This window comes from Caloenas nicobarica, chromosome 5, assembly GCF_036013445.1.
Source record: "Caloenas nicobarica isolate bCalNic1 chromosome 5, bCalNic1.hap1, whole genome shotgun sequence".
Taxonomy (NCBI): domain Eukaryota; kingdom Metazoa; phylum Chordata; class Aves; order Columbiformes; family Columbidae; genus Caloenas; species Caloenas nicobarica.
This window is the reverse complement of record NC_088249.1, coordinates 60,676,650-60,748,738: the sequence shown is the minus strand read 5'-3', so window position 1 is coordinate 60,748,738 and position 72,089 is coordinate 60,676,650. Positions and strand designations below refer to the sequence as shown.

The 72,089-nt window shown below is 45.5% G+C and overlaps 1 protein-coding gene across 8 annotated transcripts; it reads right to left on the bottom strand.

The window, feature by feature from the left end:
* Window positions 1-18,986: 18,986 nt before the first annotated feature.
* Window positions 18,987-55,415, bottom strand: WT1 (WT1 transcription factor). Of its 8 annotated transcripts, none has more exons than XM_065636177.1 (9): window positions 55,025-55,415; window positions 50,537-50,659; window positions 50,219-50,321; window positions 43,885-43,962; window positions 35,191-35,293; window positions 33,632-33,782; window positions 25,678-25,767; window positions 23,918-24,010; window positions 18,987-19,012 (listed from the first exon to the last, which is right to left on the bottom strand). In XM_065636177.1, the coding sequence occupies exons 1-9, from the start codon at window positions 55,413-55,415 to the stop codon at window positions 18,987-18,989; spliced, it is 1,158 nt and encodes a 385-aa protein (XP_065492249.1). The 8 variants fall into 8 exon arrangements, with proteins under 8 accessions (XP_065492249.1, XP_065492250.1, XP_065492245.1 ...); XM_065636178.1 differs by having other exon boundaries at window positions 23,927-24,010; XM_065636173.1 differs by lacking the exon at window positions 18,987-19,012 and adding an exon at window positions 20,328-20,449.
* Between the last annotated feature and the right edge of the window lie 16,674 nt (window positions 55,416-72,089).

The window sequence follows — 72,089 nt, the reverse complement described above, 5'->3', positions numbered from 1 at the left end:
GAGTGAAGCATTACAGGTTCACATACTGAGTCTCAGTTTCACCATCATTTTACTTTCTTTCATGTTCATCATGTTCATCATCATCATGTCGATATTGGCAGGTCTTTCTCTTCTGTAATACAAACGTCTTGATAATATTCCCCTTTGTCCATTCTTTGTTCAAGCAGACAATAAACTCTTCTGAATAAGGACAGCATCTTGCATAAAAGTGCTACGGTAACAAAAATAATGATTTCTGAGTTTTTTCATACTGTAAATTCTTGGCTTACTGAGGAGAAATATCCAGGTTTAAAAGACTTGATGACATTTTCTGAAATGTTACTAATTATTATCTATGGGGTTAAACCAGAATTCGTCAGAAGTTCATTAGTCACCTTTTCGGGCTATGAAGATGTATTCGGTTAGTTGTACCCTTACTTATCCTGCTGTTCCTTTCATATTTTTCTCCCACTCAGCTTCACTTCTTTTTCCATGTTGCCTCTTATAGTTTGAATAACTTCCCATCTGCCACATGCCAAATCTCCTTTAGATCCTTCCTTAAAACCTACTTCCTTCACATAGCCTATTTATGCTGATATTTTCACCAAGACATCTCCATTCATTCCCCATCTGAACTATTGTCCCATAAATCATATTTGTCTTGCTTAGATTGTCAGCACTAAACATAAAGCATGTCCCGGACATTCTCGCAGTCATTCCCAGTCTGCTGCCACATGAATGATAGCGGGGTCTTGTATCAATTTCTGTACATTTCCCAGCAGGACAGAGGAGAAAAAATAATTCAGAGAACTTCACAAAAGCCCTCAAGGCTTGTCTGTATTACACAGCTGGGAACCAACATTTCTTCCTCCTGTGAACTACAACTCACAACATTATTAGTTAACCAAAGGTTAAATGTAAGTAACAAATGTTTGTTCCTATTACACCCGACAGTTCCTTGCACATACACAAACATCTCAGTAGACGTTTAAACATGCCTTTCTTCTTGGTGCTGGAAGTGAATGTTTCAAATGACACAGTGACTGAACCTGAACAGAATGCATAATTATTGGTCCTTAACAGTCAATACCAAGATATGAATTGCTTAAAATTTGATGAGAAAGATCTGTGAACAATTTTGAAAACGAATTTTGTCAGGTCATGTTTAGTCAACAGCTCTTTATTTCAATTGTGAAGATTAATGGTTTTTTCCATGAAACTAATGCCAAAACTTTGACTCACTGGAAATAAAACATCAGTTTAAAGAGCTACTCATTATCATTTGTTTTACAGTAAAAAATAAATTTCATGAACTAAGATATAAACCATTTTGTCACATAACAGTATGTTGGAGAAGACACAAAAGGTGACCTGTGTACAAATAGTTCATCCATCGTTGCCAAGTTCCCAACTACTGTAACACTTGCGCAGTTTACATGGAAAGGGAGAAGTTTCACTGTTGGCTTAGGTTAGCTTTCCTCTCTAAAATAGAAATTATAATGCATATATTACAGGAGTACGTTGATAACTGACTGTCATTTTCTTTATCCATAGCGTGTGCAACCCTCTCCTGTATGTTAACACCGGTAGCCTAATACCAGTCTTGGGCTGGATGCACCTCAGCGAGATCTTCTGGGACACACCACCTCTACCCATGTGAGCAGAGATTTCTCATACACATAGAATTTTTCAGAATAAATCCTGGCACAGGGCAAAGAGATTGCACAGGTTGTAACTACAAAGTTATGAGCGTTTCTTGGGCGTACCTCTGCACCTTCAGCCCGTATTGCTGCTTATGTGAAAGACACTAACAGTAGATTCCAAGGTCACCTTCTTACCTGCAAAGATTCCATTCCTACAAGAAAGCAGCAAAACTTGGTAGGTTCCAAGCACTTCTGGGGAATGATGAATGGAAATGGATGGTGTCCAGCACCTTGCAGGTTAAATTCGTGTTTGTTTGAAACAGAAATTAAAATCTTACTTTGGCATCGAAAGGTCTATATTAAATATCTAAATGAGACAAGAAAAGAAAATATCGAAATGATTTTTTTAAATATATATAATGATATTTACTGTCAGTGCTGGAGTATCAAAAATCATGCCAGGAATTCTTGTCAATTTTGCAAATCCTTAACTTCAAATTTTCCTCTATTTCCCAGAAAATGCTGTGGACAGCAGTTGCTATCCTGTCATATATTCAGCAGGATATAACTTATTTTATACTGCATTTAAGGCTTTATTCTTTTCTTTGCTTTGTGACGCAGTGTTTTGATCAATTTTGCTCTCAGACCAGATTATTTTTTCAGACTTTTTTCTCTACAAAGTATTTAGGCTGATTTTTAACCTACTGAGATCTGGAACTGGTATTCTTGGCTTTAGGGATGCTCTAAAATGGCAAAGCTGGGAAAGCGAAAGCACTGGCAGACGGTGCCTTTGCAAGTGGGGACAGATGTTTTGCAAAGGCTGAGAAGCAAAGGAATCTGCAGAATTCCTAAATCCCAGTGGGTTTAATGCTCCTTGCTGACTCTAAAATACCAATACTTTAATGTGTGTCCCGTTTCCTGGATTCACTAGCACTTTGCAGACCATTCAACTTTTCACTTCTGAATATACAACCTAGATATTTAGAAATATCGAATTTTCTGAAGAAACTACCAGTGAAAATGTTAAAGGTAATTCAGAGCACATGTAAATAATCTGAAATGTATTTCCTCTGTAAAAGCTGATTTCTCCAAAGTTCCTAATGCTGGTCGTGATTTTGGTTCTACAATACAAAATACTTTGCAAAGGTCGCAGTTTTTCAGGTTCGTCTGTGAGAGCTCACCACTTTCATTTCAACCTCTCTGGTTCTAATTCAGGAATGCACTTCAGCAAATCCATCATTTCTAAGCAGTGTGTAGACTACAGGCACACACAACAGTTTTCTGAATGGGAATATTTTCATATAGATTATACAGCCAAATACTTCTTGTCATGCTGCACAAGAAAGAATTATATTCAGTCTTCCCCGGGTTAACTGTTCTAGGAATACAAAAAAACAAAACCAAAACTAAACCAAAACAAACCCAAAACAACAACCAACCAAACAAGAAATACATGGTTTAGAAATAAAGTTGCTAGATACAACTGAAGGAACAAGTTCCTTGAACAAGAAATCTTACACTGATGTTTTCCGAAGTCAGACTGGACTTGAACAGTTGAGTAAAAAAACAGTAATTACCTGAATGCAAACATTACAAAACTGGGAGTTGAGAATAAATTTTAAAGAGACTGCCTCAAGGAGACAGGAAGATTTTGTTAAATTACATTTGCTGTTCCAATAGCACAAGCGATACTCAGCGAGGCCATTTTTAGGAACTGGTCACTGTGCACAGTTAAACCCATCTGTGCTGTGTGTGATGGAGAGAGCCGGTGCCTGGCCCATAGAGAGGATGGTTACGATCAAGGGAGATCATGTTTACATTTCAGAAGCCTGCGTATTTTTACAAAAATAACCACAATCATCATCTGATGCCAGCTCCACAGCACAGGCAGTGATTCACCTCCCGATCACAGCAAAGTTTTTTAGGATCCATGCTTCCATCTCTTTAAAGAGTGACAATACACAGATTTCAGGAAAGTCAAAGTATTGTGTGTCCAAGGGGCATTGTGCTGAGCACATTGTTCATTTCTTGGTTCAATAAAATCTCCTCTGTTGAAGTTACTCAAAATTGCCACAGGATTTCCAGTCCGCTAATAAAGTTCAGAGCTGTTATCCCAGCAGTCTCTTCTGGCTGGCTACATGACGTAGAAAATATTTCTTGTAACTGATTAGCAATAGATTGTTTTTATAACAGTGTGTTTCTGTACACATGCCCTCCTCCAATATCCCTTCCCTATTCCCAGGACAGAGACACCAACTCAGTAGTCACAGACTGCTATATTACATCAGAGCGCCTCATTAAATCACTGCAGACACAATTATCTTTTGTATCCATCAAGCCATGAAAGGTTACCTGAGTTACTAAAAAATTCCAGGCGTGTCTTCCTAATAAACAACAGTATAGTGATTAATTGCTAAAAGAATCTGGTGCTTTAGGAGTAGCTTTTATTTGGAAAGTTTAACATACTCATTCACCAGACAACTGAACTCTCCACTTCTCACTTTCTCAGGTCACCTGCAAGTACTAAAGATTTATGTGAGCAAGAAATATTGTTACTTTTTAACATGGTGATGTTTTTTTAAGCAACATATCTCAGATAGAGATTTAGCCCCATGATGCATACAAAGAGAGACTTTGCCTTGAGAGGATTTGGTATGAACTGGGTCACAAAGGCAATTAAAAGTCGTAAACCAGATGTATTATGTCTGTTCTATCCTTTTCGTTTGTGTCAACGGGTGAAATCGTAGCATGGTACGCCCTGGTTCATTTTGTCATTCTAAAGCTAGAAATGATGTAAACAAAAAAGCAGCTCTCTTATTTTTTTCAGTACTGTGAAAGATAGTAATTTTATTCCACTTAAATCAATGATAAATTCAAAGCTGAAAATGCATGTATATTTTTTAAATATTCTGATTCTTGTAGCCCAGATTCGCTTTAATTGTGATTAATTTGTTTTCTTCTATATCCCATGGTATCTATACATAGGATTAAACATATGTAAATAAATCACATCATTAACACTGTGTTTTCATTCACCTGTGGAATCCTTCGTAAGAATTACTGTTTCATTTAAAATACACTCTGCAACCTTCACGCAACTGAGCTGGGCTGAATGTGCTTTCTGCTTCCATGGAAGATCAGTTTAAACACAGTGAAATAAGTAAATCATGTATGTGGTTGCTCAGTAAGGAGTTACTCAAGTTAATTATATATCTGTTGGTTTTGGCAAATAACTAATGCTGCAATATTTACTTTAATAAGCTGAAGTAAGCTCTGGGCCTCTTTAAAATCACACTCTCTAGAGTGCAAAAACTGTAAACACTGCAGAATGAGGATTCCACTTGAAAATCAATTCTTATTTGCCAAACTTCCTGCAAATGGGGGAGGATTGGCTATTCTCAGAATCTTGGTACGTAACAGCTGGGAAAACTGGTGCAATATCTTGGTGGCACTGAGCAGCTGGTGCTGGGGCATCATTCCTAAATGAATACCACCTGTCAGAGCCCACCCATTGGGGGGACAGTAAGTGTCTTTTTGCTACCTAATAGGGTGGAGATCAGGACCTTGTAATTTCATAAAATGAACCAGCTTACATGTCCCCTTCTCTGTTCTAGTCCCAAAGAGCCGCCATGTCTGGCTGCCCAGGAGATCTCTAGAAACGTAGGATGCTGTGGCACAGAGGTGTCACCCTCACTCCTTCAGGTTTCCAGCATTCCCCGTGACACTCGTCCCTGGGCCACAACTAGCCAAAATGAGTAGAGGTTTCCATGACTGCACTGCAAAAAAGTTCACCTTCATTAACCACCCAGTTCTTTCTTCAATTTGCATTGTTTGGGTCATGTTTGTGCTCTCATCTCCACCTGTGGAACTCTCAAACTCATGCCTGATCCAGCTAGCTGCATTTTTTGGGGGGTGGGGAATGCCATATGATGTCTTTAAATATCTTACTTTCCATAGCCAGACAGAAATGTGCCTGTAATTTGCTTTATACTGCCAATACTTTTTGTGAGAGGAAATTGTTGGGGCACTGGAAGTTATTTATTTTCCACTATATTTTATTAGGTTATTTCCTGTTTTTCTTCCTGTTCCTTTGCTCTGTCTAATTTGGCAGATTGATTTTCTTCTTACATTTTCCTTCCTCTTAGTTTGTTCTCCCATTCCTACTCAACATCTACTTGTCCAAATCTTCTGGACATCAGTTGAATCTTAGAAAGTAGAGCTGGCCAAGTATTTCATTGTTTAAAATGTAGATAAAGCTTTCCAGCGAATTGAAGCCTTCAGGCTTGACATATGAGTTACATCCAAATCTAGAAAACAGACATTTCCTCTGTGATTTTTTTTTGCATGTTTATTTTTCCTTTTATTTTATTTTACCCCAACATATGCTAGCCCCTGCTTTATCTTGTTCCTGCTCCCACTAAAGTCAGACTGCCCCAGTTCTTCTCGTTCCTATTTTAGGTATCAGCATGTTCCCAAAGACCCAGGCACCTCAGTGTTTTTTTGACATTTAGACTGGTACTGGTAGAGAGCAAAAGCATTGGGAAATAACAACATTCCTGGTACCACCTGATGAGTGTTGGGCAAAACAGGACATTTGTTTGGGGTTAGGTAAGTTTACCTGGCTTAAGATCCTTCCTTCTCTGTCAATCTCAGGAAAGTGTAGTTATGTTAAATACATTTACTTACAGGTGAGTACGATATCCAGCTTTGGGTTCCAGCTCCATCTCTGTTCTGTACTGCATATTTTACTGTTGTGTTAGGAAGTAAAAATTGCTCACTGCATGGTAAAAATTAACCAGATTTCTCCGAAAGTGAATTTTCCAATCTACTAGCTCACAAATTTCTGGTGAAACGCACTGTGCTTCAGGAAACGAGTCCCTCTAAAGTTATGTGCCCCTCTAGACTGAGATAAATTGAACAACATTAGATGCATCTATACCTTGGGAAAAGAGATCATTAAGTTCAACTCGCAGAGAAATAGCCCCAAGGGATCTTGGGCTTATTCAGGCTAGCCAAAGGCCATAGCCAGCACAGCAAAAATTCCAAAATTTGACATAGTTAAGCTATTAATTTGAATTGCCAAATAGTCTTTAGACATATTGTTACAGAGCCCTGCAGTGGAATTGCTCGGTGGTTAATTTTACTCCTCAGCTGCATCAACACATGTTCAAGGAAGGCAGAAGTGTTGTTTTATTCCTGCAGCATTTTATGATTTCATTCTTAAGAGAAAGCAATTGGATTTGTCTTTATTTTCAACAAAGGCATTACTTTTGTCATAACTCTTCAAAATAAACAAAACTGTTATAGCACACTATTGATTCACTTCAATAGCACGTAAAACAATTGAAGACAAGAGACTTACCAAAATCTTATCTTTACAAAACCCAAATGAGGAAAACTCATTTATTTCAATTACATATTTAGTGGTAACTGTGCACAAGCCATGAACACTGGAGAGGGAAACTCCTAACATTGCTTTCCTAATCAGTTTCTAAAATTCTAAGTTTCAGCGTTTGTTAACTAAGCACAAATTTGATAGCATTGAGAGGAAGCAATACACTCAAAAGAGATTACAGAGACAAGAATATGCTGATACTAAAGGCAGTGAAAAAATATTTTTTATGCCAAGAAAGAAAAAAAAACTTGGGGTATGACCTGGAAATTTGAACACTTGAAGAACAAGGGTTCAGCATTTTTTATTTTTCATTTTTGGCACGCACTGTTCACTCCAATTTACTGCTCATGTGTTTGGACACAGATTCAACTGTCTCCTGTATCCAAGGATAATGACCTACTGCTCCAGTGATTTAGTAAACCTCAACTCTATGCAGCCACTCAATCAGTGGTGGGCTAATCCCTTAATGGCCATTTGTGTCTTTCCAATGCGTCCTAAGGAGTTCTGCAACGCCCCGATTCTGCTGCACAGAATTATGTGCACTTCTTCCACCCTCGTTATCTTATCAGGTAGCTAATTCCCACAAATGATCATGCAGTTTCAAGTTTAAGATGAAATTGCAATTGAATCATAAATTTGTCACTCTCCAGACAGCTGCTAAGTCAGTAAAACCTTGATCAAGTGGGGATTAGTCACTGCATTGAACAATTAAGACCTGTGAGTGCATCTGGTCCTTTGTCAGAGACATGTTTATTGATAAAAAAAATAGTTTATGTAGAGATTTAAAATGTTATTAATTCTTAAGTGGGGCATAATCCTTTATCTAGTATATGGTGACACAGCTAACTATCCCACTAACGTCCTGTTCTGCTCAATTGACTATTTAAACAGAATTAATCTTTTGAAATAATGATGGCTGCAAGCCTTTACAAATTACCAGAGCAGAGTGCAGTGAGAGATGTCATTTACAAAAATTGTTTGCTTCCATGGCTTTATTTTAGTCTGCAAAGCCTTTCAGATCATCAGCTACTTGCTTTTTTATTAAAATGTTCATATATATTAAGCAATATATTTCCTTCACAAGAAAAATATGTTTCCTGCAGAGAACTGACGTACGTACACATCTCTGAGTCCTGTTTTGAAAAAAGTAAGGCACAATGGGATACTGGAGTGCTATTTTGCACTGCCCCTTACATAATGGAAACAAATAAAGGAGATAAGCACTTCCCTCAAGTTAGTGACCCCTACCCAAAGCTTTCTTTAGTAGAGATTTTTCCCATTGTATCACATATCCATGTTTTACCATACTCTATTTTTGTTAGTTTGTTGTAGGAAACAGTAGATCTCTGAAATGTGAAATGTCACTGTTCCACGCTTCTACATCTTACATCTTTCATATTTTAAAGATTGAGATCGTTTCTTAACCACAGGTATGGATGAATTGAATTTCTGGCTACTTCTATGGTTCTTCAGTTATGGACCTTTCGTTGTGTTGAGAACCAGCTGTGAAGAGCCCAGCACAGACTAGAAGCCTCATTTCAGGCACGCTTATAACAGCTGTGATTTTTGTTCATCTTTTTCCTGATTGAGACTTTAACTAGGAAATTACAACTAAGCCCTTTAAGGTATAATTCACTAACGATCCCATGAGCATGTGCAGCCTTGTTACCTCACAAATTCATTTGCTGCAGCCCAAATGTCTCATTCCATGGTGCTGAGTACAAGTCTTTTTTAAGCAGATCTGTCTCTTTCAATCCCTTTGCTATTCTCACAAGATACTGAAACAAAACATTCAGTTTGGGGTTTGAGAGAAACATTTTGTTCAACTTGACATAGCAGTTTTCAGCATTTTGTTTCCATGAAAAAAAAAATACCCAAAAGATTAAATGTAAATTTGGCCCAATGAAACCGAAATTTGGGATAGATACCTAAGCTTGGCTTCCCATTTGAAAAATCAATTAATATCCTTAATTAACTTAGCAATGTGCTTTATACTGCACCATTTCAGAGTTCATAGCTGCATCAACATAGTAACAACACATTAACTCCACACAAGAAACGAAGATGAAATAATGTTATGGAGGCAATTAGTACCTACTTATAGTAACATAGCAGTGATATTTTTCCTTTTACAGTTGCACTGAGCAGCACCAGATGCAATAGCACCTGCAATAAGCAATCGTCATAATGTCCAGCAATGTTAAGCATTCACAGAGCTCAGCGGGAAAGGAAGGTATATATAATTTCAGAAGTCCATAATTACATTCTGCATATTTGAAACACTCTTTATCCGCAACTTGTTACCAACTCTGTGCCTGGCGCAGACTCTAAGTAAAGCGTAGAATGAAACGAACTATGGTTGAAGAAGTTTTCAGGGAACAGTTTAGTCAGGCAGGTACTTTTACCTGCAGTATAAATATTGGCTGGATTTAGCGCTGGGATATGGTGAAAAACTTCAAGTCTAAATTAACCATCTGCTTGGTTTTTAAGCAGAAAAGTTCACGAGAGTCCCATCCAATTCACAGACACAACATTTCTTCAGCCCATCTCATACAAGGAGGCCTCGAACTCCAATTTCAGTGGCTCGCTCGTGCAAGCCCAATTTAGGTCCCAAAGATACCTTTTGCAGGATCCCTTAGATGCTTAATTCTCACCCCACTACAGGCTAAAGCACACAGGAGGGGACATTTTAGTCATTGTTAAGTCCAAGGTAACAAATGACAACAACAACAGTGTTCAGAAGTGGCCGTGTCCCTCGGGATGGCTCAGCATCAGGGCTTTGCTCCATGCAGCATTAGCACCAGTGGTTGGTTACGTGGCTGTTTGGGGCTGGGCCACCTACACCTGCTCAAGTTGGAGGGTTTTAATTTGTATTCGCTGTGGCAAATTCTCCCTCAGTATCACACCCTGTGTTCTTCATCAAATCACAGCTGAGGGGCCTCTCACTCGAGGAACGCAGCCCAAATTCTTCTGACAACCAGGCTGGATCAGGGTGATCCACATCATGAGGCAGGTAGAACAAGCCCTGCACTAGCCATTGCTTTGCCACGCTGCTCAGAAGAATAATTTTGTAAATACTCTAAATTCGTACTCTCGTGGGTCACAGTCATTTCATTTTGCCCTCGCCTGTGGCTGATTAATGCAAATTACATTTCATGCCAGTCAGCTCAAGTGATCTGCACAGTGTACAGAAATCCAGAGTTTCCACTAGAACGCAAAATTGTTTTCACCAGTTACTAGTGTTTTCAGAAAAGATCAGAATTCTAAATGCACTGATATCGAAGAGAACTAAAAAATTCAGTTGCAATAATCTTTGATTTAAAAGTACAATTCAAAAATCCTGCTGGGTCAGTTACGATTTTTTTTCTGAGGTTAGTAGATGTTTTTAGATAATAAAAACGTTTAAAATGAAAATCAACAACCCTGCTGTTAAAGATGGATCTCTGCAAAAAGAGCCAGGAATGCACTAAGCTATTTCCAGCAAATGGCCAAGTCAAACAACACACGATTACAAAATTTCCCCTGACTAAAAACAATGTCATATATTTCATGACTATTCACTACATTGCTCCTGCAGTGAGTTCATGTTTTGGGCCAGTATTTCAACTGAGTCTCAAGATTAATTCACCCATCTTCTAATATTGAACATTCATTCCAGGCAGAGAGGGGAAGTTAAAACATACAAACAAACCACCTGGCCTAGGTTTCTCTGTCACCTGAAATTTTGTTCTACTTAAATAATATACAAACTTGATAGTGACAAAGGCAGAATCACGTATCAGAGGTACTGGGATCCAGCTGAACTACATGATATACAGAATACAACCCCAACACATAGACCTTCTTGTAGCCTTGATATCAATGTGACAGAACATCAACTCTATACTCACGTGGAATAAAGAGTGTACTACATTTGGAATAATCAATGGGTTTTGAACTTATCCCAAAAATTTTTGGTCAGGTAGAAATCTTACTCCTATTGACTGCAGGAACATGGGGCTTTTTCCTCATTTTGAAGAGTTTAAGATTGCAGATTCAGCAGAGGCTCATACTATTAGAAGTGTGTCACACTATATTACATTTATTAACAAGGGAGATTAATGTTTTAACTGGCTGGTCTCAAAATTCATGCTTAATTGGGAAATTCAGTCTTTACTGTTTTTTGGTTCCCTATAGTACCCAGTTCCAATAAATACTCTGCTGCCATTAGAAATTACATTGCGTAAGTCTCTATTAAACAAAACGTTTCAAGATGTAAAACCTTAAAAAGAACAGTGTATGTTTTGCTGAGGCCATCCCCTAAAAATTGGTTTGGGTCAGTTCAACTTTTTAATATGATTTTAGATATCTAGTCTGTACAAAACTTTTTGTAATATAATTACATGAAACAAAATAACACATCAAAGGAAAAAAGGTGAACTATAGAGGCTCTTCACTAAGAAAAATTAACTTTCTTTTCTTCTTTGAAATTCTTTAATGAAGAATCTTAGGTCCATCTGAAATGCTCAAGAAAGTATTTGTACTCTAGGCAAATGTAACCTATCTGTTTATGAGGTTTCAAATGCTGTGGCTCTAAAGCAAGTATCGCTGAAGAGCTAAACAATATTACCAAGGTATCAGCTGCTTCACATTTGTCATTGTGGGTATGGACTATTTTACTGTTAGTTGACTGTCTTTAATTTAGCCCAAGCTCATAATAAAACATTTGGCTGGATGATCAGTGACTTATGTGAAGGGAGCCCAGGGTCCTCAGTCCAGCTTCTAGTGGCCGCGTTCTCCACAGACACAGCCCCGAAAGCCAAGGACTGGGAGGGCAGGAGGAGCAACCTGTTACCTCCCCACAGGTGCAGGTCTGGGACTCTCCAGTTTGGATCTGAAATACAGTGGTAAAGGTCTGAAGTGAAAAATCACAGAATCGCAGGATGGTTGGGGTTGGAAGGGACCTCTGGAGATCATCCAGTCCAACCCACCTGCTAAAGCAGGGTCACCAGAGCAGATCACACAGGAAGGTGTCCAGGTGGGTTTGAATGTCTCCAGAGCAGGAGACTCCACAACCTCTCTGGGCAGCCTGTTCCAGGGCTCTGGCACCTCAAAGTAAAGAAGTTTCTCCTCATATTCACATGGAACCTTCTGTGGTTCAGCCTGCACCCGCTGTCCCTCATCCTGTCATTGGGCACCACTGAAAGGAGTCTGGTCCATCCTGTTGACACCCACCCTTCAGATATTTATAAGCATTGATGAGATCCCCTCTCAGCTTCTCTTCTCCAGGCTCAACAGCCCCAGCTCTCTCTGCCTTTCCTCACAAGAAAGATGCTCCAGACTCCTGATTGTCTTCGTAGCCCACCACTGTACTCCCTACAGTAATTCCTTGTCCTTCTTAAACTGGGGAGCCCAGAACCGGACACAAAACCACACGGCTGCTGCCTAATCTCTCTGTGTAGCTAAAAGCAAGGCTCTGTCACTCGGGACAGGAATATTTCCCCATTGGTGCACTCATTCACTTTTTGCCTTTAATAGTGAATGATTTGTTAAGGATACAATGGAAATGTCTTCGGTGTTTGATTCAGCTTCAGAAAAAAAAGGGAGATTCTAAAGACTGTTAGACCCGTGTGCGGCAGATGAGAACTAAGGGGTTAACAAAACTAATTGTGGGCAGCCATTAAGTGGCAAAGAGTAGCAAACGTATTGGACACAAACAGGTGATAAAAGCCGATAAGCGAGATGACAAAATTAAGAAAATAAAGAACACTGTTATAAAGATTTATAGATCAACTAAAGTAGAGCAAAATAAATGATAACAAAAACTGATAAAAAAGAAATGGGGCATCAGCCATATAAACATGCAGGAAACTTCAATGCTTCTGTATAGTACTATGACACTGCTTTGTTTACACCAGCATTGACCTTGTGCTCCCAAAGAAGTTTATTAACCATCTTGATCTTTCTTTGTGTTGCTTTACTCATCAAGAGAAAGTTGTACAGGGTTGATTCTGATGAATGGCTTTTTCAGAAAGTCGAGTTATCCTTGACTAGATGCAGATGGCCTAGTAAAAAATGAATGCTGCCAGCAGACATTGTCTTTATCAGTAGTAAAAGTTCAGCAGGGACTAGACTTCCTCATCTCTGGCCAGAGAAACCCAGCCTTCTGTTTCAGCACCGTATCACATATTGTCCTAATGAATTCTTGTAACACACTGCAGCCCAGATAAATATGCTTATATTAATGTTTTTTGGCAGTCTGGGGCATGGTACAGAATTGACACGAGTGTTTGGATTCTGCCTGCAGCAGACACTAGAAATTTATACAGCTTGGAAATATTAGACTGTTGTTAGGTTGTTTGTCCTGTGTGATGACCTTCGGTATTGCAAACTGCAGTTTGTCCTTCCTGCAGGGGCAGCCTGCAGCCCCCCGCTCCGGGGGGAGGGAGCAGCTCCGGCACTAGAGAGGCTCATTCATTCCACAATAGTGCCAGAATTAATTTGAGATTTGTGCTTCAGGTGGTCCAGTGGGCTCTCACCAGGGCAATACCCATTGCAGGCAATTCAAATCCTGTTGCCACGTGACCTTTCCTTTCTTCGATTCTCTATAAATTCTTCCTTCTAATAACACAAACAGGCACCTCCACACTGGTGAGGTGCAGAGCAGTGAGTGACTGACAGCACACCTCTCTTCCGAGCATGAAGCACCGTCCTAGTCACGTCAAAGGACAGTAGGAGCTCGGCCTTTGAAAACGGCCCCAGGAAACCACATTTTTTAAAGTCTCTAATTCTCTATAGCTACCCAAATCCATGTGAATAAATGCTGTGGCCACAATAACAGCACAATCACCTGGTCAGGCTACAGAACTACGTTTTGAGTTGCATTACATGACAGTCTCCAGCTCTGACCGCTCCTGCTTTGTAAATTCTGGAACCTTCTGTTGCAAGTTGGGCGATTCCTCCAGCAGCAGCGGGTAACGTGTCTGCGTCGTGGCCCCAGAACCGTGGGTGTCCTACGAGCAGGGAAACCCTCCAGGCCGAGCCGTCTAGCGGCTGGGAGAGAAATAGCTCTCCTGCCCTAAATACACGTCTTTGTTGGGCTGGAGCACTTGCCATGCAGCAGATAAAAACCTCTTTATTTGGCTTTACAATGTACCTTTGCTGTGCAGTTAAGACTGATAACTTAACCTAAAAACCTCAGCGATATGGTCAAAAATGTCAGAGACCTTCCTGGGAGGAAATATTAAGCAGACATGATTATTGTATGAGTAGAGCACGTACACCAGGACACACTGTTTCCCAGGAAACTCTGGGGCAGGATTTTTTCCAGGCAATGAGGTTACTTTTTTTTTTTAGCTATGTTTTTCAACATTTCATTCAAATGAATGAGAGTTCTGGGGCATGACTCAGATGAGAATGAGCCATAAAAAGAAACAGCCTGAGAATAAATACAATTGTATTTCTCTCCTGCACCTCCATGCCAAAGTAACTCAGTGCCCTGTGTTTTTTTCATAACCCCCTTGCACCAAAAGGGCTTTTTTGATGCTGGGGAAAGGCAACTAGTTTTGTATTAGATTTATCACCTAGTCATTCAAGTCAGGATGATCAGCCAGGTCTTTCCATGACAGCTCAGCCTATTTTTGCAGATTAGGACCTTGGTTGTGCCAGAGTTCGCCAGAACATAACTGGCCTGACTCACATAAAAAAAACAGTGATGCCATTAAATTATTTTTATACCTATGGGATAGGCACTTAGTCTTCAGGAATAGAAAAGCCCTGCCTGGGACTATACTTTCTCATTCAAGATTTTCAGTGCCTTTAAACACTTGTCTTTTAAAGCCTCATCTGGGGCTTGCAACCTCTTCAGGGGAGAGTCTTCTTGCTACTCAGCGTTCCCACAGCACCTGCCACAAGATCTGTCCATGTTATGTGTGGCTTCTAGGAGGACACCTTCTTTCAGCCCATCCTCACTGGCCAGAGCCCTTTGAGGTCTCAAAGCTAACATTTTTAGCAGCAGAAGGTGGCATTTGTGTTTGGATTGCAATCTGTATAGAAAACTGCACTTTATTGGATGCTCTGGCTTATTTCCAGAGGCCATGCTGGTCCTGGTTCCCTCACCACCATCACTTAAGAACCATACTGTCCTGATGGAGCCACGTCTGCTCATCAGTGCAGAGACAGCCCAACCCAGCACTTAAAACCAGGCTTCATCACACTGCTATTTGAAGCCACGGAAGTTCTGCCAGCTTTTTTTATGGGAATCGACACAGGCTGTGCTGACAACGTGAAAGTATGTACAGCTTTGTGCAACCAGAGAAGAACATAACCTTTTTTATATTTTGTCTTTGCCTTGTTTTAATTATATTCTAGCCAACCCTGTTCTTTCCTATATTACAAGTAGTCTTTCATGACAAATGCAACAAACAAACAAACAAACCAGTGTTTTCTTCCTGTTGTTTTTTTTTTGGGGGGGGGGGACGGGGTGAGCGTCTCTTCCTGCACTTGGCATTGTTAACTTGCAAGAGGACAAGCAGCTTGGGTGGAAGTTCTTCAAAACCTGTTTTTTAGCAAGTCTGTCAGGACACCTTACTGGTGAAACCAAGGGCAGCACTTACAACCGGTGCATCTGCAAGCACACCCGCTTCTGTGTGCCAGGCTCATCCTCCTTCCGAACCCTCCTGGCATTTTCCCTTCGTCCCTCACAGGGCGCTGCCAACAGCCCCATGAGCGTCCCCCAACAAGAGCCGCTCTGCTCCTCTCCCGAGCAGCCGGGGCTCGGAGTGCTCGGGGGCTATTGGCCCACCGTGCCTGTCCTCTGGGTTTATTTCAGCTCTACCCCCGGTTTTGTCACTGTATCCTTCAATCCCCTCTCTCCCCATAAAAGTGTCTAGCTGTCTCTTAAACTCACTTTACCATTTGCTGCTTTGACCTCACTTGGCAACTTATCCTTGTGTTTATTATTTGAGGTGGAATAGTTCTGGCTACATTCCTGGTTTTACTCTTAATTGTCTAATTTTTAGAACGGTGTCAGTGGGGTTGGGATTTGGGGTTGGGTTTTTTTTTTTTAAACTCATCGCTGTTGTGACCAGGTCTTCTGTTTCATTAGGCTCCTTTGTGTCACCAGGACTTACAATAGCTAAAAGAATCCTAATGAATCTTTTATTGGATCTTCCCAAATATTGCAGCTGGGCTTTCTTGTCCATTAGTGCCATTCTGAACTCCACACACCGCCTTTAATTACCTTTTTGTTAATTGGAGAGGAGGAATGGGAGAGGATGATTTTCCCCAGGCAAGGAGGAGTTCCCCAGCTGAAAAGCTGAGTGATTCCCCCTGTCCCACGGGGAAGGTCCAAACAGGGCTGAAGCAGGACCGAGCAGCAGAACTTCTGCATGTCCCCTGGCCACGTACCTCTGGTTGCCTTGGTGTACCCACCTCACGCCAGGTCCAGGCTGCTCCAAGGTGTGGGGCTGCCGGCACCTTCTTGGAGCCCCTTGATCCACTCCAGAGCCCCGCTGGGCTTTTGAAGAAGGTGCTGGAGGCAGCTTGCTTAATCATATTGGATTTGCTGTCAGGTCACACTGACGACGGGAAAAGACTGCACATGACAGGTGGGTGACAGGGTTTTCTCCGTGCCTGTCCGGGGAAAGGGAAGGAGGAGGAAACGCTGGTTTAAAGCACCTACCTGCACCTTCAGGAATGGTTCCCACTTGCTGTAAGGCTGGTTGATGGAGCAGTGAAATGAATCCTACTGACATCCTGAAACAGATAGGCCTGGTTGGAGTGGCTTCTGAAATGAACTCACCTAACCCACCACGGAAGGAGAAGCAAAGAGCTGCTTCTGTGCAAGTCCCCCCACCCCTTACAGGAATCGGCACCTGTCTGAAGGATGGACTGAGTGCCTTCAGGTCGGTTGCTTAACTGCAGCAAAACAACATCTTTGTACCTCTTGTTTGGTCTGTACAGTCGCACCCTTAAATAATATGACATGTACCAAAAGTATGATCATATGGTTACAATTTAAGCGTTTTAGCTCTCATGTTTTCCTAAAGGAGAAGGGGCACTTTGCTGGATTCCCCTACCTTGAAAAATTGGTGCAAGTGAACCCTTGAATCTCAGCTGACACCATCAGAGAGAGAAGAGATCACGTTCCCTTTCCTACTCAACACATCTTGTACATCATGAAGCAACAAGAAAAAGTAGAAGCGTTATCTATGTAATTAACATTCTCCATTCTGGAGGGCTGGGGATGCTACAGGACAGGAAAAGTATGCCAGTCACAGTAAGACATTAACCATCAGCCAAAACAACATCGGCCACTATTTTCAGTTCGAGAACAGAGGGCAGAGGCATAAAAGATTTGCTCAATTAATTGTGGGATTGAAAATTTTCCAGAGAGCTAAGGATACTTGTAAGATATAATAGAGTGCAGCCCCCTCATCTTTCATATGGAGGTCAAGCTCACAGAAACTCAGCCTGTTGAGCACTTTCTGCTTGCTGCAAAATGAGGAATTGCATGCTGCAAGGACCAGCGTCTGGGGGCTGCTTCTGAGAAATTCATGTAGTAAAACACTTCAATAAAGGTGGCTTACCTTGCTGATAGAATCCTGAAAACAGGGAAATGAAAGGGAGAGACATAAAATGTCTCCCATGACAAAGACCGTAAAATAACTAGGAATAAAAAATAATAAAAAAACCCACCATCGTGAATATTTACCATTGTCTTCACCGTGCTCAGTGAGCTGGGGGACGCAACGAGCATCAAACATCAGAGTAGCAATAAGTACTTTCCTTGAAAAAGTGGTGACAGCAGAAGCAAAATGACATGCTCTGTCACTCATCCACCCACGCTCCATGTTTTGTAGCCATCTACCATCTGTATTTGACATGCAATTCAGTAAGCAGCAAAACCATGGCTGTAGTTGTTTACAGGTCACTGGAAGTCTGGCCTGCGCTGCAGTGGAGTTTTGGTTGTATTTCACAAAAGATAGTTTTATTTATATTTGACTAACGCAGGCACAACTGGCGGCTGATTTTTCTGCTTTTGGCTTTCAGTATAAACACTCGTGGCAGCTCTCTATTTTGGGTGCAGACTGAAAAACAGATTGTTTTGTAGTTGCAGAAGACTGCTGGGTAAATCAAAGGACATTGTTACTGCGACTGAACTTTTCTCTCAAGAAAACAGGAGGAGTTGCTTTATTTTTTAATTCTGTGCGGTTTTATGTACACCATTCGCTCCAAATATTTGATGTTTGCCACACTTGTTATGAGTTTCTCCAGAGAGATACTGTCTTTTGGCAGGAAAAGATAAAGTTGACTGATACAAATGAGTCACAGTACCCCAACAGTAATTAACAGTGATGCAATACCCATGCGAAAAAGAGGACTTGAAGAATTAACTGTTGAGTTTTCTTGACGATGCAGCTGCACTTTGAGAAAGCTCAACCCATCATAGAACTCCATTGTGTACATTAGAGAAAAAAGCTTGGCAAGATACATTAAAGATTTTTGCTAAAGAGATACAAATATTTTGCAAGGTCAAAGGGCGCTGAGGCAGGCTGTACTTACTTCCAAAGAAAAGTAGGCAGTATGACAAAGAAACAGTAATTTTTTTTTATCTTCATTTTCACACTTCATCATCTAAGAAAGACTGTCTTTTTCAACCTGCTGAACTGATTTAAGCCACCCCAACTCTAAGTTAACTTTTACTTAAAAGTCAGTCTATGACATCCTAATCTAAGAAGTTATCTGTGCTTATGGTTTCAGCGCAGTTCTACAGAAGGCCAGTACAGCAATTTATTAACTGGATTTTACTATTCTACAAAGTTCTTATACAAATCTTACAGGTCGAAAGAAAAGGAATAGTGTGGTAAGAAGACGAACAATTGAAGCAACTGTTTTATAGCGCAATATGAAACTTGACACTGTTTTCTGCTGCCAGTATGATTCCCAAGTGAGATGGATAAATTGTGGTCAAGACCTGGACAGGTTAACTAGTGGTCATCAGTGCTGGTGGTACCTTTATATACAAAAAAAAAAAAAAAAATGGATACTATTGGACAGGGCATTTGAAATTTAATACCAGACATGAAACAAGACATCTGTTGGACTCTCATTTGTTTCTCTTTGAATGGGCTTTAATTGAAAGCTCAGTGAAAAATGCAGGTTACATTCTTAGTGTTATCAATAGTTTGTAACAGCAACAACATCAGAACAGTGATGCATCTAGTATTTAAACACTTTCTAATTTCAGATGTCTAAGAGCAATACATTATCAGATATATATACACACAATTTCAAGCAATTAAAAGTAAATAATAAACCCCTCCTCCCAAAACCCTGAAACAATATATTTCCTTACACTAATAATGTCTTTTTCACATATACTTGACAAAGAGTCTTTTTAAGTTACTTATCTTAAGAGTAATCTGTTAATGGAGATCCTGGACCAGCCCCATTAAAAGTTCAGTTTTAAGTTTATACAGCTTGCTAGCCACATAACCAGTGTGGCTTTACATTGTAAACAAATCCCAAATGTCTACAATGATTGGAATTAGTTTTTTGTAAAGAAGATCTATGCATCTCATGATAGAATAAATTTAAACCAATACATTAAAAAGAGAGAGAGAAAGGTAGAGAGTTAATTGACAAACAAAACCGTTTGGGGGGGATCAATAACGTGATTATTTAAAAAACAAGTTAACTTAACGGTAAGATTCTTATTTTCTGTACAAAGAGGCTCTGATTCGTCTAGCTTTAGCTGCTCTAGAAATACATCCTCTAAAAAAAGGTTTGATTTGTGAAATTCAAAAGCAGAGCTTCCACCTTTAAAAGGTTGCCCTTTGGCAGTACGAGAACAAAGTTTACCAAAAGTATCTCAGGTGATTGTTCCATCTCTTAGGTGAGGACAGCTGTACTAGCATTTGGAAACCTTGGCATGCGCACAGATGAAGCAAGCGTGCAGCTCACCCTACCCACTGCAGGACTTGAAAAGGTACAACAGTTTGTACCTAGAAAAGTTCAAGCGAAAATAAAACCAGAAAACTGCAGACAGACGTGGAAGGTAAGCAGAGTTTATAGTAATCTTGAAACTGTGGCAATCTTGCTCACTTTTTAACAAAAATACAGATAAAAATATCTTGAACTTATTGAATAGGAGCTTGGGTAAGTCCAAATGGAAGACAAGGTTGAGCAGAATCCTACGGTTTAGTTAACTTGTGTCAAATGGGATGCGAAGACAGCTGCAGCTTTCTGACAGAGGTGATCGAAGATGGCTGAGAAAGTTTGCAGTAGCTCATAATGTCCCATCTGGTTTATTCACTTGTTTGAACTGCCTAAAGGGCCAACTGCAGCTTAGTCATGTTCCTCTGGTGCATGTTGTGATGACGAACTAGTTCATCAGACCTGGCAAATTTTTTTTGACAGCTGGGCCACCGGCAACTGAAAGGCTTTTCACCTGTTAACAAAACACCCTGTTATTAAGGGGGTATACAGCTTGCCTGAGACTCTGCGATTTGTTTTCTTTCTGCAGGGCAGTGGGGAGCCAGGCAGAGCCCCTGTCAGGAGAAAAGGCACCTGGGCTGTCCTGAGAGGGTGCGAGAGTGTCCTCAGGTCCCGCTCACATCAGCCCTCAGGGCTTTCCTACACCTCCCTCAGCTGATCTTTCACAAGAGCCTTTGCGGACGACTAGAACATTTTGCATTTTGAAGACAGGCCCTTACTGAACACCGTGTTGCCATGTCTATGCTGCTCTCAGCTCTCGAATGAACTAGTCTAAAAGTCACTCCGGCATTCACATAAGCTTCAGCCACACCTTGGACCACGGTGCAGACGAACTGTTAGTCACGGTGAAAATTGTCAGTGACAATTTAGAGCTTGACCTCAAGTCAAGGAGAGTTTTTTCCAGCAAGTTCAACGACTTTTGGCTGAAGTTCTTTGAAACTGGTGAGTGTAAGCAAATATGGTAGAAGCAAGAGAGTTCAGCATGAAGTCTGCTGAGCCAGACTGAAAGTTTCCCGCTACTGTCTAAATAAAGTAGGTTTTGCCAAGAAAGTTTGGACCAGATGATCCTTGAGGTCCAACCTGGCATTCTATGATTCTATGATTCACATCTATGGCAGATATTAAAGGCTCAAACTAATCAGTATATTTCTAACACCTCCATGAACATCATATTCACTAAAAATGACCCCAAGCAAATCACATTCAATTTTAACAAGAAATGACATCAACTTTTTATAGTTTAATCTAGTCTCTCGATTTCCTACGAAGTGTAAGCGGAATTTCGGGCCATGTTTCTGATGCCGCAGGAATGCTGATGGAATGCTTTCATTAGCTCAGAGCGGTGCCTGGTGACTCATGTTTCTTTTAGAATTGCATTTTCTTTTTTTTTTTTTCCCTCCTCTCCCCAAAGTAGATGCAATACTTTAAAATAGGGTCAGCTCTGGGACTGGGCTCTTCAGTGCTGTGCACACACCTCGCACTCTCCAGTTCAGGACACACTGGGGTGGTACGAGCTCACCCAGACATCTTCTCCTCTTCTTTGCCTCACACTGCGCATTTCACAAACATCCAAATTCAGGCAAAAGGGGATCTGGGATCATCATAAATGTTGTGTATTTCTGTTTGCAAAATCTCGCAATATATATAAAGGGGGTGGGGTGTGTGGGGGTAAAAGTCTACTTTATGTACTTAACATGCATGCTGGCAAAACCATCAACTATCTCACATGAGTGCATAAAGCAGTATGGGACAAAACTGGTCAGAGCCACCGATAAAAATCACGGACTGTGTAAAGTGGTCTTCTTTCGTCTCAGCAGCACTATCATAACCATCTTGCAGACTGATGTGAGTTCTCTCTTACTGGTCAGTTTTTCACTGAACTACCACAGCAAAAGCCACCCGGTTTTGGTGTTTCACAAGCCATTCTGGTGGTCTTCTCGCAACAGGGGGCTGCAATCTCTACTAGTTCCAGGCTGGGCACAAAATACGTTGTACAGCTTCACTGTACAGGTATCAGGAATCACATTTCCATTGCTAAAGTGTAGAGTTTTCCTTTGATTCATATTTTGCTTTCTACAGCAAATATTGCTGTCACAGTAAAATTGCTTGTGGAGAGGAGAAACCCTGAATTTGTAGTTTAATAAATAGTTTGGCAATTGACTTAAAATGAGGATGGACTTGGAAAGAAGTCACCTGTGCTTTGCTTCATCAAGATTTAACACGGAGCAAGCTAACTTGCACTAGGTATTTTGTTATAAAACTTAGGGGGCACAAGAAAGAAAGAGGAATGAAACTCCAGGGCAGGATGGAGATGAAAAATCTCCACCCACCACTTGTGCTCATTCCCCCAGGATACATGTGTTTTACAGTCAAAGGAGCATGACACATCCGAAACCACCGACAGGAGCATCATCACAGCAACACGCAGCTGGGCTGCGGAGCTCGCACTGAACCGGAGCCGGGGGCGGGCGGCAAACCCACCCCGAGTCTGTGCTGTGAGGCTGCTCTCCGCAATGAGTGCAGTGTGGGCAGCAAGGAAGAACTAGAACAGGGAGATGAGTTTCACTAGGAAAAAGAGAGCGAGTTCTTCACTGATTTAGCTAACCCGGGAGAAAAAGTGACTGGGGTCATGAAAGTCACAAATTAGTAGATCAGTTAGCAACGAAATGTGATGGAGAATGTCGTTTATCCCGACTTGTTGGCATGTGACAACCACTTGCCATTTTGTCTCTACTAGAACGTTACCTCTTGGTGATTAAGAAAATATTTTTCTTCGTACAAATGCCCAAAGACCCAGGCCCTGCAGCTCAGCATGGGGAGAACCCAGGAACACAGCCGTGCCCTTTACCATGTGCACATTGCAAGCGCAGATATGGACATTACTTGAAGCATTTCTTTGGCCGGTGCCACAGAAAATGCCAGTATTCTCAGATGAATCGTTTCCTTTCTTAAAATGGCCTTTTTATTTTTGAACGTCTTAAGTATGTCTTTTTATGGTCCAGAAGAGAAAAAAGACTCCTTAGCAGGGAGAAAAAGATTTGCAGGCTCCTTGTCCATCTGTACAGAGACTGAATTTAAAAGGTTAACACCAGTATAGGAAACACTGTGACATCAAAGAACATGTCGAAGTGCTCGGTAAACAATTACTTAGTAAAAATACTGCATACGCAGTGGAAGGGAAGAGAAAGTGTTGGTTCATAGGAATATTTCTAAAACATAACTAAAATATAGAGGTTGCTGTAGTTGCTCCTTAATGGTGTTTACATTAACGTGAGAGCAGAATAGACTAAAATGGCCTCCTATTTTTTTTTTCCCTGTATTTATATGAAATACTATGGTTTCTACAAAAAGGTCCTTGAATATTTGAGTAAGCTTTTACTTTAGAGTCTGTCAGTGTGAGTTTGCAAAAGGCACTCCTTTTATCTTCTGGAGAGATTACAGCACAAGCAGCAACAGCAAGAGCTTTGCCGTGCTATGCTGCATTAGGCTCAACTGACACTTAGGAGAAGCACGAGTAGGCACGAATACTTTAGATTACAGACCTTCGTCTGAAGCTAGAATTAAAATTTCTATCTTGCAGGGTTTTTTTTCAGTGAAGGCAGTAGATCAACTTGACATTTGTGGGCTGAGACCATGATGTTCATTTCACAATAGCTGACAAAATATATTTTGCCAAGCTGATATTTCTTTAAACATGAAGAAGGAAAGCGTAGTTTCCAAAATCACCTAAATCCCTTTGTGAAAAGTGACTATGACACTTGAGGAATGTGGTCACAGTGAAAAATCAGCACACTCTGAAATTCTTTCTGGTTTTTTGAATATTTGAATCTGGGTCAAAGTCTTTCTAATCATAGACTTTACAACAACATTGATTTAAACTTTAAAAATAATGAAATATAAATGTGAAGAAAAGTTTACGCACTTGTTTTACCTGTATGAGTCCTGGTATGAGTCTTCAGATGATCAGATCTGGAGAACTTTCTCTGACAGGTTTTACACTGGAAGGGCTTCACACCTGAAAAGACACCAAAAAAAAAGAGTCTATTCTTACATCCCAGTGCCTTTTGGAAGGGTGAGTGAAATCAGCTATTTCTCAGTTTTCTAAAGTCTGGATTTTTGGTACTAGTTACTGTAACTGCTCCCCCCAGCTTCATGCCCACGCAGAGCAGGAAGCCACGAATGAGCTACCACCCCTTTGCAACCTCCTCTCCCACGTCTGGGCCTGTGGCCCCCGAACAGCACCAGCGGAAACAAACACCCGCTCACACCCGCGGGCTGAGGAGCATCTGCAAACTTTCTTAATCCTGATCCTGTGACTTGGCTCTATTGGCATCATGTACAAGCAAATGTGACATAAGAAGAACAGAGGTGCAGAGATATATTTTAATATACTCCAAATAGGCTTAGCTTACTTTACGCTTCTGCTGCTTACTTTACACACTGCTACTAAGTCTTGGGGACTGCTTAACACAGATATGTTCTCGCATGCGGTTGCTAAAAATGTATCATCCCAAGACAGTACTTTTACCATCAGCTTTCAGAGACACTTCCTGCATCTCTCCATAACACCACTTAAGTGGGGCAGGACACCTTGAGCAAGAAAAGTATCAGGCAGAAATCCACCACAGAATAATGAGTAAACCAATTGTCAGGCTGCTCCCTGAGTAACGAGAGACCCAAATGCAATTTCTTGCTGGGATGCAGTCACAGAGAAGTACTTTGCAGCCCTTCTCAGGAGGCTGGAGTCACCACCAGCTTCTCTTCTGTGGCTTTCAGAAGACCAGCTCCATCCCTGTCAATCTAATCTGGACCTCTAAGAACTCCTGAAATGCTGAAATGGGCCATCTTGACATTTCTAGAAAATGGCATATGTGCAAAAACCAACTTGCTGAATTTGGACTGGACTCACAAATAGTTTTGGCTGCCTCAGAGCATTTCACCCAGTAAATTATTTACTGAAAAAGAGACGCAAGTCTCGCTGGGACCCAGCCCCACTCACGACTGCTGCTGCCCTCTCTGCTCAATGTGAACTGCTGCACACTTTCCAGGTTATTTATGCGTTCCAACCAGCCAAATCTTTGGTATTTCTCTCCTTGCTGCTCCTAGAATCCTTCTTTAGTTGGCGGAATTCAACAAAGGCTCGAAACTAAGCTTAAGTGGTTTGCTGAGTTAGTATCTTTAGCATTATAGCTGGTGTGGCTTTTCCTTCTCCGCTGCTGCTTTCCACGTGCAAGTGCACAGTAATTCCACCAGCCTTTCAGGTTATGCACATGCAGCTTCCACCTATTAGCATTGCCACACAAACAGCCGAATATCAACAGTAGCTTTTATCAGGTTACTCACTGGTAACTTTTTCTTGCAGAATTGTTTCTCTTTTTTTTAAATAATATATCCCCTGTATTGGCAATCAGCATAGAGTAAAGAGTTCCATTAAGAAAACTGTTTCAAAAAGGTGGCGGCAGGATTAAAGGGTGACCTGTACAACCACAGTAGCGCTGAAACGCCAAATAAACAGCTCAGCTACAATCCTCTCCTAAAGCTAACTTCAAGAATTTGGCACTACAGGTATCATCTATAGGCACACACAACATCAGAAAAATTTAATTTCAGAAGTATACTTTTTGGATCACAGCTGGCATATAAAGATGAACTCTAAAGAGCAGAGATGCCTTGTCAACAAACCTGTGTGTCGTCTTTGGTGCCGTTTGAGTTGGTCTGAACGAGAAAATCTTCGTTCACAGTCCTTAAAATCACACTGATAAGGTTTTTCACCTGCAAAGGACAAATGGTTTATCAGAAAATATGGCTAAAGGAGGGAACACATCAGCTAGAATCAGAAGATGAAACACATTACACTGAAAGACTTCGACTTCCCTCCTGTCTAAAGCAGTCTAGCAGTTTGCCAGGATTCATTCTCTATAAAACCATACAATTGTGCTGGAAACAGTGAGGAAAGGCTGGCACAATTCTACCGCATTGACACCGACCTTAACTCTGCTCCTTCTAAAAACAGAGCTCATTCGGTTAAAGCTACAAAAAATGTCAGGTTGCATAATTTAAAAAAAAAAAAATCTGCTGGAAAAAAACAGAAATCCCTTGTTTTATATGTCTCTGAAAACCATATTAAGCCCTTTCCAACTGTTTCAGTAATACATAGTTTGTACAAGGGAACAACTTGCAGTTTGTTCTAAATTGGATTTGAAGCAAAAGCTGAACCAATGGCATCCATGTAGGCAGCAATTTAAACCACACTAAATGAATTAAATGAAAATGAGCAAAATTCAACCACAAATAAATACATATCCTTCCCCAAAACACCCATGATGTTTCTTCTGGAAAGCACCATTAAACAGAATTTCACATGTAGCTGCACAGCTCCCTCAGACAAGCCTATGAATAATTGCAAAGCCTCATGTAAATATAAACTCTTTCTCCAGTTCCCATACAGTTCAGCAGAGAACATCAGGATGGGTTTTCTCTGGGACCAAAAGTGAGATTCTGACTTGGAAAAAAAATTAAATCCCTATAAACTAGTGTCTCAAATTAACATGGTGTTCAATGCAAAGGACTTCACCAGCCACATAAACATGCAAAAAGAAATGCAACAATTGAGGAGCTTGGGGAAAGAGGGAAGAATTGCTGGCATGTCACACACCACAGAGTTGCTGAAAAGGAAAAAGGAAAAAGGAAAAAGGAAAAAGGAAAAAGGAAAAAGGAAAAAGGAAAAAGGAAAAAGGAAAAAGGGAAGAGAAGAGAAGAGAAGAGAAGAGAAGAGAAGAGAAAGAAAAGAAAAGAAAAGAAAAGAAAAGAAAAGAAAAGAAAAGAAAAGAAAAGAAAAGAAAAGAAAAGAAAAGAAAAGAAAAGAAAAGAAAAGAAAAGAAAAGAAAAAAGAAAAGAAAAGAAAAGAGGAAAGAAAAGAAAAAGATAAAAACACCTAATCCATATTGTGTTCCAGGAGAAGCTGTATGATCTTTCAGATCTGAGTCGCATCTCATCTAAGACCCCGTTGCACAACACTGGAATCCTACAAGAGCCTCAGATATAATTACATTTATACCTATGTAAAGTCTGTTTACAGTGCCACAGCCCTGCGCAGAGGCCTCTGCACAAGAACTGGAGCAACAACTCTCACTGTAAAGCTGGGAGGATCCTGAGTTTTACCTGGAAGCTACCAGGAGAGTAGCTGGGACCTGCTTTGTCTGCTGCGGAAAGCTGAGATGTTAAACAAGGGTCCAGCACAAAGGAGCTGAAGAAAAAAATCAGCCGAACTGGGCAGTGAGTTTAATTTTTGTGGATATTTTTTAAAAAAATATATCACTTTCATAAATCTCCATTGCAAGTGTCTGCATTTCAGGTTATATTACGATGAGGAAAACGTATTCTGGTTGCACTGGTATCTCAGAACTGTTTTAGTTTAAAGCAGAAGCCTTCTGATCTAGGTAACACAGTATAAGTAGCATATTAAGCAGAACATTCCAAATTCATACTGCTGCAGCTAAGATCAAAATTTTACAAAAGCAACTAAATCTGGAAGAATAAGCCAGCTTCCTGTGACAGTCACCCCAAGGAGTTTACTGGTTCTCAAACTTAGGTGTGGACAATTTCCATGTCTGCTGTGCTTAATTTATTAGCATAAGGGATTAAAGTTGCCACAGGTGTTTGAAATAGTTCCATACACTTTGACCGCAAGGACTCCCTGGGGGGTGCCTGCTTTTCAGAAACCACTTACTTCCAAGGAATTCAGCCCTTTGGCAGATTTAAGAGGGGGAATGTCAGCAGAGCAGAATGCAGTGACAGGATGATTGTCTGTTAATTGCAATATAAATGCAGAAGATGGTTAAGGAGGTATTGGAATAAAACAGTATAGCGGGTCTGATGGCATGCACATGCATGTATTTCTTTAAATACTTTGAAATACAAACTTGATTAAATTAAGGATAAATTTAACCAACGCATATATTAAAGGAAGCAACCCAAGATGCTTACATGGAGATATGCTGACCATGTGTAGAAAACAAAAAGCAGACAAACAAAAAGAGGCAAAATATTTGGACAGGAATCCTAATTTCCCTTTCCTTCTACATCTTCCATGTCAGCTAGTGCCAAACAAAATACCTGCCAAAGCCAACCATCACATACCTGTTAACTCTCATAAGTTTCATCAGAACAGGACGACAGAAATGTCCCAGATTAGACAAAGTCTGTTAGTACCTCATTAAATCACTACACGGAGAGGGGTCGGAGCAGTGTCTAGTTTCCCCAGGCCTGTTAGACCCTCTCCAGTAAAAGGCTAAAGTTTCTCAATGTACAAAAAACACCCCACAATGCTGTCACCTTCCTATGTGACCATATACAATTTCTAAACTAAACAGGAGGTGAAGATGAAGCTTCCCCAGTCCTTCCACCTGCAACTCGGGTGCTTCCCTGATTATTTACACTTCATTACTGCAAGAGGGCAGACAAAAGGAAGGATAAATTTGGTGCATAATGAAATAGTCAGGCTGAGAGAGGAGTTCTTTAATATTTAGGAAAATATTTAGAAAAAATAAAGCTCAACGGTTGCAGAACAAGTGTGAATCAGCCTTTGCATGCATCACAATAAATGCTTCTGATAAAATAAACCTATTTGTTGAAAAATAGTTAAACTAGAGGAAGCATGCACATTTCTCTGGAGCAAATTCATTTGCCCAGACACGTGGGAGAACAGAAATTCCTACTGCTGTAGTTGCAGAAAATATTCATAATCATTGTGTTTAATGAAGGAGTGCTGCAAGAGCAAAAGCCCACCGTCAACAGGAAAACATGATTTTGAAATCAGAGACTGCAAGTCTGAATGAGAATCTGAAGGCTTATCTAACTCCTTTTCTTATATATCCACTTAATCAAATGAGCACAGCCCCACAATCACAACTTTACCTTGCTAATACAACATTTTTCTATTCAATATAATTTGCTTAAGCAAACTTGGATTAAAAGTATGTTTCTTTATTTAGTAGGGAGCCCTTATGGATAACATTTTCTGTCATCTTCAAACCATAGTTCAGGTGTGAGATGTCGTCACTGTTTTGAAACTAATCTGAATTTTAAATACGGAAGTATTTTTATTCCCCAGAAATGAAAGCCTAAAAGAAGTCAGTGCTGGGTGAGATGAAAGGTCCAGCCAGCCCAGCAGTCCCACCATGGTTCACCGGTGGTGCCTTCAGGAGAGCAGAAGACAGCAGGGGTGCAGCAGAACTTGCCCTGGACGCTCTCCCAGTACCCAGCAGCTCACGAGTTAGGAACTTTCCAAGCCAAAGGTGGCTTTCCGTCTAACACTCATTCATGGAGTTTCTTTCTATTAGTTCATCCAGTTGTTTCTTGAACCCACATAGGCTTTCAGCTTCCACTGTATCCTACAGAAGGGAATTCCATAGCTTAAGTGTGAAGGTCAGTATTTCAAAGCAGCATTAATGAGAGAGCACTGCCCTAGATGTGAGCACACCGGGCAGAGGAGAGCCAGGTCAGGTGCAATCACACCCATTTATCAGTTTATCATCTCTGTATGCGGAGATACACCCAAGGTGATGCAATGATGAACTGCACTAATGACCATAAAGCAGTTAGCAGCATGGTGGCACATGCCATAGTAAAAGGATATTTGCTTTTGTCAAAGCAAATCGATAATTATTAGATTATTAGCACAAAAATCACCTCCTAGAGTCTCAGAAATTCACCGCTGAGAGCTGAGTCCCCTACCACATAAAGGATAACCTTCCTGATTTACAGATTCTCATACTTCATTGTAGAAGCTCATACATACAGTCGAGCATATTTAGGCTGAAGAATATCCCTGGCAAACTGGCAGAGGATATTTTCTCTGCAAAGATGCTCAGTTTTCCATTAGGATAAATCCAGGATTTCCAATGTGTGGCACTGAACCCAAAGGGTCTCTGGCAAGAATGCTGATGTTTCCACCATAAACGAAATTTATGGGGGTCTAGACATCAATTTGTTTACACAAAGAAATCTCTGAAGTCTGCCAAGGGATGACAACTCACATTATTTGCTGTACTGTTGAAAAGTTATATGTATTTTTGCATTTCCTTTCAGAGGAAATGCAGCAAAATACACCAAGATAAGAAAAAAGCTTTTTTGGCTGTACATGTTTCAACGAAGGCATTGTTAACAATGGATAAGCAGTCTTGGAGGGTACAAAATGTCGACATATTTTCAATGAAGGCTATGTTGAAACATTGGTAAAAACTGACTACAGAATCCAACTTTGTGTTTCAGGGCACTGCTGCAATACTGCAGCCAGTGAGGAATGGAAGATCTGATGAGCCAGTCCTCTGTAAGTAGCTATGATGGAATGAAAAAAGATAATCAAGAGCCAACATCATTCTGCAAAGATACCATCTGCTGGTTTCATATTAGATATATGTAACAGCTTGTTTGCAAATCATGTGTTCATAATTTAAAAAATTGACCTACCATTACATTAAGAAAGGTAGAAGAGCTTCAGACCCCTGTGTGAATCCAGAACCACCTTACAGGAGGACCAGTGAAATTTTATGTTGGCTGTAGAGAGGTGTACCAAACACAACTGAATTATCCTCCACTTGAGCTGTGATCCGACAGCTCTCCTGACTTTAGACCAGCTCATCAGGATTCCTCCCCATCAAAACGCTGAAGCAGAAGGGACACATCCTTTTGTTTAATAAGAACATTTGGTGTTAGGTTTGCCAACTACTTTCTGTCTAATATGCTCATTCCACCAAACCCAATTTCTGTACCTAGTACAGAACTCTAGAATGGTGTTTTGGAGCTCATTGAGTTACAAACAGAAAGCTGATCAGAGAGCCAAAGAAACAGCTAGATAAATAACAACATAAACCAACAGCCCACTCTAGTCATACTGGCCCCTTAAGATATCCCCCAACTTATAAAACAAGCAGATGGAGAAAAGAAAGAAGGTGCAGAGAAGTGTGAACTGTAGCTACCATAAAAGTCACCAATAAGACACACACATTCTTCACAGCGATAATTGATCCGGCCTTGGAGAAAACTGGTTTTCAAATTTTGCTTTTGACAAACAGTTTTCCACAAGCAGGAGACACGAGTCAGGGTTAGAGCGAGAAAGACATAAAGTTACAAAGGACAGGAGAACTGGATTTGCATCACAACAGTTGGCTCAATTGCCCAGGACTCCTGCAGAGCACAGGACTGAAAAAGATCATTATGGCCACGAAGTCCAGACTCTCCGCTACACCAAGCAGCCAAGAAAATATGTTAATTCAGAAGCATTCGTTGACCCTCCACTCTAGATGCTCTCATACACCATAGTTCACCAAGCATTCCCAAAAACTAGGACTAACAGTTGGACAGAAGGAGACAAGAAATGAAGGGCATCATATTCTAAGCCTCTACAGCAGCTGGGAATTTGGTAACTAAAATTTCCAGACAACAACCGTAGGAAATGTCTAGTACCCATCCAACAGGCTGAGGAGAAAAACCTGGCAGTCTGATAAAGGGGAGAACTCCCTTCTGATCCTGAAGCTGAATGCATCAGCTGGGCAAGATCTCCAAGCAGTTCTCAAACCAGCCGTGCACTGTCCCTTGCTGCCTCTCTTCAGCTCCAACCAACCTCAAATCCTACATGGTCTTATCAATGGCAACACCTGTCTCAATAAATACAAGCTTTGGGAACTAGGCCTTTTATGGAAAGCAACTTGTCAAGGTTTGAGAATAAGTAAGTTTTGTTATCATCATATCAAAATATAGTGGCAGAAAATCTGGGACCTGCCATACAGAAGAGGTGTTTGGAGGGGGAAAAAGAAAAATCTTCTATCCCATTCCACTATCACAGAAACCAAAGGAGAAGGAAGGGGCATGGATGACCTCAAAGACAAAGGGAGAGGTATCTCTAGGGACGCTAGGTGGCCATAGTCCTATTCCCTATGTTTTCTGGGGCGTTTGTGGCTCTACATGCCTAGTTTATGTGTGGTACAATGCTGGAAATCTTCTCCAGCTAAGGAAAAAAAAAGATTTAAGTTGAAGTCCTTGTGATGCATCCAGAAATAATATTGTGAAAGCCAAGCAACTAAATGGAATAAAATACAGGACCAGAACAAACAAATTATGACTGTGAAAATACAGAGTAAATCACTTTAAGAATGAAAGAAACAGTGATTATAAGAAAAATTCAGAAATGTTTAGGCATACTCAAGAAAAATATTGCAGTTAATGGACCCCAAAAGATCTCCAAATTTTCTTCTGCTTCCAATTTATTAATAGAAAATAGAATAGCATTTCTGTAGGCATCCAGCTCTAAAGACTACACTTCAATTACATTCTAAATTATTTTGAATGTGTAATCTGAGCAACACAGAAGATGGGCCTGTTTTAGCCGGGCCTGTTGTGGTAGGACAAGGGGTGGTGGTTTTAAACTAAAAGAGGGGAGATCCAGGTTAGATATGAGGAAGAAATTTTTTACACTGAGCGTGGTGAGACCCTGGCCCAGGTTGCCCAGAGAGGTGGTGGGTGAACCATCCCTGGAGACATCCCAGGCCAGGCTGGACGGGGCTCTGAGCAACCTGAGCTGGTGAAGATGTCCCTGCTCATGGCAGGGGGGGAACTGGATGAGCTTTGAAGGTCCCTTCCAACCCAAACCATTCTATGATTCTGTGATTCTATGTCTATCTGAATATTTTGTGACTTGCCCATTCAGAAATTAAAAATGTTTTGTAATGTTCATTTCTCACCTACAAGTATTTTATGCAATTAACTAATGTCAGCACATGGTCTCCAAAAGGAGAAGTTTGCAATTATTTTTTATGAAATGTTAGGCAATCTGCTAGCTCACAGCAGTATGGGCTGCCTGTTGTCCCTTTGACCTTCCATCATATTAATGGTTAACTGAGCATCCACATTTACAGATTTTATCCACAGATTTCTAGATTAGCACAGAAAGAACCATCTAAATAAAAATATGATAGGCAACTAAAAAAATACATAAGGAGCACATCTAAAGGCATATCGTAATTATATATTTCCAACAGTATAAATCTCCCAATAGGGGAAATAATTCTGTTTATTCTTTGGCAAGATGCAGCAGAGCATTTGATTTCCACATTTTGAGATGTAACTTAACGTTGCCTGAACTCAGAGAGAATCCAGATCTCAGCCTACAAATGAGTGGCTTCAGGCTCGGTTCTTCAGAGAAAGATCCCACAGCAAGGAAGCTTGTTTGCCAATCGATCCCTGCCTCCACCCCCAATCAGAGAAGGCTAACACAGGAGGACAAATGTCTACATGTCTAGGTTCCTCCTCTTGCAGAGGAAACCTCTTAACAGTTAACAACAGTTAAGATTTGGAGCAAGAAGATTCACAGCCCTGAATTATGCCCTATAACAGGAAGAGAGGGAGGTGATCTCCTTGCTGTCAGCACTGCTCTGTGCTTTTCTTCACCAGAGAGCCCTCTGCATCCAGAAGAGGGATTGCCCAGATGACAGAGCACACACGTACCTCATCTGACACATTCTCGCTGCCCCTGACCTGGCAGATCATTTCTTGCACCTTGTGCTATTTTAAAACCACCCTGCCCGCTTTGCTGCCCAGTGCTGTACTGTAATTTACACCAGTCCAGGCCACCACTTACCAGTGTGCTTTCTGCTGTGCATCTGTAGATGAGACAACTTGAAGTATCGCTTGTTACAGCCCGGGTACGCACACATGAAGGGACGTTTTTCATTTGTCTCACTTGCCGATCGGACAATAGTTGGAGCTACTCCTGGCACCCGTCGGACATCCTACAATGACAGACACTTGCTAATGCAATGTGTATGTTCTCAAGCTTTTACTTAACACATTCAAAGACAAGCAATCAGAGGCACTTCTCCACGACAAAGAGGTATTTAAATATATTATACTGCAAGCAGGCAATTTTATTTTATTCTACATTAATGAAGTACAACCTTAGTATACCTTAATCTGTTCTTTGCGGAGTATTAAAATTATTCGAAGATGAAATACAGTGAACTCTACTTTTGAAATTCTCTCACCAATATTTATATGCAGGATTAAATGGGCTACACATTCTGACCTCGTGTATAATCACACAATCCTGGAAGAATACTCATTGGCATATGAAATAGTTTTAGGCTTATACCAGTGTAAGAGATAAGAGCACAAGCCAGAGTAGCATTCTTGTCTTTATTTTAAATACTCATATGAAGTTAAAGGACAGGGAAATTAATGTATTGGGTTAATACAAAATGATTTAAAAAAAAAAAACACAAACAGAACAAAACAGAACACCAAGACTGTCTAGGTGGAGCTGGTGAATAGTTCAGCCTTAATGCATTTTGGCCACCATCACAATGTTCCATCAAAGAGGATCTTCTCCTCCTGCGATAATTAACTTCCTTAAACAATGTCAACTGCTTACTTTTATTCACTCAACAAAAGCTGGCTCACGAGCCCATTTCTGAGAGCTTGCCACTGAATAATGACTTGCTAAACTATAAAGAAAAGGAAAAGGAGAAAAGATACTATCTAAAAACATTGATGTATGTTGACAACACAGAGCAACACAGAAGAGACAAATATTATGTAATGACTTTGCCATCAGTTTTAAGAAGGTATATTTTTCACAGTGCTATTGATTGATGATATGACTGTTTCAGAAAGGGAGGAAATTAACTCCCATGCACGGTAAGTTCCTTCCAAATACTCACTAATTACTTAGTCATTAGGAAACAAACATTTATTATGTTTTGTTTTAAGGAAATATGTTTGAATTAGTAAAGTTTCAGAAATCCGTAAATGCAAAATGTCTTCTAACACTTTCTTATATATAGTTATCAGACATAGTCCATTGTGACCACAGGAGCTTCACACAGCCAAATTGATTGGAGCTAGAAGTTGGAAACTGGATCGTATATTTTGGACCCTCCTGAGAAGCTGGTAAGCAATACTGACCAACAGCTAGGCTTTAGAAGAAGAAATAAACAATTTTAAATGACTGTGTCAGAAAGAAATCTTATATTGCACTTCAACGGCTTCAGTGAAGTCAGGACACTTATGAACAGCATTTCTTGATAACACAGGGAAACCACAAATCCAGGATGGGTTTATAAATACTAGTGAAGTAGTAAATGAACATTATAAACATGTAGCAGTTTTACTTCCCTAGGAAGAATGCCCTGCTATACTCACTTGTATGCCTCTAAAAACTCCATGGGTGTGTATTCTGTATTGGGCCCCACAGCTGTATAACATGGGAGCACTGTGGTTCTCATTTTCATATCCTGCTGTATGGCTGTAAATAAAGAGGGGAATAATGGAAAAATGAAATATTTTTTAAGTACTCAGCTCCATGTGAGAGGTTTCATCTCTTAAGTCGGTGATAACATACGCAGAGTTCGCTTTTATAGCCAGGATATCCAAGTTCAAACGAAATTCAGCAAAGGAAGCCTGCTCTGCCTTCGTATGGATCTGCTCCCGCTGGCACAATGCACTGACTCCATACATACAGCTATTAGTATCCATTAAGACAGTCCAGTTAAAAAAAAAAAAAAAAAATCATGATTTGAACTCTGGTGTATTTCCGCAAAGATTCTAGGTAAGAGGAAAAAATCCACATAGCAGCATAACTGTGTCATGTGCACATGTACACATTATTTATCAGTTAAATGTGGGGCTGGCTATTGCTAATATCTTTTGGAATGAGCAAAATGCCTCAAGTTTCACATTAAGTGCAGTGGATTTTTGTCAGCACCTCATGACTCAGATATTACCAGATACTACCAAGAAAGTGATGACATTTATAAGAATAGCAGTCATGTACTCATAAACAGAGATTACAAATCAGTGTCCAAACTATTTATCCCATGTATCAGTTCGTAGGATGCGCTACAAATTTACCCTTTATAAAAATAAAATAAAAAATCGAAACCAGCCTATCTCTACCAGCTACAGATTTCCAAGATTCCTCATGCAGCATCATCACCATTATTTAAAAAATCTGTAACCTTTGTTGTGTTTTGGGGGTGTCACAACCATGTATTTTACCTAATTATATTCTTCAAAATCCTACGTCCTCCTGTTCAGAACATTAGGAACATGGCTGTGTTTCCTGTTCGCTACCTTCTTAATATCAAAATTATGTAAATAAATTTTAGGTTTTATTTTTAAATGAGTATCCTATATCAGTGCATATGTGCATTAACATGCATTGGTGATGGTAAGTGTTCGTGTTTTACACTGCACTAGAAATTAGAAAGCCCAGAACAAAGCCCAAGGGCACAGAGCTGGGGACAGAGATGGATACATAGGATGTTATCCCAGCCCTTGCCAAATGCTTGCAATAGCAATTCGAAGGGGTCCCTGAGGCCCAGACTCTCATTTCACTGGTCCTTCCTTTCTCTTCGCTCAAAGTTCATGTGCAGAGTAGAATTACAAGGAAGTTTTAAACCTCTTAAGTGATTTGCAGAACAGCCAGTGGACCTGGAATGCGGGAGATGTCTAAAGGGTTTGTGAACCTCACGGTACTTGTGAACAGCTCTGACTGCAGAGTCTGGGTCGCATTCCTGGTTATCCATCTCCATAGTGGTTTGCAGGCTGCCACCTGGCAGTCCCTTTACATCAAGTCCTTCCCTGATTAAACCAGTAGTTTCAAATCCTGGCTCCACCTCACTATTCAAATCAAAGGGTACACCTTTTAGGAAGGTGTGCTCTGTCTACTTCAATTTTAAGCGGCAAACAGGTGACCATAATGAGTTATAGCCTGGTGGCAAGAAAGTATCTCTGATCTGTAATATTATCTGTAATAACAGACAAAGGAAGAAACCATTATCTGATTTCAATGGATTAAACTCTTCTCCAGATATGTGCCATGTCTGAATAAACAGGGCCTTCTCTACACTCAGATGTGGCCTTCTGTTCCCTAATACAAGTAACAAATTATTTGCTCAATTCAGGTTCCCCACTAGCATCAAATTTTCCTCTCTATTGAAAAGCAGCGAGCCCGTATATGTTAAAAAAAAAGGGTTGAAAAGCACCTCACCCATGGTGATACCCATGTTAATCACAAATTAAACAGTGGATTTTAAAACAGAAATTAAATGAGAACCATCACCTATAAGGAGGAAGTTCTGCAGCAGAAGCTATTCCTGATCTGTAACGTAGCAGCAGATCAAGTGTAAATATGAACTTCAGCATTAGTCAGCCTGAGTAACCGTGTAACCTCTCATTCACGCCTGCACTAGCAACCTTACACATTACAATTAAAAAAAGGGACAAGAAGAATTCCCAGGACAGAAACTTTAGAAAGAGGAGCAGGAATATGCAGTAAAAGCTTATACCATGAAACACAGCTGAACTTTCCCTTCAAATTCATGTGGGTTTCATCTTTCAGTGGTAACTGGCTTTGTAAAGACCAGTCGGTTCAGAAATAATTCCTCCCAGGAGTAAGGAGCAGAGCAAAGACCCTGTCTGTGCCTTAGGGAATGGCTCTGTCAATGAGAGGCATCCTCCAAATGATCTCCATCTTGATTTTTATTGCACAATTGGGAAGCCTTCCTCACCATTCAGCCTTTTTCACACCTCCTCCTATTATTTCTAGTTATACTTCACTAAAACTGTACATACAACTATAAAGCCTTGCAGATTAAAATCTGTTTTCTGAGCCTCTTGACCCATAATATGCTAAGTAACAAATAGCCGTCTACTTACACAGGTCCCTAGAAGAGATGCTTCAATAACTGGGAGCCCTAGTTCCCATTTTACATTGGGCCCATTTCCATCAACACTGGCTGGTAATCAGCGTGGTCATACGGATAATGACAGCAAAATGGATCACGTGAGATTTCTTGGTTAAAATACTACTTATTCCCTATGAAGCAGTACAGAATGATCTGACCTTCAGGGAGGTGGAAATTAACAGGTGAATGTTCTTTCCAGTCAGCGGGAAAACTGGAACACTGCAGGAAGAGTTTTCACGAACCGTCCCTACACCACTGATTCTTAAACTTCCACCTTCACTGTGCATCGATAGTAACCTCGTTGTGAAATACCATTTTGCTTCTTCCAGCCTCTTTACTCAGTGCATCCATGATGTACACCGCAAAGCGTATATACCACAGTTTGTGCAGTTGACTTGTTTCATATTGCTGCAATTTATATACTAAATAAAAGCATTGATTGAAGAACCGATATAAAACTCCTAAATACATTACTGAAACTCAAACACCTGCTTTATTGCATACAAGAGATAATGATCAGATGTAGTCCCACATACGTGAGCACTACAAGTAACTGACTAATTTATACCTGCAGTACATCAAGTGAATGGAAATCTTAAGAGAACAGGAGACTCCTTAACCTTCATCTCTTCTAGTCAGGCAGAGAGACAACGCCTCATATGCTTAGGCCAACAAATCTATAAGAACAGTAATGAAAAACTATCCCACTAGATTCTCAGGACCAGATAACAGCCTAGATCTCCACCAAAGCACTGCAATATGTGCCCAGATCCACTAACAACATATGCAGAAATTTTTGTTCAAGTAAGGACTGAGGGATTTGGCCTCACAGTTCTGCCTTTGCTTGTAAATAGACAATTCCCTTCAACTTCAATGGCAACTGCACAAAGACAGGACTGGATTATAAATGTTTAGAATTCGAGTTAGTTGGTGAAAAAAATAACCCAGTATATTTTGTTCTCTGGTTCTCGGCAGTCAGAAACAGACCTGGAAACAGAGCAATAAAATGTAACTCTAGATAACTGGGAAACAAAGACTCATGCAACATAAAACGCTAAGCAAGCGCTATGTGTTGTAGAGTATTGAGAAGCGCTTGCATTTGCCATTAGCCCAGCAAATCCTTAACACCCGGAGAGTAGCTCTTTTAAAATGATTAATCTCAAACTTGTACAGATTGTACAAAGATTAATAAAAATGAAGGTTTTACAGATGAGAATGTGTGATGAAAAACAGAGCAGCTTTTGAGAGTTGTATCAATCTAAGTGGTTATAAAAAAACTCATAAAAGATGACACTCTAATCTGAATATTTTAAAAAATAATCAAGCTGCAATTTCTCTCTCACACCATTTTACTTTGTTAAACTGAAATTGTCTGTCTAATGTATAAAGCAGTTACAACTTAATCTGGAGAGCTGAGCTTTTTATTATTATTTCATAAACCAAAAAAGGGAAGCTTTAGGGCATAACTGAGGAGAGTTAGAAAATTTCAGATGAAACGTGAATACACATTGATTCATGAGATTCAGACTTGGAAGAATAAAAAAAGCCAGAAAGCAAGATTACATAAAACAGGCACCACATTAAGCTTCAATTTAATTGTGTTTCAATGCAGGAACAGGAATTTTAGGGTTTAGAAACAGAGCCAAAAATGAGGCAAAGTGAGGGTGTGGGCTAGTCCCGTTGATAACAGAACATAAAGGAAGAGAAGCAGAGTTAATTCCCTCTGCTAAAATATTTACCATCCTAGCACCCTGGGAAAAATATGTATGGAGACAGCAAAAAGATTCTGATTAGTTATATAGAAGATCATGTTTCTGCCTGTTTTTTGTCTAATACTATTATGGAGCATGGCGTATAAAGCTGCATTTTTATCTGCACTTTCCGAGGCAAAGGAATATTAAAAACTGTGATTTCACAGACTACAGCCCTTCTGCCATCTTCAATGAGAAAACCAGCTGGTTGATGAAAGGAAGGCACTGGATTTTCAGGGGACTCTGGTCTCTCTGACTTTAACAGTCTTTGTTTGGTTTGGGTTTTTTACCACTGACGTGAGTGGAACCAGGATTTCACCCAATATTTCTCTTCAAAATTAGACTCTCAACTCTGAGTGGGAAAGGGGAAATTCAGTGTTAGAGACCATATGTCATTGTCCATTTCCAGTTCATGTTGACTGCAGAACTGAACCCAAGTAGGAAACTTCGCACCTCCAAATTTTACTAACAGTACCATCATAGCTAAACAGAAAGGCCTTTACCATTCACTCCTGGACAAAATAAGTTTCCACTACCTTGGTTTAGATGCAGTTTTAATAGTGTTCTACAGAGATCACACCTAATTTTCCTTCCAGTTAGCCTGACCAAACAGCAACATATACAAATGTCCGTGGAACATGCCGACTAACACACAAGCAAAAACAAAAGAAAAAAAATTTGTCTGGTTATATACACAATTTCAGATGACTGTTGGAAATATGGATCAAAACTTTTTACTTGAGCAGCTGAGGAGACAATTAATCAACATTTGTGTGAAGTCTCGCTGATGGGTATGCGGCTACATCCTTGTCTACTATGCTATACCACTTTCTGCTTGGTATAAATAATTTCCATGTCACTTTTATACAGAATTCATCAAAATATCAAGGAGGGGTTTATAGTCGTGAGGTCTGCCTCTACAACAACACTGAAGGGAAGCAGTATTTTCCACACTGGATAAATAAGAAAGCAACACGAAAATATTAAGGACAGAAACGGAAGGGAAAGGTGTCCAGTCAGGTGGGACATCAATTTTGAGATGTCTGGGACCTGAGTTCTTGGGGCAATACGCAAAGGACCCACTGACTTTCCTGCAACAGTGTAAATCTGATCTCAGCTGCTCCAAACAAAAAATGAAGAACCACCAGCAAACGGTCTGAAGAGATAAAACCCAGTCCCACAGTGATGTTCACTGCCTTAATCATGAAGCTTTCCTTTCAGACCCTTGAATCTGCCAGTTTGTGTGGCAGCTCTTGCAGACAACATGCCAGCCCTGCCTCTTGTGTACCCAAAGTTCAGAAGGTGACAGAGAAGTCCCTGGACAAGCAGGCAACACATAACCAAGGCACTAGCTCACAAGGCACCCAATGTGGACTGTTGTTATGAGTTATAAGCACAACTTGAGCTCTATCTTGCACATTCAGAACCTAAGTGAAAATCTACAGCACAGAATCAAGTCACTTGGACTATATGGTAGCAGTAGTGAGCTGTCTTCTTCTCCAGGGACAATTCCTTGCAGACAGAAGCTCAGTTTGGGCCATTAGACCTCCTTTTGGTTTGTCAGTACGTAGAAACATCTAGAATTCAGGCTGCAGCCTTTTCTATCTGCTTCTCCATTTACATCTCTCTCCCCTTCTCCTGCCCGCCTATCACATTGTTGCACTCTGCCTGAAAACATCTCTGTTCACCTCATGTGTCTCCTGCACCCCTTAGCCAGGCGCCCTATTCTGTATCTGAAATTAAAATATCCAGGGAGGAAAAAACATTCAGGGAAAAAAATCTTCTAAGGCCTTAAAGCCATAGGCTGAAGCAGGCTCTGAGCTGATAGTTTAGATACCAGGCTCTTGCTTCTGATCACACACAAAGAGCAGGACCGTTCATAAACTTGCAACTCAATGGGAATGATTCTCACAGTGACTGAAAAGGATGTGGCTTGGGCTGCCTGACAGTAATCCTTGCCAAATTTCAAACTTTTAATCTGAAGCGAGGAGATTCTGGAGCTGATCAGTCAAATATTGGCAAGAATGTAAATAGATAAAACCAGAACGCTCTCAGATAAACCACTAGATAACTTCAGCATAGAAGCTGCTAACTCACTCCACCTGAAAAGCACAACAAATAGCTTCATTTCAGTACGTTAAACTTACGCTGAACATGAACCCAGAAAGCAAGTTACTGAACTGGTCTACTGTCCAGTGTAAAGTGTATCACCCATAAGTTTTATGTAATTGTAGAGTTCTCTAACTATTCGCAGAACTTAATGGTAATGTTTTCTTCCTTCTCATAATGTGCAAAAGTCTTATCGAAGCCAGGAACAAGAGCTGGGAAGAACCCAAGGCAAGGAGCTAAACAAGGACTGTCATCGTTGGACAGAATCTGGAAGCTCCATATTTCAACAGAAAGCTTGATTCCAAAATTCTTAAATTACAACTACAAGATTGAGAAAAGCATCTGAAATACTAAACGCCTGGGAATCACTTATGAACAGTTCATATATTTTAAAGATGTAAATCTTGGGAAGAATACCTTATGTTCATGGCAACTGAGATTGGAGGTACTGTGTATTGTAACTCTCAGCCAGAAAAGACAGATAACTATTTTGGCTCATATTACCAGTGATGAGGCTATGTCTAGCACTGATTTTCCACAGATTCTACAATCTTGGCCTATACCAAAACTTTCAGCTTTGTTTTACCATAGATCATTCATCTTGATTTCTTTCCCCCACCCCTTTCATGTATCCTAGGTCACATACTTTACACTGCTAACAGTCTGACTCCTGGACAAGTAAGAAGCCATTTATTTTGTTCAGTACTCCTTTAATATTTCTATTGTGTCCTTTTTTTTTTTCACTGAGTTCCCCAAAGAATAACCTCTTCCTTGCTTTAATAACTTGGACCTCAGTCAAGGTTGATGTGTTTCTCCATTTTGCAGGATATTTTCTTCAGAAGAGACAAAACAGTGTCTAACATTGCAATGACTGATCTTTAAAGGGTACAGTTTAAAGAGGAAATCAAAAACACTTATGGGAAAAAAGTAGGAGATAACCTTTAAAAAGAGAGGATTGGCAACAAAGACACTGAACTGTGGACAACTGTAGGATTTGGGGATCTTCTTAACCAAGAGAGTTCCTTGACAGATCTCTCCAAGCTCCATTCTCTAGTTCATTCTGATACAGATAGTTTACTATGCTACTATCTTCTCGCTCTAACCTTCAAACGCCATTTGTGAATGAGCTAGAAGCCAACCCATAACATTTCTTTTCCTTTATCACGCTACAGCACTGTACCCAAAGTCCATCTCGAACGAGGTTTTCACACTTACGGACAACTACACAAAAGCGTAGATCCACGTGGGCTTTTTCTCCCGTTGTTCACTCGAGACTGTTTGCACATACTTAGGCACTGAGAACATCTCAGAGCAAGTTGGCGATACCTGCCTTCGGCAGGGGAGTTTTCAAAAATTAGATAATCGGCTCAGAGCAGAGCAGGCAACCTTTGGCTTTATCTTGGCTAGGATCAAAAGGTGGCTCTTTTGCTCATGGATGAAACAAGGTACAGTTAGGGTTGTGCACCAAACCAGGAAGGTCCTACCGCATGCTCCCCTGGGTGCGTTAGGGGACATCCATCCCCGAGCACAGGTTGCCGGTTGACTCCTTCCCCCTTTCCTCCCCCAGCAGCACGTCCTCGCCCCCGGGGCCGGGCCGGGGAGAGCGGGGGGCCGGCTGCGGGAGGCGATGCCCGCCCGGGCCGGGGCGGGAGGGGCCCGGAGCGCGGCCCCCCCCAGCGGTCGCCACCCCGGCGGGGCCCCGCGGCGCCTCGGGGCCTTCCTGCCCGCCCAGCGGCAGGAAACCCCGCGGGGGAGGCGGGCCGGAGCCTCTTCCCGGCAGGTGGGAGGGCGACAATGGCCGGGAGGAAGGAAGCCGGGAGGCGGCAGGGCTGGGACACAGGACGCAGGGCCTGGCGAACGGAGGGAAAGGGAAGAGGGATGGTAGGAAGGGGCGACGACTCGAGGAGGAGAGCGCGGAGAGACCGCAGCTGCCCCGCCGGGCCCGCACCGGGACCGCGAGCAGCGGGTCCCGGGACCCCCCGGCCCGGCCCCGGAGCCCCGCGGGCGCAGAGCAGGGCGGCCACAAACTGCGGCCGGGGAGCTTCGTCTTTTCAACACCTCCTGCCTGACCTCGTAAGCCTGAGCCAGCCAGCACCCGGACACTTAGGGCATTAGAATATACTTAAAACCACGGTAAAGTGTAGCCAGACAATAAGCCACTGTCGCAACTGGTCAGTATTATTTCCGTGCTAGTGACCGCGGATTCAAGTCGTAAAATGCGATATAAAATTAGCTCAGTAAAACAACTGCACTAGGGCAAAAGATTAGGAAAGAATAAAGCGCCTTACCCCTTCAGTGTGGATCCCAAGTTCATTTGATTCCATGTCATGCATTCAAGCTGTGAGGTCATTTGGTATAAATTGTCACTGTTGTGAAAATACATAGAATTAGAACTAAAACTACTGCGATCAAATTAAAACCGATACGTCAAAATAGCAACATTGTCTTTGTTATTGTTTTTAAATATAGAACAGTAGAAAGTGAATTTATTTTATAGAATCCCTTTTATCGTTGTATTATGAATTTTTTTAAAAAATAAAAGGAAATAAAATAAAAGAATGACTTTGGATTGAAAAGTCTCTGCGAATCTGCAAGCTTATCAACTTGTAAATAGCTGGAAGTAGAGATACAAAACTTTTTCCTTGCAGAAAAGTAATATCCGATACTGACACACTGAAATTAATGAAACGAATATAGGCAGCCTTGCGGGCTAACGAAGGAGATTGTTTGTTTTAAAAAGGCAAATCTGTTAACTGTTTTAAGCGGGAGTGTGAGGGACCACGTGGTTAATGGAGTGAAGTAGCTATCGTGACTCATGATGGATGTTCCTACATAGAGGGGCTTGACAAGCGGGAGAAAAATGGAGTGGCTGAGCGATAAACGGAGCTCACCGCTGGAACACGCTCTTTCCCCGCCGGTACACGGCAGCGGGGCGGCTGCTGCAGAGCGCGGCTTCCCGTTTTGGAAGCGGCAAACCCGGGGAGCGCGGCCGCGGCGAACGGCGGTGCTGGGAGCGCAGGGGCGGCCCCGGGCGCTGCCGCCGCGGAGCCCCCGCGGAGGCCCCGCCCGGCCGTGCCCCCCCGCCCGCCGGCGAAGAGCTCCCTGCGATGCCGAAGGGGTGGCACCCCCCCCGCCCCGGGGCGGGCTGCGGGGCTCCCCCGCTCCCGGCCCTCCCCAAAACACGGCTCCCCATTCGCCCCGGCGAACCGCGGGGGGGAACGAGGCGGGAGCCCCCGTGCCTTTCAGCCGAGCGCTGTGATTGATGCCGGGGAACAGCCGCTCACAATAAACTCAAGTCTCCCTGTTGATTAATTACACCTAAATTCGCTGGACTTATGCGGTGAATTTATATCATTCTGTTATTAGAAGAGGATTTTTTTTCTTATTTTTTTTCTTCGTGGCAGGTAGGAGCGACCTAAAAAAGTCAGATTCCAGTGGGAAGCTTTTGCATATAAAAACAAATTAAGTTACTTCAATCTCGAAGTATGCGTAATATCATTTGTCAGTATCACTGGACACTATTATTCATTAGTATGTCTGAAGTGCTATTATGCTACTACAATGTCCTGCATATCAGCTCAGGAATTGTTAAACTCTCCTGCAGTTTCCCCATTTGCAATAGCAGTCCGTGCTGGTCTGTGCCAACTACGTTTTGCAATTCCACGAATTCTTCCTGTAATGCTGCTGTAATTAATTCCTCCAGGACTCTGATTTTTATTAGAAGTGCCCGCCCGATGCATTTACAGCAGGAGATTTCCCTTTAACTTTCTTTCCCTTGACAGTTCATTTATAAGAGCCTCCCCCACAATATCCACTTTTTCCCTTCCTTTGCTTTTTCATAAAGCAATACACTTATTCATCTTGTCACTAGCTCGCAGCCACTGTCTTGCATGCCGCCTTTGGGTGATAGTGTCCCCAGGGAACCGCTCGGAAACCAGCGCCCTGTCCGGCGCGGGGTGCAGCCGCAGCTCACCGGGTAACGCTCCCTCCTGCCCTCCCCGTTTCACGGCCCCGCTTCGCTCCCGGCTTTGCAGCTCCGACAACAGCTTAACGGCGCAGCCAGAGCTGGTTTGAGCCTTTGAAGGGCGCCCGGAGCGGCTTTCGGGCGGGCTGGGCGTCGTGTAAAGCACTGGGAGGAAAAGGGGTGAGCGAAACTCCGCTCCCACCGCTAAATCCCGCTCTGCCGCAGCCGGTGCCTCTGGCTCGGGGCGGCCCCAGGAGAGATCCGTAGCCCCAGCACCCCTCTTGCCCTCCCGCTGCAGCTGCGGTGGGAATAAGTGCCGGAGGGAGGAGGCACCCGGGCTCGGCACCTCTCGCCAGCCGGGCTCAGCGCCCCACGCAACCCGGCTGGGGACCCCACGCCAGCCCGGCTGGGCACCCCACGCCAGACCTGGCCGCATCCCAGCACGGGAGCCCAGCGCGGCCGCGTCGCAGCTGCGCGATTTGGGGAGAAGTTTGAGTCGAGTCCCTGAGAGCGGATTCCCGCGAGATGCGCTGCGGTGTCTCGGGTGGGCAATGCCCCGGCAGCGGGGTGCCCAGTGGTGGGCATCCCCACGTCCCTTACACGAGTTGCATAGGGGTCTGTGTGATCCCTGCTGCCGGCAGCGGCCAAGGGGAGAATGTTTTTTTTCCGTGGAGATGCTGAGCCCATGACCCTGCGAGACTTACATCTCGAAAGAAACACGGGATTGCCCAAATTTCGGCTAAATCGTCCGCAAGCGGCCCCGGGGCGGGAGGCAGGTGGGCACCGCAGGAATGGCCGCGCCGGCCGTCGTTTGCCCGGGCGCCATCGGGCATCGACACTGGATTAAAGGTCTCGTATCTGACATGTGGTAGAGAACAGGACATCCCTAAATCCATTTACGCCTCGCCATGGTTTGTTATTGACAGTACCGTAAGGTGATCTCATGGAATTAACAGCTCCTCTCAAAATCTCGGCTTCGGGTGAGGTTTGGATGCTGAGAAGGAAAGCGAAGTTCCCGGGGGATACGCCTGCACCGGTTCCAATCTGAATCCTTGGCCCTCCAAACGGCCACAAAGACAACACTAAAAATAACTTATTTTCATTACAGAGATGCTTTTAAAGAGAAACGAGAGGAAGGAGGGGGAACATTTCTACAGCGGGGATTAATGTAAGTTGGAGTGGAATAAAAGGAAGTCAACGCTGAGCAAAAAGGGAACTTAAAAGGAAACCAGTAGTAGATCATATAGAGTTTGTTTTGGCCTGCACTGCAGTATTACCGAGTTCCTGACCTCTGCACAGAAAGAGCTATAATCTGAACCGAAACTCCTCCACTTTTAAAGTCTTTGTAAGTGTGACTCACAGTAAATTTTCAACATCGAGCGTGTTTACTACATTAAACAACGCGAGGTAGAAAAGTTCACATCACCATCTTAATGGGCCCACAAACGCTAGTCATCGAACGCACCCTCGCAGCCTATGCGGGGTTGTCACCCCCGTCCAGCCCTCAGCAGCAGGCGCGGTGTTCCCTGGCAGAGGAGAGGGCTGCGCCATGAACAGAGCAAGCAGTTGCCGAGGCGAGAGATTTCAGAGATGCTTTTGCTTATAGTATAAGAGCTACGATATTTTAACCATCTGTTACAAATTGTCGCCCTCCGGACTGCTTTGCCTTGGTACAGGAGAGAGGGGAACTCTCTTCAGCCCGGGTACCTCCCCGCACTGCAGAGGGGCTGCACCGGCCGGGCCGGGAGCTCCCCCGGCCACAGGACCCCGCCGCTCACGCCCACTCGCGACCCGCGGGCGGAGAGCGGGAAGGCCGATAGCGGCTTGAACCGCACTGGTGAAGTGACGGGGAGGAGACCATCAGGTGGAGGTGGTTCACTCCTGCATCTCCTCGCAGCTGCTTTCCCGCTCCGCCTCTGTTCACAGGAGAACTACCCGCTGGGTCTCGTTTCGGCGCTGCAGAGATCAGAGCCGGGAGGTGACGGAGGGATGGCGCCCGGCGGGGTGGGTGGCAGAGGGACCACAAACGACGCTCAGGCGCTAATCGAACGTCTCGGGGATGTGCGAAGGAGAGGCGCTGCGGGGCAAGCACCGGCCGTCGCATCCCGCCGGGAAAAGAGGCAACACCTCCCGCTCCCGAGCTCGGTTCCTCCCTCCACGTTGCCCCAGAAGTCGAACGGGAGCGCCTGCTGAACTCAGCCAGTGCGAGGAGCGACAGAGGTGACCAACCCCGTCACGCCGGGGATGAGCACCATGCCCTCCGCGATCGCTGCGCGCCCTGCGCAACAGTCCCCAGGCGCGCACGGAGGCGCGCAGCGGGCAGGGCCGGGGACAGTGTCGCCGCCCCATCCCTGCCAGCCCCGGCGCTCAGGGGCGGCAACCGAGCCACGAGGTGTCAAAGCAGAGCTGGCAAACTTGACCTCAACTGCGAAAAGCAAAATAAATCTTCGCAAAGGAGGTACGGAATAAATATGGTCTTAAAAATAATGATAAAGATTCCGCCTAATCAATATGAACAAGACAGCGCGGTCGGTTCTCTGGCCGTTGCAAGTGTGGCTAATGAGTCACGCTCGTATCTGCACCGTAACTGGTCACCCGCTTTCTTGACAGCACTTTCTAGGAAGAACACTTGTGTAGTAGGAAAATCACTTCTTTCCAGATACTTTTGAACACGTGCAGGAGGGGACAAAGGGAGGCCGTACCAAGATCACCCACCTGTTCAGGCTTAGACGCTGGAGCAGGCTCTGTACAACTAGAACTGCCCTCGACATGGAACAAGTTCTGCCCTCACTTATATCCCCACACATCAGTATTGGCTCGCGTGAGGTTTAAGGGCTTAAATCCTTATCCTACCGGAGTAAGCAGTAAACCTCCCAGGGAGCTGAGTAGGACCAAAGCTACAGCCAGGAGGAAATCGGCCCCATAGCGCCGGGGTCCGCGTTAGGGCGATGTCCGGCTGTGCTCCTCCCCTCCCCGATGCTACCTCGGTAGAGGCACATGGAGGAGAGAGCTTTCGGCACAAGCACCGGTTTCCTATCGGGATCTCATCTCCCAGGACTGGGCTCAGTCCACAAAACGTACCAACCCGTAGAAACGCCGCAGGAGGGGGCGCCCGCCGTGATGCCTCCACCGGGTGCCCCGGCATTGGAGCGGGGATCGGGGCGGCGAGGGTGAACCCCGGGGCCGGCCAAGACCGAGGAGAGCGGCGGCTGCCCGCGGCGAGTCGGAGCTGCCCTCCTCAAGCTTCCCTACACACCATATTTATAGATTTCCCTGCGAGGCGAAGCAATCTCTGTCACTTCAGCACAGGAGTTCGCCCCGCCAATTCTTCTGCAAGCTAATCTCTCTGGATAGGCTTCTTTCCTTCCTTCATTACCTCATTCCCTCCTTCCCTTGACGTCAACTCACGTTCCTTAGCGAAGTGACTTCTGGAAGTGACAGAATTTTGTTGTCCCAAGTCCAGTGTTGATTAATCAGAGATGATATAACCGGCCTACAAGAGGAGCCGCTTGCGGCTTCCTTCTCGGAGGCACATTGTTTTGTGTGCTAGAGTTACTTAGCAACTCCAAGATACGGGACTGGCTCCAAGTTCACAAAAAGTTGAAGAATAAATTTTGGGGAAATTCTTTGCTCACTAAACACGTTGTAAAACTGTGAGAGACACGCCCAGCCCCCATGCCAGACTGAAGAAAGCGGGAAGCCCCGCTTGCAACAGACCCATCTGTTGGCAAAGAGAGTTCGGGCTTGCAGCAAAGCTCCAGATGCACCTTTCTCCCAGCAAGGAAATCCGATAGGTTTATTGCCCCGTTTTCAAGAAATAACCTCCCCGCAGGCCGGTCCCCGTCGCTCCTGGGAGCCATCGGAAGGGCTCTTGGTCTGCAATAGGAAGCCCCTGGACGGAGCTGAGTTTTAATCGCCTGGACCACGCTCTGCCCATCGCTGCTGCTCACCAGCCAGCGCTCCCACATCTTCCCGGCCTTGGGGGGGAGCGCCAGCGGGGATTCCCAGCACCAGGAGCGGGGAGAAGGCGCAGGGCCTTGCGGGTCGGACCCTGCGGCCGGAGCGGGCTCTGCAGCCTGGCCCGAGGCGGAGGGGACGGGTGTAGGGCGGGGGTGGCGGGGCCCCTGCCTGCGCCAGGCTGCGAGGGGATGCCCTGGAGCAGGGCTGGGGCCTGGGCTCTGCCGCCCCTCAGCGCGGATGAGGGCAAATCCCAAACCCTTCGCACCAGCGGGCTCCGTCCGGGACAGGTGCGTCCCAAGGAGGCTGGGCAGCCCGGGACCCGTGTCCCAGAGGTGGCCGGCACCTGCCGCCGGCGAGCGGCTCCCCCGGGCTGGCGACAGAGAGCCCGTGCCCCGTGCGGGGGCTCGGCCACTCCCCGCAAACCCCCGCCCGGGAGGGCTCTGAGACACGGCGGGGCCCGGGGCAGAGCGGGAGGCATTTCTTTGGTTTTGTCGGTTTGTTTTGGTTTTGTTCGAGTTTTTGTTTGGTGGTTGTTGTTAGTTTTTAACGTGTGAATATTTTTTTTTTCTCTTGAGAAAGGAAGAAATAAATCTGTTTCCTTACATAAAATAGAAAGATGTTTGACAGGCATGCGGGGGAGAGACCGCGCCCGAGCAAGAACCCGCGCAGAAGGCAAAGCTCCCAGCGGGCGGAGGTACCTGTTGTAGGGGGTCCGGAGGAGCAGGGCCTGGCTGCCCGTGCAGCTGTCGGTGGGGGTGTGACAGCCGTACACCGGGGGAGGCACCGAGTACTGCTGGTCCCCTGCGGAGAAAGCAGCAAAGAGTTAACCCCTGCGGCCACCGGTCCTTCCCCCCGCCCTGCGCTGCAGAGGGGGCTGCAGGGCCCCGTCCTCCGGCGTTTGGGCAGCTCTGGCTCTGTGCCAAGCCTGCAGAGGGGCAGCTCCGGAGTCACTCCGGATTGCTAGCGCACTTTGAGACGGGCCCCCGCGCTCCGCACCCCGCGGAGGCTGAAATTACCTAGCGAGGGCTGCTGGCTGATGGGGTCCTCGTGTTTGAAGGAGTGGTTTGTAAACTGAGCGGCGTGGTGAGACGGCGTGTGGCCGTAGCTGGGGGTCCCGTCAAACGCCACGGTGCTGTAACCTGCCGAAGAGACCACAGCGGGGTTAGGAGGAGCCTTGAGCCCGCTCGGCCACCAGCTTCCCGCGAAGCTTCTCCGAGGAGGCGTCGAGCGAGAGGAGCCCACGACCGGCCGAGAGCCGCAGGCTCCCCCGCCACGCACCCACGGCACCGCCGCGGGCTGCCGGAATATTTCACGTGTATTGCACCGTGTTGTTCTTTACCCGGCGCTGCTGCCCACGGTGGGGAAAAAGACACAGCGAGGCCGAGCCCCTTGGTTCAGCCTGCCACCGCTCCCCAGCACTCGCACTTCGCAAGGCTGGGGGCGCAGGGCGGTGCGGGGAGAACCCCTTGGGACCCCCCGCCCCAGGGAGACGTGAGGCGGGCAGCCCGCTCCGAGGGGCCGAAAGTCGGAAGTCTTGTTCGTGTTTAAAGAGAACAGATCGGCTCCGGTAATAAAAAGGATGTTTTCATTAATTGTTGCTCATATTAAAGAGGAAGATTCCCATCTGCTCAGTGTACTCCTCTGCCGTTTCCAATTTAGAAGTTACTTATTATTATTGTTATTATTATTAGTAGTAGTACTATTATTGTTTTGTTTTTAAGAGCGGGTTTCTGAAGAGTCTGCAATAAAGAGGCGGAATCTTACATGCAAAAATAAAACTCCTCCTTTCAGCGAAAATTGCTCTCCAAAATAATAAACAGCCTATTTTGTTTCCTACACCGAGGAGATTCAGATGGAAAGAGACCACCTCTGCTGACCCCGGGCCGACACGAAATCGTAAATCAGGTGCTTGGACACCAACTTTCATTAATGACTTGGAGCTGGCTAAACAACTTCGGCTAAAAAAGTAATTACTAAGTAATATTATCTCAGAGGCTTCTCGGCTCATCAGCATTACCCCGAGAACCCAACTCCTCCGAGAGTCACCCTTAAAAAAAAAAAAAAAAGAAACACCAAAACAAAACAAAAAGTCCGACGCGAGCTGGGAAAAAAACCCAAAGAGACGAAGAGCACTCCCTCCCTCAGACCCCGCTCTCTTAACTCGCTTATTCCAGCCCGGGCATCCTCCACAGCCCCGTCTGGATGTGGCATGTGGCCGGAGGGTGATTTTGTTGGGCGAGAGGAAGCACTCGGGGCTGTTTTCAGGCTCCTCTCTCAGTTCCCCTCGGCGCTGTGCAGGTCTCTCTTCCACCACCGCCGATCGATAATCACAGGAGGATCCAGAGAGAATAAAATGAAGAGGCAACAAAGAAATCCAGTTGTTGCTGCTTTTTTTTTTTTTTTTTCTCTCTGCAGAGAGCCTGCATCCAGCGACATTATAGGAATTAACCCGAGGGGCTGCGCGGGAGAAATGAAGGGAACGGCAGGGAAGAAACAAATAAACAAAAAAAATCCGGAAGACTTTGAAACCTTCACCTGCGCGATTATTTTAATAGCCGGCCCTGAAACTGCGGGGCTGTGACAGAAGTGGGACTGACTCGTCCCCGGCCAAATCTCTCTCGCATCCCCCTCGACACAGGAGCAGAGCTCCTTTCACGGCGATGCGAGCAGCGCTGACAGGCCGGTACCTTAGGGCTCCCATCCCACAGCTGTTTCTCACTCCTTATCTCCTCCCTTAGCCCTCAGGATAGAGGCTCAACCTTCAACTCCCTTTTCCCCATTTCCCTCTGCCTCTTTTTTAACTTTCAGAAAACACTGACACTTTCTACGTTACTTTTGGCCCGGCGCAGACTTTCAGTGACCTTCAAAATTCAGCTCGGAGCATAACGAGGTTTTGGCCGCATTTTCCGGTGTTGCCTGACCCAAAGCTTCAGGAATGTGATAAGAAAGTTGAGTTCTGAACCGAGCTGCCGATAGTGAGGTCTCTTTAATTAGGGCGTTATCAGAACCAGGCCTGATTAAAATGTGCTGAAAATAATTGAAAGTCGTACATCTGGAGTAGGGGGCCCGCTGGAGGCATCCAGCTGTTGGAGGAGCCCAGCTGGATGAAAGAGAGAGAGGCGAAGGAGAAAAGGAAAACTGGGCAGAGGTTTCAAAGCCTTAGCTCCCTAACCCACATCCCATCCCAGACTTGGCAGTAATGTCATCACAGAGCCAAGGTAGAGTCTTTCCCACGGTCGGAGGAACCAGCTGAAAAAAAAAATAGGAGTTCAACCTTGAGGAGAGTCAAAGCAAGAACATTTTATCCATCCACGGAAAAAAAAAAAATCAAACACCCTTCGCCGAATTCCTCCCTGCCAAAGGAGCTCGCTGCGTGTCTCCGAAAACAGTAGTGGCTGAGCCCCAGTGCCGCCCCGGGCTGCAGGGACTGCCCCGGGGGCGCAGGGACCGGACCCGCGGCGAAGCCGCTTGGCCTGGAGGAGCACGGCAGGGAACCGGGACACGGCCCCTGCTCCCCGGGACGGTGCCTTCCTCCAGGCTCTTGCAGGGTCTCCGTGTCCCCGGCCGGGGCCGGGGCTGTGCAGAGGCAAGGCGGCCGGGCCCCGGCTCTGGGGCACGCACAGGTGTGTGTGTGTGCAGGGCTTGTGCTGCCGCAGGCCCAGCAGCGCCCGCAGACCGAGCTAAGCCCAACACGGGCTGCCTGGTTTGGTGCGCTACAGGCTCCGTTTCTCTTCGGGGTGGTTAAACTCAGGCGACAGGATGGCGCACGGTCGCAGCTACTTTGCCCCTCGCCCACCCGCTCACCCATCCAGGGCCGAGCTTATTTCCCTCAGCCTTCTCTCCACCTTCTCGTCTCTATTTCGGCCCAACGATTACAAATCCCCTCCGATGTCTAAAACCCTTTCACATGTCTCAAAAAATATCTCCGGCAGAACTCCCTGGCCCGGTGTGCTGTGGGGCGATGGCAGGGCGCTCCCCGCCGGGTTCCGCCGCTCGGAGCCTGGGCTAAGCCGGGGCGAACAGTGGCTCCGCGGCCGAGCCTTCCCCCGAGCTCCAGGGATGCTGCCGCTCTCTTCGCAGCCTGGCTCGGCGGCACGGCCCTGGCACCCCGCTTCGCGATTTCCGACGTTAGAGCCGGCGCTGGGCGGAGCAGGGACCGGGGGACGAAGGCAGCAGAGCAGTGGCACCGGGACTGCGACCCGGCACTGCCAGGGGGAGAGGCCCGTGCGCGGCCGCGCTGCTGAACAACCGCTTCCCCTCCGCCGCCATCACTTCTCACTGCAAACGTCTCGCCGGGCCTGGGCCACTCCTCGGCGGCAAGCACAGAGCGCGCCCGTCCGGCCTCGGCCTCCGCTCTGTCCCTTCGTCTCTGCCTCCCTTCGCCAGCTGCCAGAAAACCGGGGACACCCCGAATCGCCGCGTCCTCCGGGGGCGGTCGCCCTCAGCCCCTCTCTGTGGGTACGTGGTTCCCCCGAAGCGCACAGCACGCCCGAGCTGCGGGCTGGGCGCGGGAGACCCCGCCCCAAAAGCGGCGAGACCCTGGCGAATCGTCCCGCTCCGGCCGGGCCCCGCACCCGCCACCGCTCTCCCGTCCTCCGAGTCGCGGGGCCGCGACGGCTTGAGCCCCCGCGGCCAGACCCCCCGGGGCCAGGAGTGCGGGGCAGGCGCTCAACAACACGGGCCCAGTTGAAGGAGGGGGGAAAAAGACTCGAAAGGTCTCGGGCGAGCTCTCCGCACGCTCGCCCCCTCTCCTTTCTTCCTCGCGTTTGCACCAGCAGATGTTTATACCGCAGCCACTGGAAGAAAAAAGATTAGATGATGATCCCAGTGCCACAAGCAGGGGATGACCCATCGCCCGGCCATGCAGCTCATGGGAATCTCTCAGGGTGGTGCAAACACCGGGGACCGCAGCGAGCCAGAGCGCAGCCCGGCCCGGCTACGGAGATGCCACAAAGAAACTACGAGGCGCCCCTGTTTGTGTGCCCCGGCCTAGGGGCATTCAGCCCTCCCGAGGTTAATTCGACAAGGGGCTTGAAAACACTAACGTGCAGACAGCGGGTTTCGGCCTCAGGAGACGCATTGGAGGTAACAACCTCCCCACGCCCCCAAGATTTGTAGGGGGAATTGTATCGGGGCACCGGGCCCACCCGTTCCAGGACTTGTGCCGTCCCTGGCCCAAACAAACCTTTGCTAGGCGAGAGGCTGCTCCAACCCGGGGAGGGGGGGCTCCAGCCCGCCTGGCAGAGCCACCCGCCGCAGCCCGCTGCCCCACAGGAAGGGTGGGGGCAAGCAACTCGTGGCTCCCAAAACTCCCCAGAGCGACGTGGCTGCCGTACGTGGAGGAAAGGAGGCACGGGAGGGCTGGCTCGCTTAACTCTGCCCGGCCGCTGCGGAGAGAAAGGCTGGGCTTGGTGTTTACATCAAGCGCGGCCCGACAAGGCTAAGCGGACGCCTCCGGGGGCCGCCCCCCCCTAGCCCGGGGCGCCCGGCAGCGCTGCCCTTACCCTGGTTGCGGATGGCTTGCTGGCTCTCCAAGCAGTTGGGCAGGTAGGGCGCGTTGGGGAACATCCGAGCCTGGCCGGAGGGCGGCTGGCTGGGCGGCGGGGCACCGAAGGGCCCGTAGCGGCAGGCCCCGGCCGTGCCCGTGAACTGGCCGGAGAAGTGGACGGTGAAAGCGCTCAGGTATTGCTCCTCGTGCGGGTCCGACCCATTCCAGCTCGGCTCCTGCTTGATGAAGGAGTGTGGCCCCAGCGAGCCGTAGGAGGCCCCCGGGGGAAAGTCCAGGACGGGAGCCCACTGCGCCGCGCTGCTCACCGGCATGGTGCAGTTGCTGTTGCCCGGCAGAGAGGGCACGGAGGGCAGCAGCGCGTTGAGGTCTCGAACATCGGAGCCCATCTGCTCGCAGACCTTCTGCCTGCCGCCGGGCAGCCAGTCTCCCCCCGGGCCGCACTTGTTCCAGGACACCTGGCCCCTGCCCGCCAAGCCGGAGGCCGGCTCCGGCTGCAGGCACCAGGCTGGCGAGCTCAGCCCTTTGGGGGAAGTTTGCTCCGCGACGCAGCTCCCCGGGTCCAGCCCTGCGGGAGCCGGCAACAGCGACAGGGAAAGGTTGTTCTCCAGGATCGCCTCCGGGCTTGCACCCGCTCGCAGCGCAGGGCAGGGCGGGCTGTGCGTGTGTCTGTGTATCCGCCTGTGCGTGTGTGTCTGTATGTGCGTGTGTCCGTCGGTCCGTGCTCGGGGGGCACAGCCGCCTCGCACGCCTCACCTCGGATGCCTGCTCACCCTCAACTTTGCAAAGCTCAAATAGAGGCGCTTGCAGGGGAGGAGGAGTCAGCCAAGCCGATCCTCCATTCACACAACCTCCGCCGAGGGGCTGCCCACAGCCCTCTCTGCTGAACCCAGCCGGACCAGACACGCGGGGGAAGGGGAGGGGGGGACGAGGAGAGCCGGGGATGGAAGGGAAGAGGTTACTGAAGGAGAATATATCTCCCCTACACATCACTCCCACCCTTCTTCTGGTGCAAGCGCCACTAAATCTCACCCTAACGTCCCTTCGCTTTGGGAGAGACTTGCGAGACTGTTAGAGGGATCCAGGTGGCCAGTAAGTACGTGCTGGATGACTTCCCACGCCAGTTCCGTGCACGTCCGTGGAGACTACCGAGGGCGGCGGGGTCGCAGGCCCTGGGGACCGCGGGCAGAAGCCTCCGCCCTTGTAGGAGCCAGGGGAAGTGACCCAGCCCGGGGCGGGCGGACCTCGTCCCTGCAAGGGGAAAGTGTCTTTCCAGGTGCGTCTCCCGCTATGGGAGGAACCCGGGTCCCTCTGAGCTCCTGCGGGGTCCGGGCTGCCTGCCCGCGCCCGCGCCCCCGCCCCCGCACACGCTGGCGCTCCCTCTGCGGCGGCGCCTCTGGGGCCGTCGGGCCGCGGTTGGTCGCGCAGAGCCGGCCGTGCCGGGTACCGAGGGCTCGCCGGCGAGGGGGCGGGAGGGCTGGGCACCCTTTGCAAGGGGTCCTGGGCCAGCGTGGGCCCGGTCCCAGCCCCGTCCCTCCGACCTGCCTGAGTGCGAGAGGGAAGGAAACGACTGGGCGGGCGGGGGAGGACCGCAGCGCTGTAAGTAACCTGCTTTTGGGAGATTCACCTGGCACTGCTTCTTGAAGCCCCGGATTCTCTCTTCCCTCCCCAGCCTCCTGGACAGCAGCTCCTCAGCATGCATCCCAGGAGCGGCGGCGGGACAGCCTCCGGTGGCATCTTATACGTTATCCCCAGACGGTCCTCCAGGCGACACAGCGGGTTTCGGGTCGGCCCGGGCAGCGAGGCATGCCATGATTTCGGCGGTGCGGGACCGGCAGGGAGCCCCGGAGAGGGCAGCAGAGCCCGGCGGGAGGTGGCCGTACCTGCCACAGCCAGGCGTCTACCGGGACCCGGGACAGATGCGAGCCCGCAGCCTCCCCCGCGGGAGACACTCTCACCAAATGCGACAAGAGGGATCCTGCCGTCTTCCTTCAAAACTACTAATTAATAATCACCCGGGGGTGGGGGGGTAAGGTCGCTCCTACAGGCACGCGTGGGACAGCTCCTGGGAGCTGCGCCCCGATGTAGTGTTCTCGCAAAGGCAGAGTACGCGGGGGAAGCACCGCGACCCGCGGGCCCTTGCGCATCTTCCTCGGCCGCTATTAAACCCGCGGCACGGGAAGCGCCGCCGGGCGCGGCCCCAGCAGCGCGCAGCCCGCGCCCCCCCGGCCGCCTCCCCCTCTCTCTGCAGCTGCGGGAACCAGGGAAACGCCACGAACGCTTATCTGCCGCTGGGAAGACCGAACCCGTTGTCTTCCCGGTGACAACGTACACTTCGATATTTCCTTGCCTCCGCGGCATTAAAAGTTACCGCAAGTATCGCCAATCTTGAAACCCTGTTTTAAAATTCGCTGGGTAAATGGTACAACAAAATAAATTAAAATAGCTCGTTATTAGAGTAGCCAAATATGATTTCATTTTCTCTTGAAGCTTTCTAACCAAAACCGTCCGCGTTTTTTATTAGTGAAATGACTTTAATTTTCACAAACTGTCCTCAGAGAACCCCGGTTTAAAATCTGTCTTTCGATGCGTGCATCTATTTGTTACAGAAACCTACGTGTAACGTAAGAGCGAAAGATTTGTTGATTATTTTTGTCGATATTAAAGATCGTCTAAGTTTACAGGATCTGCCGCTTCTTCTGAGTACACACAAAACTAAACCACTCCCGGGCGGCATTTGCGAACGCAGCCCATGCCCGTGAGGGGTTGAATCGCTGACACCGCCGGCCCCGCCGCTTGGCCCCGCTCCGCTCCCCCTCTCTGAGCACCGGGGATCCCCGCACCCCGCACTCACCCTCCGGCCCGGTATCCGCACCGGTACCGACACCTGAAGTTGGTCACGTTCATCTCCGGCTATAAAATCGACAACGTCCATACAGAAATAGAAGCCTTTGGCCAGCCTAAGTGGAGTATTTAATTTCCCGAGGAAACTAGACCTCTCCTGGTACAAACAGAAAAAAGCCTTTCCCGCAGCGGACTATTTTTCGAACCAGTGTGGGGTTTTTTCTTTTCTTGAAACCACCTAGCTTGATAAATCTTCTTGAAAGGGAAAGATGCTTTCTTGATCGCTTAGGTCTGCGTTATTTCACCTGCAAGGAAGAACTGCCGAAGTCCTTCCCAATCTTCGCCTCTCTCGCCCTTCCCAGCGGTGAAACAAGACCTTTTGGCCATGGGCGCATCCTCTCTCGCCGCGGCTGCCGGCAGCGAAGCCGGGGAAAGCGGCGCTCGGCCGGAGGAAGCAAGTGCTCGGCCGGGGGCTCCGGGGCCGCCCGCTCAGCCCTGCGCAGCGCTGGCACCGACACCTGTGCCCTCCAGGGCCGCCTCAGCCCTGCAGGGCACGGAGCGGGTCCGACGCAAACACGGCTGGCGCGCCCCGGGGATGTCCAGGGAGAAAAACCCAGCGGTGCAGCCCGAGGAGAAGGAGGGAAGCCCCGACCCTTCTTCCCCGGGACAGGCTGGGGACTTTTGGGAAGTGGCCAGCATCACTTTCCGCAGCCATTCTCTTCTAGGTAGCACCAGGGAGAGACACAAACCTCCCGCCCCGCTGCAAAGCGAGGGCATTTTTCTAGCCCAGGCCGGGAGCGCTGGCAGCAGGTCCCCTCGGGAGCGCCCCCGCATGCCGAGAGGAGCTGCTCTCCCCGTGCAGGGGACATTTGCTGGCCTCTTCCCCGGAGATCCCGACCCCGATTCCAGTCGCACTCCGGAGTAAATCACCTCATGCCCCGCAAACCGGGTGCCCGCGCCCGGGCCTCGGCGCCCAGCTAAAAGCAATGGCAAGAGAGGTGGCAGTTCAAGGATCGCGTCGCCTTTGCTGGTGTCCACACCCAGGCGGTCCGGAACTTTTTGCCCTCTCCCCTCCAAATTCGGTCCGATCCAAATCTCTGCCAGGCAGCAATCAGCTTTTATTGTTTTGCCCGCTATTCCATAGCTATAGTAATTCCTGATAATGCTCAATCTTCGACTGTGCTCGAAGGCATGGCTCTACAAGATCGCACAACAGATATTTCCAGGACGGGATTAATTTACCAAGAGTCTCACTCGATCCCGGGCTCGGGAATGTGCTCCAACCTGAGCTGAAGCACCTTCCCAGCCGGCGTTTCCCCGTTCTGCTTTCTCTCCTGCCGTGCTAACCAATTAACAGACCGGTAGTTCTTACTACACTTTACCAAACTACATAAATGATCCCCTCGCGCCTCGGAGATGGGGGAGACCGACTTTAATAGAGATAAATCCCCAGCCTTTCCAATCCCGCTCGAGCCGGTCACAGCACGCAGGGAGATCTGTCTCCTTTCACTCAGGGAGCTGATCAGAGTTTGATTATTTAAATGCCAAGAGCAGCAGAAACAAAACTGCGGAGCATCTCCAGGAGCGCAAGGCGCAGAGGGGCAGCAGCTCATCACGACGGACCCAATCCTGCATTCCTCGCTGCCTCCCCTCCGAGCACTGCGGGCACCACGGGAGTCAGGAGCGCCCGGCAAGGCCGGTCCCAGCTTTCCCTGCCTGGGCTGACGGGGGCACTGGCACACTTTCGAGCTGGGAAGAGGACATTTTGTTTATCACTTGAGAGGGAAAAAAGCCTTTTTTGATGGCACAACATGGGAAAGGTGTGTGCCCCCTCCGCTGAGCGGAGCAGGGCACAGGCCATTCCGGGCGCTAAGGTTTCTCCGCGGGCAGGCAGCGGCGAGGTTCGGGAACAGCCCCGGGGTCCGAGAGCAGCCGCGGGGTCCGGGAGCAGCCGCGGGGTTCGGGATCAGCCGCGGGGTTCGGGATCAGCCGCGGGGTTCGGGAACAGCTGCGGGGTTCGGGATCAGCCTCGGGGTTCGGGATCAGCCTCGGGGTCCGGGATCAGCCGCGGGGTTCGGGAACAGCTGCGGGGTTCGGGAGCAGCCGCGGGGTTCGGGAGCAGCCGCGGGGTTCGGGAGCAGCCCCGGGGTTCGGGACCAGCCGCGCCCGGGCTGCGCGGCGGACCTCGGCGCCCGGGAACCTGTACACCTCCCTTGGATCTGTACGGGTCCTTCCCCCGCCCCACCGGCCCCAGCACTCGGGGGAGCGCGGCCCGGGGATCCGCCAGCTGAGCGGTCCCAGCTCCGAGCGCGTCCCCGGGCCGCGCCCCCGCCGGGCGGTGCGCTCCCCTCCAGACCCCGCCGGCCCGGCACCGGAGAGCGGAGCGGAGCGGCAGCGGCGGCGGGGCGAGCTCACGGCCCCGGGGCCGCCTCCCCAGCGCCTCGACCGCCGTGCGGAGCGCCGAGGGCCGGGCCCGGCCGGTGGGGCTCAAGCCATTATTTTACCGTAAATCTTTGAAACGCTGGAACTAATTACGGCGAGGATATGTCTCAATTTGTTCCGCATTAGTGCCGCGCCGGGACGCAGGCACCGAGCACGGGAAATTGATGAGCCGGGCCCAGCCCAGCCCCGCGGCGGCCCGGCGGGACCGCGGCCCGGGCCACGGCCGGGCCCTGACCCCGCGTTCAACCCGGCGAGCTGCCCGGGGGGCGGCGGCGCTCCGGCTCCCCGGTTCCCCGCCTCCCGCACCTGCGGGCCCCGCCGCGCCCGCCCCCGGGCCGCTCAGCCCCGCTCCGCACGCACACACACACCGTGCGGTGCCCGCTGCACGGCCGGAGGGGTGCGAGGTGGGGCTAAAGTACGGCGAGGGCTCTGCTAAATTTATTAGCATGCTGCTAAGGCGAAGCTCGGTATAAATCACGGAGCTGTATAGGGCCATAAAGCATCCCTATGTATCCTGCCCTCGCCGGGGTTCTGGGGAAGAGCGCTCATAGAAAGCTGGGTATCAGTAAGATCTTTCAGATCTGGTGTATGTGACGTTTTAAAAGTCTTAGATATAAAATGGGATATAGTTATGGAGCAGCTAAAATTATTATATAGAATTTTAGTAGGTATTTTGTACTTACATACAAAACAAATTGGGAAAAAAAGAGCTCTTAGGTAACGTGGCACTATCTCTAATGGTTCTGAAAGTAATAAAATTATTGTTTTAGGAGGGGAAAAAAATTCTGAAACTTAGTACATCATAAACGGATGTGTGGTAACTGAGATCTAAGGAATTGATTTCTCCCTGGTTGTAGAGCGCAGATCCCAGTATAAAGGCACACTCAACTCTAAATGTAGTAATACGAAACAAATCAGTAACAGTACCTGTCATGGATGCAAATCTGAAGAATTCTTTGAGCCACCTGGAATACCATCTTTGAATACAGGGACACCTTGGAAGTGTAAACCAAACATTTATACACTCGAAAGTGTTAGGAAGGCTCCATCTGAAGGGGACCTGCTGTCCCCAGCCCCCACTGCAGCAGTTCTGGTACGTCATGGGAACGGAGGGGCAGTTTGTAACTGCTGCCACCAGCAGCTGCAGCTCTCACTGCCCACTGGGTGTTACAGGACAGGGACACAACATGAATTGTCCCTTACCAGTTTCTCCAGTGGAATGGCCATGAGCATGTTTTCCTAAACACTAACCATCCACGTCTTCCAACTCCATTCTTGAACAAGGACACTTTAACGATGCAAGCAAAGTCCAAATCTCACTTCGTTCTTGCAAAGCCCTTTTGCAGCCCTGTGCGAAGATACTCTCTTGTCCAGCCCTCCTCAGGGGGAAACCAGTGGGGCTCCAGTGAGGTTGGTCTGTCTTACCTCAGCTGAGCATTTAAACCCTTTTCACATGATTTTGTTCCCATCCTACACACTTCAGAGGAATTTATGTATGTAAGCACCTGACTAAAGGTCCTTTAGAGCAAGAGTGGTCCCACTGAAATCAGTGCTGAAGGACTTGAGTCCACCAGGGTCTGACGCCTCGCACTGTGCAGCGGGGAGAGCCAAGCATGTCCTCTTTGCCTGCAGACAGTCAGCGAGTGCAAAAGGTTAGCAGTGAAGACAATGTGCCTAGTGCCTAAAGCAGGTGAGGATCAAAAGCTCCTGGGTTCTGTTCAGTGCTTTCTGCATGCTCTGGAGAAATGCAAGAGGAGACAGCAGTTTTGCCAGAACACTGGGGGACTCCAGCAGTACTTGTGGAGTGCTTGGAGATGTTGGGTAAGCAAAGGAACGCAGATGGTTGTTGCGTGACGCGGCACAGCTCTGTGTGATCTGCCAGGGATGTGACCTGTGAGGGGGTGGCAGGGCTGGAGCTGGAGAGCTATTGCAACACGGCAAGTCCCTGCTCCCAGCCCCACTAGCACGGCAAACGCCAACAGCTCCTTCCCAGCCCGGGGAGAGGTTCCACCGCCCTCAGTCCCTCGGCACAGCCCTTCAGCTTCGTCAGTCACTGAGCATGCCCAGTCCTTCATTTAACTGCAGATACATAAAGGCACGTGTCTTTTTTCTCTCTCTGGACTATATGTACTGGTACGTGTGGATTGCTGCAATACACAAAAGGCAAACGAGATCATTTTTCTCATCTAGTTGGCTGGAAGCAACGGGCAGCAAAAACGTAGCTCCAACCAAAACAAGAGCTTTCCCAGTTATTTATTCTGAGCATTCCCACTCAATATATTTTTTTTTTTCTTCAAAACCAAAGCTTTAAAGCCAGTCTCTCCCTTGTGTGCATGACATGCTGCTGCATGGGATAGCTGGTCCAGCTGCGAGGATGAACGGTCAGAGAGATGGAGCTTGCAGGGAGAGATGGGGGAAGAAAGGAGAGGAGGGAGCGTGCCCATGTATTGAACTTGCCTTAGAAGACAAATTTCTTCCTGATTCCCTTCAGATTTGATGTATGTTTGATTTTGCAAAATTTGCCTGAATACTGAGATGACACAGAAATTAAAAGCACCAAGAGTTTGCTGTAGCCATTGGGCTGTGAACACTTAAACTGATAAATCTACCACTCATTTTTCCTTTCTGTTACATGAAAGCAGTGTTCAAAAAAGTTCAGATCAGAACTAAGACCTACTTTTGTGATGGCTTGACAAACCTTTCCTGAAATACTTAACATGCTAGTTGAAAAGAAAGCAGCACAAAGAAACCCTTGTAAACTATTTATGTTTTTTGGTTTTTTGTCGTTGTTTTTGTTTGGTTTTTTTTAAATGAAACAATGAAAGGAACAAGTAAGTAAGTGCGATTCTTTCTTCTAGATTTTACTGTCACAGATTAATAGCCCCATGAACAGATTTGCAAGTAGCACCACCATGCTAATCAAGATATTAAAAAAGTTTATGAGCAGTTGCTTAGAAAAAACAAGATAAAGCCTATGGAAATCTGATACTGGTCAATGGTGCATTTATTCAAAACATAATACTGACTTCAAGCCTCCATAAATTCTTTGCAAATGAAACTTCCATTGTGATCACTGTTCCAGATCTAAATGATTTATTTTTTTTTCTTCCTTTGGTAGACATTAGATATATCTCAGAGTGTACAAGTTCTGTACCTATTGGTATAGAGTTAATCATGCCCCCATGAGATAATAAATATTAAATTCAAATAAGAAGATAACTCAAAGAAGGAGTTTCCTTTTCTAAATTTTTTTCTTTCCTTAAATTTATTAGTGGATCAATTTACATGAAAAAAAATCCACATTTCTGTGTGTTTCAAAATTCAGGGCTTCCACAGTTCCAACTAGTTAGCTCTTGGGAGAAGAGTAGATGTTGGATTGTGTGCAGTTTCAAAACTTAGCAATATTTATCTCATTGCTTCATCCTGAGCAGCAGCTGCCTTTGCAATTTCTATGTGCATTGGAGGAAATGGGTTCCACTGCTTTGAGCAGCTGATGGAAAACAGGAATACACCAAAAGGCCAAGCAGAAGAGATCCACCAGGAAAACTGTCTGTCAGCCCATTTTCCTAACTCCATGATTTGAGTTTCCCAATTTGCAGAAGGCTTGTGGTCTTCACTAGCTCAAGTTTTCTTGGTTTTTGCATGCTTCTCTCCTAATCGTTCAAATCCAAGTGGATTCTCAGTTATCAGTTTACTCTCAAAACCTCTGGGCAGAAGTCAAAGTAAGTTCAGCAAATTGGTTGGGTATCAGCTAAAAACACACTTAATTTTTCATCAGATAAACTCCTCTCAGAGGAACCACTGGAGTCAGCATTAACCAGACACCAGATCTACAATGAAATAATTCTACGAATGGGTAATATGAACACCTTGTAATAGTTACATATGCTTTATAATGGAATGACAGTTCTTGAATAAGTTGAATAGGTTCTTGAATAATTTTCCTTGGTTTACTAGTCTTTGTTTAAGCATAAAAAACCCTCTCCAGACAAACAAGGATTTCAGAGTATATCACACTTGCAATATGCTCCATTCCAACATCATCCTTCACTAATATCCATCCAGATATTGTAGAGATACCGGGCCCATATTTATGAGTACACACACACAGGCATATGTGACTGCTGCATAATGCATCTGCAAAGATTGTGTCCCTTTGGACAGCTGGATCCAACCTTGCAGGCTCCCACACTTAGCATCAAAGAAACAGGATCAGCCCCGTGGCCACAGAGTGCACACATTTGCACGCACCAGATCAGAGGAGGTAGGTTTTCTTCAAGAGCTATAATATTATTTAGGACTCCTAACCCAAAGAGAAGCCATAGGCTGGTCAGCACACAAGGGATGCTCTGGGCTGCCCAGCAAATGCAAGGAATCCAAAGAACCTCAAACACGGCTACAAGATGGGAGGTACTATCCATTCCTGGATGCCAAGTTATTAGGTGACTACAGAGCTATGCTTTGTGGGGCACTGGGAGGCTCTGAATACTCTTGTACAATGTTTCCCAAATCACAGAAGTCCCCTGGGAAACTTCAGCAATCAAACAAGATCTCGCGGTCAGGAAGCTTTTCTTCCTCCAGCCAATTCTGTTCCCCTTCATCATTCCATCTATTACTCATTACATCCTCCTGCCAAACTCGACATAATTCTTCTCTTTCATGCTTACATGTTTCAGTTTCATGTAGGCATTTATGTCGTTTCATCTGAGCTTTTCCTACCCTTTATTCAGGCTGCTCATATTCAGGCCTTTTCATTTTTCCTTCTGTCCTCCTCTGAGCTCCCTCCAACAGCATCTCTGCAGAATAGAACTAAATATTCTGCAAAAAATTACATTTGGCAGTCTCTAAATGCACAAACCAAGGACCAAATCACCTTGAACAACTGAGTGAGAGTCCAAAACCATAAAATTGTCAAATCGGTATAGGGAACTTTGGATGACACTGCAAGATCAACTTCACAGGAAGCCCTAAAGTAAAGTTGTCTTCAAAAAATTCCCCGGTCTGCTTTATGGTCCTTGTCTCAAGGAATGTGTCATTAAGTACATATTTGCAGTGATCTTTATGTACAAAATATTTAATAAACATTCTGTCACTGCGACATTAGGAAGATATTGGTGAGTGCATATTATCCTTACAATCTTATAATATATTCTTGAGACACAACTTAATTATTGTTCCAAGTTACTGAAGTTCATGCAAAGGCAACTTTTTACCCAATTAAATAACTTGGTGTGAAACTCATGCTGAAAACATTAGAACATCACTATGTTACACAGTTACAATAGTTTGCTTCTATTATCATATCCTCCTTCAATGAAATAGCTTCCACAGCCTTTCACTGCTAGAAACATGTGGTTCTTATCCATAAACAAGGCAAGGTCATTCCTCAAACCAGAATGTATTACAAATTATACTTCATCTACATAACTTACAATTTTATAAGCTCAGGTTGGAAGACTTCAAGTCTAGTCATCTAACGATGGTGAACATGGTCATTCATCTCTTCAAAATATGGGAGCGCTACGTATTTGACATTGGGCTTAAATCTGCTTAGGAAAGACAGTTATCTATGTATCACTTTTGCTAAACTTTAATGAGCCTTATGACTAGACTTTGATAATGGTGTATGTTTGTGTAAGGTGCTAAAACTGACACAGAGCTACATTATCACTCCCTAAACTGGGAGTTTGATTTTCCTTTTACAGCAGAAGAGACAGGTAAAGTCACTGGAACTTGAGAGCACACATGAGCCCCAAGGAAGGAGACAGGACAGGTGCCACAACACGGAATGCAGCATGTTAAATGACCTGTGTGTGACACACAGATAAAGAGTAACTTCTTTTTTACGCCATGGAATGTTTCAGGTTGAGAGTGCGCCCTGATGCCTCCTGGGCCCTTGCTCAAAGCATGTGTTAGAACCACTCTAACAGCACCGAAACTTTCACTGTGCCCAGGAGAAGGGTGATGGCCGCAAAATTAAGCCAACTACTATGCAACCTGAGGGAGCCCTCAATGCCTGAGCAAGAAACACCTGCCATCTTTCAGCATGGAAAGAGCAACCACCAGATTTAAAGGATCGTGAATGCACAATAGGAAGGAGACATCTAAGTGCAGCACCTGCATCTGCCTGCTCAGTCTGCACCTCCGTGGAGCGAGAATGGCACATAATGTACACGTCCCAAGCCACGCCTGAATATTTGCACTAGAGCTACATTCTCAGAAAATGCTTTCTGTCTGTACACGAAGCTACTCTTTGCACCCACCACTGATTTCTGTGATTTTTCTCCTCTCCTTGAATTTCTTCCTGTTATAAAAGAGAAGGATGCACTCGCTTGCAGATGATTTTCGTGCTGAAGACACATGGTTGCTCTGATTACCTGGCGTGCATTTACCAGAGAGAAGGAGCCTGGGGAGCCTTAGCCCTCCTCCCCTCTCCCCTGCCTTTGCTCTGCCTCACCTCCCGCCGCCCTGGGCTCTCAGCACTTCTCTGACATTTTCCACTGTGAACCGGGGTCATATTCTTTCTTATTTACCGCCAGAATAAATAGACGGCACGAGATACGCAAGGTATCGGGCCCTATGACTGCTGACAAGTCTCTAAGCGCTATGTGGATTACGTTGGAAGCATATTCCTAGAGACACTGTAAAGTCTTTTGGGGTGAGTGTTGCTCAATGGAAAGGCAGCACAGAAATTTAACAAAAGCTGCGCTGCAAAACGTAAAAACAAACCAAAAAAGTAATTCTCCCACAGGAACTGAAAGGCATTTCATACATGTCCAATGAGACATTAAAAATAATTATGTGGAAGAGTAATAGCTCCCTTGGTTGTTTTAATATATTTTTGTCTACAAACAAGAAACGTTCTCTAAACTGCTGCCTTGGCTTGGCTTGAAAGGTCTCTCAAACAAAAGCCATTCAAGTGACCTTTAGATTATTAAAGCTCAGTAACAATGAATGTTGATTTCAGTTCAAACAAAGACTGTAAAAATAAAAAGACAGCAGTTTTGGTCTTGGAAACGAATATGCCTCAATAAACTAGAAACACACGGAATGTATTTTTGACCAATATTCACACCTTCTCTGAACAAAACCAAAAACTTTCATCTGAAGTTTTCAACATTGTTTTTCTCTTAAAGAATAACTGCAAACAGCCTCACTTGTAGTACAAACTGAAAGGTTGGATGCTGCGTCTGAATTTAAACTTCCCAGAGTTCATTCGGAGAGCAATTCAGATCACAAAGTTGCGGAGGCTTTTTTTTTTCTCTATTCTTAATGATTTTTCCTCCAAAACTTGCTAAATGTCATTAGTATCATCAGAAACATTTGTGGTGAACAAAAAATGCCAGCAATGCCAAATTACAAAGCTTAAACACTCTGATCTGTGTCTCCCATGAGAAAAATACAAAGGTTGAGATGTTCAATGACAGACATTAATGTCAGATGCCAAAGCAGGAAAAGCAAACACAGGAGTGGGGAGAGATGTATAGGTCCATAGAATATCTTGTTTTGGAAGTCATATGTCATTTAAATAGCCCTTATAACTGAAGAAGTTTGTTAAGAATACATTTTTGGGTAGTTTGCAGACAGAACATACGCTACTGCCAGCTGGCAGAGCCAATGCCGCACTTGTGAACTGGAGGCACAACTTTTTGGTGGCCCCTTCGTTGCTGTGTGCAGCACTCCCTCCGGACACAGGCCAAAAAGGATGTTCCCAAAGACTGGACAAAGCATCAAAATGACCACAGTTCCTCCATATCCTCTGTGTCCACCAGACTTGCTCTTGCGGCCAGTGGAAGAACAGGAGAAGCAGGCGCTGTAGCCATAGCTGGGAGAAGGGGACAGTCTCCCTGAAGGACAGTGGTCCTCTGTCCCTTCCACCGATCTCACCAGGCAGCTCACCAGCCCCACACCGGTTGCTCTGGCTTTCTGTGTGTGCCCTGGTCTTTCTTTTCCCTGCCATGCTCCTTCCTTTAGAAGAAGCAGTCCAGCTCTCCCATCCCCGTTTCACGCCCATCATCACATTTGTCTCCTGAGCTCCATTTGCTATTATCAACACAGTGGCATCAAGCAGACACAAGTGTTTAGCGGTTTCTTAGCCAAGTAAATCGTGTCATACTAAAAATCTCTCCGATGTTTTCACTATGGAAGTTCACCACCACCGGGAGTATTGGTAGAGCTGAAGAGGTGGATAAAAATGCAACACATTTTCCCCAAACAGACACCCTCTATACATTAACAAAGGTAGACAACAGATATATAGACATCATCGAATGTCCTGAATTTGAAGGGACCACAAGGATCATTGAGTCCAACCCCCAATGATTCCCCTCATTTGCTGTGGCAAACCAACCTTTTCTCTCTTTTGCCCAGTTTCTGAACAGAAAGCTCAGATGCGCTTGACATTTGTAAAAGAGAAAACAGAGACAAAACCATGCATCTGCTTTAACAGCTTATAACCCATAACATCCCTTCTCTGCACAGGGATGCTCAAGGACTGGAACTGGATTAGTATCCTTGCTGATCAAAGCTTTCTATTCAACCTGTCTCTATCCAGAGCAGTAAATTAGCTACCTTTGTCTTACGCCTGATTCCTGCCCAGGGGGTGAGGGAGATGTTTGTTCCGCATAGCCATGGCAACAAAGTTGGCAATTAGCATCAAGTTTGGCTATTCCTGTGAACAGGAATTACCCTGTGAACTCTATTTACCAGACACCAAGCAGCCAGCAGCGTGATAATACTGCATTTAACACCATGATGCATTTAATACTGTCAAGACTGGATTTGAGCACAGTAACAATAAAAGACACTACAACCTACCAACCTACCTCTTTCTCACTCTCTCCCATGTTTCAAGATATTTTCATTTTCCCTTAGATTTAGCGAGCATCTCTTTCCTGCGTTAAAATCTCTTTGCTTTTGCATTGCGAAGACTAATGCACTAAAGCTCACCTGTGGCGTGGGGTGACCACACAGCGCACTGCAAGTATAGCTTCTCCTGGTACATTCATACAGTGCATTAAATGAAACACAGGACAAAAATTAATAGGTATATGCAGGAGGCAAATGTTTCTGCATGAGATCTGGCAATGCAGATAGATGAAAAGACGACATATAATTTACTGAATAGTTTAATAGTTGACAGTATCATTACTGATGTTCTTCAAAGCGCTGATTTTCTTTTCCTGGGAACTCACAACCCTCGAATGCAGGAATCTCACCTCCGTTCTGTGTTTACACAGTGCTTAGAACAGCATGGCAGTGCTCCGGCACCAAGGTTCCTAGGTGCTTCAGCAGTACAAATGAAGAACAGCAGCAAATGAAAAGTGATTATTAGAAAATACTAATTCTTAACAGTTTAGCTTAGCATCTGCTACCAAGAAACTAGGGCCTGGGTTTCCACACAATTCTTCTCAGACCTACTGATCACTTTTGCCAGCTGCATCATTTTTATAGTTTGTACAACTCTTCTTACTCTACAGTTCGATAGATGATGACAGTGTTTATGGCTTCCTGTAGTTATCTTTTCATTACTGTGCTTTTTATATAACAGTATGATGATAGTAATAAGCTTCTTGGTCAGAAAAGAAATCCTAATCACGTTGTGTCTCTGTAAACACCATGATCACTTAATGACCTGCAGTGCATTACAAAATGTTAGTCATAATTGTAGAATAAGTTAGGAAAAGGAAGATGAATTTGTGAGAAACTGGATGTAGTGAATGAGATATTTATGCACTCAGGAATTGCTTTTTTTTTTTTTTTTAACAAGGATGGACAACCATTTAAAATTGAAGGCTGCTGTGCCCACAAAGAGGAAAACCAAACCTCTATCATTAAATATGACATGGCAATACAAGTCAGAAGACTCCGTTCTGATATTCATTTCTATCTGTCAACAAAAAAGCCCAAAGAGAAGCATGGTGTCTGTTCAAGGAAATGGCAAACTAAGACTTTCCAATTCAAAAGGCTATAGATAATACTTAAGGTATGCTTAGACATTCCTTTATCATTTTTGGTCTTCTGTATTAAGTAAAGCTACCTAACACCCAAACACCTAAAACCATGCTAAGGTGAGGAGAAAATCACTTTTTCATTAAAGCCATAACCTTTTAAGAAGTCAGCAAGGTCTGAAATACACTATGTATTTCTCCCATGAGGACATCAACATTTGGGCTATGCATCAAATGTAGAGGGAAGGAAAGGGGATATCAACGGAATAGCATCATGATAGCAAAAATTCTGTGAAGCCAACATAAACTAGGCAGGACTAGCTTATAAAATATGTAAAGAAGTAAATTCACTGCTATTTTTTAAAACCAAAATATGCATGAACTGACAGAGAAGTACTAACATGCTTAAAGTATCATTTCATACGCATATGTAGTTTCATCCAAGCAGTTAACAAGTCTTGGAAAACAAAGCAAAAATATTTTGTCTTGGTTCAAGCAAAGCGTTTGAAGGCAGGTTCCCTTAGGAAACAAGGCTTATGTGATTGCACTGCCAGTCCCGTCTCTCAGATAACTTCTCAACTCCAGCCCTCTTTCCGCCAAATTCTGTAGAGACATGACATTCCCAGTAATGCTAAGTGCGCGCAAACTTCAAGGAACTGGCAACTCAATAGGAACAAAGGGACCTAGACTTGTGCCCTTACTGAAGAAGCCCTGCGGTGTGAGCTCAGCAGTTGTTTGTACAGTTACTCATCAGAACTTAGTACAATGTGCGCTACCACAGCCCAGCTGTTATGTGGGGAGAAGTAAGGGAAGAAAAGGTAGTGGGAGGGGAGGGAATCACAGGGGACATGTAGGGAGTGGGGGCAGAGGGGTGGGCAAAGAGCTCAGAGGCAAAGATCCAAATCCAGGCAGCCAGGATTCATTAGTTCCACTGTCACGGAACAACTCGTTTCTCGGTTCAGCCAAGAAACTAGTAAAAGGAATTATTTGCACAGCTCCATCGACATTGGTCTTGCAAAATCTTTATTTGCTGGCATTTCAGATCCTGCTTGCAACTGTGGAGGCTTGTGCAGGTGGAAGATTTGATCTATGCTCAGCAAGCCGAACATTTACATTGATGGGGGAAGGAAAAGATGCACAATGGCATTGACATAGAGGTGCAACAAACATCAAGTTGCTTTAAATACTCCAGAGAAGAGCTTGTATCCTTCCAAAGGGGGATTTTTTTTATGCTTCTTTTCATCTGCACCATTGTCCCCTGTAAAATAAACTTTTATTCTGCTTGGGAATAGTAGAATGTGTGAGTAAGGGCGGAGTTTACCAACTGTTGAATTAGTTGGGATTGATTTAACCATTTAGGCTTTTACTTCTGCTTAGGAAAACGTGCTGAACTTTGAAGAAGTCATTTGATGCCATTTTTTCTAAGCAGAATGTATATTGATTCTCTTTCTTTTCCTGTAAAGGACCCCATAAAAAGTTGTCCTGTGACAGAGACAAAAGGAGGCCAGATTAAAACAAAAACAAGTCCAGCTGACAGAAACCACCCCAGACAGATGTATTTGTGAGCTATATATCAATTCCTTGCTCTGTCAAAAACTGACTAGATGATATAAAAGTGCCCACGTCACTCTAGAACACACAATCTTACAAGAAAAATTTCAGTCTTCTCATTCTCGGTTTTCAGTTTCTCCTGTGACACCAGCTCCCATGGTTATAGTACCCTCTGTTCCTAAATGTCATTAAACATTCAGTGACAGCCAAAATCAGCTCCAGTTTTGCTCTAGGTAAAGCAGAGAGACAGCCATTAACAGGGGGCTTGACAACGGC

Coding starts and splice junctions, on each gene's coding strand:
- WT1 (XM_065636173.1), bottom strand. CDS start 55,415: ATGGGCTCCGATGTTCGAGACCTCAACGCGCTGCTGCCCTCCGTGCCC. Junction 50,660..55,024: donor GCAAGCCATCCGCAACCAGG/GTAAGGGCAGCG, acceptor TCTCTTCGGCAG/GTTACAGCACCGTGGCGTTT. Junction 20,450..23,917: donor GACTCATACAGGTAAAACAA/GTGCGTAAACTT, acceptor TTTTGTTAACAG/GTGAAAAGCCTTTCAGTTGC.